General features: G+C 40.2%; 1 protein-coding gene across 6 annotated transcripts; it reads right to left on the minus strand.

Annotated features, from left to right (window-relative positions):
• Positions 1-4,568: 4,568 nt before the first annotated feature.
• Positions 4,569-39,402, minus strand: CDC42EP3 (CDC42 effector protein 3). 6 transcript variants are annotated; one of them, XM_049831439.1, is made up of 4 exons: positions 32,577-32,771; positions 30,965-31,145; positions 6,544-6,755; positions 4,569-6,460 (listed from the first exon to the last, which is right to left on the minus strand). In XM_049831439.1, exon 4 carries the CDS (start codon positions 6,444-6,446, stop codon positions 5,679-5,681), a length of 768 nt encoding a protein of 255 aa, XP_049687396.1. In that variant the 5' UTR covers positions 6,447-6,460; positions 6,544-6,755; positions 30,965-31,145; positions 32,577-32,771; the 3' UTR covers positions 4,569-5,678. The 6 variants fall into 6 exon arrangements, with proteins under 6 accessions (XP_049687396.1, XP_049687397.1, XP_049687398.1 ...); XM_049831440.1 differs by lacking the exon at positions 32,577-32,771 and adding an exon at positions 33,114-33,221 and having other exon boundaries at positions 4,569-6,755; XM_049831441.1 differs by lacking the exon at positions 32,577-32,771 and adding an exon at positions 31,343-31,403 and having other exon boundaries at positions 4,569-6,755.
• Positions 39,403-72,089: the final 32,687 nt, after the last annotated feature.

A 72,089-nucleotide genomic window follows, 5' to 3' on the forward strand; every position in this document is an offset into this window, starting at 1 on the left:
AGAACACAATTGATGGTAGAGCTAATATACTTGCACACTGAGGGCAGCTGTCATTCCCCATGACTTTCCTGAGGATGAATCTTGAGGGGCTAGCCATGATCCTTCTTGGGTCTAGATCCTCCAGATATGTGTTTGGCAAAACAAATGTCATTATTCTTCACATTCCCAGTGATGGGCCCATTCCTGGGTGTCTCCTCCCAGGACTCCCAGCTGGTCGGTATGACTTCGGTTGATATTGCAACAGATAGCTCCTGGGGACCAAATTATGGTGAGTGATTTCCACTGCAGCTAGTTCTGGCTCTGGGTTGGGCTTGATGTGCTTTCATTAGGTGCAACTGATCTGACTTTGTATATATGGAGAAGTCTGTAAAACAGCAAGGAAAGGTCCAGAACCACTAATCTTTCAAAAGTGCATGAGATGGTATCTTACAGTGTAATACGACCATCTCTGGGGAACATTTGTGACCTGAAAGCACTTACAGCTGCAAGGAGGCAAGAAGGGACTGGAAAAAAATCTACGTGGATAACTGCTGACATCTGGTATCTAATTTGGTGTGAATTTTACCAAAATACAGCTACTTCTGCAATATGTGGGAGCAACTTTCTTCTTGAGAAGTAGTTTTACTGATAAGCACTTTGCCTTGTAAAACTGCAGCATTTTTTAATAAGGCAGTTAAATGCCCTGGAATGGCATTAGCAATTTGCTAAATGAGCAAATGGTTTTGACTTTTCTTTGCTGGATGGTTCCATCCTATCCAGCAAACAGGGAACAGCCGAAGGCTCCTTCATTTGTACTGAACCAAAATCTAATAGTGTGTTAGATGGCTTCTGTGACTATGACTTACTGAAGTCACAAAAATCTGCCAGAGGTGTCAGGGTTCTCAAGTGGTTGACCCCTGTCCATGGGCTCAGAAGCCCCATTTTGGCTCAGGCAGAGCCTTCAGTTCCTGCCCTAGCGATACCATAGGAGTGCTGGTCTCCACCTCTGCCACAACTTGCATGGCACCCTGACAGGAGGTTCTAATAGAAGAGAGGTTTCTAAATACAGGAGTATCTTAAGAAGCCAAGGAAACATAGCACAGACTAAAAGTCACCCATCCACAAAGCTGAAGTCCTAGTTTCCCTGAGCACAAACTAAGAAAGAATTGTCTTAGACAATGAGGAAAAGAAATAGCTTGAAGAACGTATAGGGTCATGCAGCAATTTACCTGTGAAAAAAGAATATTCTTTCTGGTGTAAATATTCCAGGAAATTATTTCTCTCCGGGAATACTCTGGTATAAAACAGAATCTGTGATTTTACTGGAGTGATGTTAATTTATTCCAGAAGAAAATCAGTCCTTTTATAATTGTTATAGGGAGAAAATAGCTTACAATATTCAAAAGTAAACAGAAAGTATTGGGCATTTCCTTGATTTTCTAGCACTTGTAAAATTCTAACTAGAGAGAAGCAGTGAGTGATGAATCCAGCCTTGCATTTGAATAAGGAAACCTGTTTAAAAAAACCATAAAATGAAAGCATTTATAGGAAACAGATGTACTAATATACTCCATGTTACTATGAAAAGCAAATGGATGCAAGTAGAACAATTAGGTCACTGCTAATTTAATTAATTTCTTTACAACAACCATTAATTTCTTTCCTTGGAATAAAGTTCAGTGTGTTTCTTTCTTAGCTTCTTCTTGCATCATCCAAACTTTATTTGGCCTCACTATGCTGGATCCACCACCTTCCCTACTAGGCTTTCATCTGGGTTATTTATATTTGACAAATCAAACAGCTGCTTCCAATTCTGGTCATGATTGACATTCTCAAAAAGGCAGCCACCTGAAGTGTCCCTTCTCTCACTAATTCTAGCAGGAATGAAAAAAATTTTGAGCTTATATACCTCCTATGTTTTTCTGAAACTTGGCCTCAGCCTATTCTTGTTGCTTATTGAGAATTTCCTATACAAATTAGAGAACATCCTTCAGCCCTAACCCTGATAACTAGCTTCCTTGTTAACACCAGTAAATGCAAAAAGGACTGCAAAGGAAAATCATCCTTTAACAAGGTATTGCTTATGACTCTCTTCAGATTTTTTTTATTATTATTTTCTGCCCTTTTCTGTCATGTTCACATACTGTACAGTTATTTATACACATTTACCAGCAAATCCAGGTGGTTCTGCCCTGTATACACTTTGTAGTGGTATAGGTAAACAGGTGAAATGAAATGGATATCTTCAGTACATTAACATTTCAAGAGTGTGAATTCAAGCAAATGTCAAAGATGAGCAATTTTTATTAATGTAGCTTTGTCAATGTGGGGAGGAAAGTAAGGTTGCTGTGGAAGTCATTGATTATTTAATGTAATTATACAAGGGACTTTCAAAAGAAACTATATGTTTGGACAAACTGTGTTTCCATCAAACCCCTGTCTCAGGGTTCTTGCTAGCCTCTTTGTCAGGCTGTTCTCCATCCTTCAGTTGTGAACTAGCTTGGAGGGTTGTTTTGCAGTTTTTTCTAGGGCATTGGATTTGGTCCTTGTTAGAAAAAGGCAGACATCAATGTGGGATTGTGCGCTTCCCAGCATTTGACCTGCTATTTACTTCCCACTGACATCCTCAGCACAATACTGATCACTTCAGTTAGGTTGGCAGGGGAACTGGGACAGGGGTTCAAGTGTTCTTGAGCTGGATGATTATTGGACTTTTGGTATGTTTTTGTATTGTACTGTGCATAGCCCAGCTTGTAGGATTGTACAGATGAGGAATTTAGCAAATACTCATGTAGGAGCTAGGAATGTGCTTTATGGCTTCTGCTTTCTTCCTCTGGCACCTTCAGATTACATCTTTAGGTCTTCACGGTACTACTCCAGATAGAAGAGATGGGGAATTGTGTCCTGGCATACTAAAAGACTTCTGAAGCATCTGTGGAACTTTCTGGGAAGTTGTATAGTTAGCATACTTTTCCCCAGGGCCACAGAAAATTGATGCCATATCCAAGGCAACTCCTTCCAGTCCTCTGTTCCATCGAGAAGGCCAACTTGCAGCAGTACCTTGGTTTTCAAGAAATTGCGGTGTTAACTCCCCCTTAGAAAGACTATTTTCCATTAAGAATTTTATCAAGGCTTCAGGAAGGCAGAACTTCTTACAAACCAGAAATTCAAGGTTTTGATCTGACAAGCTGTATTGTAGCAGCTGAGATGCCAGATCAGATTACACAAAGCAATATTTTACAGAAGACCACAGAAGCTGAGCACATTTGAACTTTGCATCTTCTAGGTCTTTACATGTAAATGAGCAGATCTGAACAATCCACGGATCCAGCTTCTGAGGGAAGTAACAAGAAGGCTTTAAAGAAATATGAAATCTACTTTGCCAGAGTAAAATTCCTGTTCTTGACTTGAGCAAAGGTTCTCCTTCACAACACTGTAGTTCTTTTTGCCTGGAGCAATGGCTATTATTTTAGTTCAGACCCCGCACCCTCATCACAAGACCTAAGGATTTACAAATTCAGAAGAGCAATCACATAGGAAAGATAATACAGACCAAATCCTCCTGCAACAGTGAGACATTTTTTGGCAAACTAAACCAGGAAATCAAGTAGACAACATGACAAAGCAAAAATAACACAACTGCAATAGCTCTGTAAGAATCTGTTTCTGCTTTCTAGAGAATACTTACCTGAAAAGTCCTGCAAGATAATGACTTTTCATTCAGCAAATAGTTTTAATGTTCTAATCATGGTATTTGAAGCTGGTCTACAAAGAAAATGTCTAATTCACCATTTCACCCAAACTTTCCCTATGCTAATGACTGACAGATTTTTCCAGTGAAAGTTTTGGCCTAAATTCTCATTAGGTTCTAAATCTCCAGGTCTCACAAGAAACATGTGGCCAAGCAGAGCCTTGAACCTGCTTTCTAAAATACAAAAAGCACTGTAGTCACAGGCCACCATTCTTCTTTGGTCATGAATGCACTGGAAATTTGATCCAGGCTTATACACAGAGAATATGAAGTAGAAGGCAATTAAACATTTTCTTAAAAATAAACACACTTCTTGACCATTCTACATCTCAGTTCCTCATTTACAGGACGTCTCATTAATGCACATTAATATAAGTGCTTAACCAGAAACAGGGGTAATGACTGTGTTCCCAAAACACACTGAAAGAATGGAATTAGTTGGCATTGACTCCCCAGAAATTTTAAGGATAAATATAATATACATTAAATCATCCATGACCTACATGTTCTGACAGGAAGATACAGATAAATGTGGTTATCTAATGAAGAACAGTCTACAAACTGTGTCAGGATTTTACCTAAAGACTCCAGTGAAAGCTGCTGGAGCTTCGCCATTAACTTCACTAGGTCCAAAGTATTAGTCTCTTGTCTCCAGTTACTTAAAATCAGTGTATATCCTAGAGGGTCCTACCTGCTTGGAGTTTGCCCTTAAAAACTTCGGAAGTAAAATGAATCGGAAAAGTCAACTGAATTAAGATAGTAGAACTGATCTGCCCCTTGGTCCCATATTTCTGCAACTCTACTGCAGTCTGTTTCATTACAGCAGAAAACAAAACTTTGTGTTTTGGTGAGGCTATGTACTGAATGACAAAGACATAGCAATTTAAAGGTTCTTTTTATTGTATTGCACAAGATATCTATGCAATCCATGTAGGTACTGTATTAAAGGATCCACATTTCCCAAAACATTGGCTGTTGCAGCACATATCACAAGCGTTGTGAATAACCAGTGCCTTCTTCAAAAATTAAAATAATTGGTTGCAAGTTTAAGCATGTGTGGCAATAAATGAAATAAAAAAGCAAGGAGTATCAATACATACTTCTTTTCAAACACACAAATATACAATTTTTAGAAGAGCACCAATAATGCCAAGCAACTATTTTGATGAGATACTGTATGTATAGGCTCTGCAGTAAAAAGCCAATATGCACACAAAAAATATATTTCAACTTTTAAAATAATTTAACGATATCATCTTGCTTGTGTCACCTGTTTACAACATATCATTTCATATACAATGTCAGGCCCAAGCCTCAACTTGTGTAAATTTGTGCATATTCATTTAAAGCAGCTGAGACTCTGGACCAGGTGTTCAAGCTGAAAAAGCCTTCAAACTGTTCACATCTGAATACAGAGTGGTAGTATAAGACCAAGAAAGTAGTTACGGTGAAGTTATAACAGAAATGGTACTATAGAAAATGAAGAAAAACACTATCAAACCCCCAAACACAAGGTTCTAGAAAGAGGCCTACATGTAAAGTGATGTCATAATAATTTATAAAAGTGAATAATTAATATCAGTCTCCTTTCTGACACTTAAGAGATTCTCATATATTCAGAAGCCCATAGAAGTGAACTAACCAAATGTCACAATCGGTATCATCCTCAAACTGTTTCTTAAGTTTCTGATCATTATACTGGTACTTAAAAACTTTCTATATTTGCTGAAAACTTATTAAAATTTAGCTTCCTGCTATGAGAATTTAGTGTAATAAAAATCATGAAAAACAATAGGTAAAAAAATAGCATTTTAAGAATATTTTTAGAAAACCCGTCAAACAACTGCAAATACAGCTGATTTTTAAGTGTCTCTACTTTTGGATTAAGTTTTTTTTGTTTGTTTTTGTTTAAGTGAATCACTTGTAAAGAAACAAGGGAGTGCCAGTTCTAAGATTTATTCTTGTCCATTACATTGAGGACCTCATCCAAAAGTGAAGGTCCCAAGTCAAGTTGTAATGAGAGAAGAGAGCCTGCAAGATCTGAAAGGGATTCTTCTGACTTAGTCTTTGTCTTGGTTAGTTCACGTGAAAGTCGACTGTCATCAAATAAATCAACTGTTTGCCAATCAGTGCATCGTTCAGAAAAGCTGGATGAGTGACTGTCTCTACCATTAGTAAAAAGTGAAGAAGAACCATTTTGCTCCCATATGTCATCTTTGTATGTTTCTCCATCCTCCATCTGCTTACTTTTCTCCTGCAATTTTTCTTCTATTACTGGCTCACAGCTAAGCCTAGCATTTCTCGATGACCTGATGGATTCTTGCTTTGAATTAAATGTCACTGGTGACAGTAAGGGCAGTGTAAGGGCTTGAGAACCCCCAATGGCAGGAAGGGAAATAGCATTTTTGAGCACTGGCGATGGAGTTTCTGTAAACATGGATTCAGAAGTGCTGTTTGCCCTTAAGAATTCATTGTGGCCACCAGATTGGCTAATTCTGGTTTCTCCTTCATTTCCAGGCAATAGCTCATAGTTGCCCTGCAAAAAGGAGATGTCTCCAAAAACGTCATGTTGTCCCTCTTTTCCAATGTGTATGGTGTGACGAAAATCTCCAAGTGGTGGACTGATCATATCAGGAGATAAGATATCCCTTAGTTTGAATTTCTTCCCTTTCTTATTGTTAGCAGCTTTCAAGTAGATGGGTGTCTTGGCTGGCATCTTGCTTGTAGTTTCTGAGAGAGGAAGTTATTATATAAAAAAAAGAAAGAAAAAGAAGAAAAAAAAGGAAGGGGGAGGGGAGGGAGAAGCCTCTTACAAAATCAGTTATTCTTGGGAGACCTTCAGTGTTACCAACATTACATCATCATCTTGAACCACTCTTGCACATGAAGTTCTTTTCTTCTGATGCAGAGAACTGTGGGGTATGTGAAGGTCAATGTCTCCCACTGCAGATCTTTCCAAGGTAGAGCACAACTTTCAGGTCAGTTAGCAACCAAATGCCCTGCTACTTCCAGAAGTTGAGAAAACCTGCATGGGATACAAAATCAGGTTATCATTAATTTATTTTTCATGGTTCATTCAGTCTTTTTTTAAATAAAAAATTAGTAATAGTACTGACAGTTCCAGCCTGCAGATTAGCTTTATGATGTTGCTTCCCTTCATTAGGCAAGATAAAAGAGTTTAGATTAACAAGGGCTAGCTAACCTTTCTCTGACTTCATAGCTTTTTTGAAGTCAGAGTTCCTTAGACACGGTTACTGAGCACAATTCATTTGATAAATATCACTATCTCAACCTTTCTTCTCAAAATGCTGGCCTTTGAGAGCACATGCAGAAACACATTTATAACATTCAACAACATTAAACTTTTGGTAGACCTGGGAAGATTGACAGTCATTCAGGAAACCTTTTTGGAAATGGAGTAGACCACGTCAGATTAGAGAACTTGAGATACCACCATTTAGTGCTGGAACTCTCACAAACTGTCACTAATAACATTTCTGATAATTGTGCCCATTTAAAAGGATAGTTTTATGTACTTGAAAAAAGTGCTAGTCATTAGTTAGAAACATCCAAATGCAGGTGTCTTAGAAGAGACTGATTCTTGTGACTACAATCTTTAGACTACAGGAATTCTTCATAGAAATTAGTTATAGACTAACTCACAAATTATGTAGGCCGTGAGGCCAAAGTGACTCAGAGTTGTTCTGTGCAGCCAAATGAAACAGTGTTTGCAAACCAAGTTGTCCTATTAGAATGTGGTCTCTGAAAAGCCTGATGAAGCAGTCCACAAGGGCTAACAGGCTATTGGGTCAACAAGTTAAGGAAAAACACTCTTCATTAATGCTTTAATGGTGTATTTCTTCCTTAGAGTACCAGTTCCTGACTCTTGAGCAATCTCAGAATAAATGTATTTTTCTCCTGGACATTTTTGTACTTTTCCCTATTAAGTCCATGGACCACCAGAGCATCACAGGTCACTCCTCCGCAAAAGAAGATTCAGCCACAAACCCCTCACACTCTGTCCATCACCATCATCACTCTATAAAGCAGCTTGCAGTTTTTGCACAGAAAGACTTTTCTAGCAGTAAGCAAAGGGAAGCTGTCTGTAACAAGGCTACTTTTGCTGCCTTTTTTCCATGCCCCAGCAGACATTTTTGTTCATCAAATTAAGCCCAGTAAGAATCACCAGTTTTAAAACTTTGTACTGTATGGTTATACAGCCAGATTGTCAAGAAGCATTTAAGCATTTTCACAAATCCTTTAACCTGAGTAATTAGTTCCTAAATGGGGTACTTAACTGTGCATCACAAGAGGAGCTGGGAATCTAGCCAGGTTAGTATTCTGGTTTTTTGATTCCCACCCAATACCTACTGCACTTCAGATAACGTTGAAAAGCCCTCCCCCCAAAAGTACAACATAAAGATGAAAGCTGTCATACAAAATAAACCTAATGTTCAATAAGTTATGAGGACATTTTATACTTTTAAGCTCAATTTTGAAATACAACTGACTGCATCAACCAGTTAAAAGCACATCAAAGCTTCCTTCTACACAACAAAATGGTAATTCATTAGGCTCTACAGAATACTAGGAGATTCACATTACATACCAAAACTCCACCAACTTAACTCCATGTCAGTACTGTAAGATAGAAAAGTAAGTCCTAAATAAGATCTCTGCTAGTGCTACATGCCATGGGAACAGAACTGATTAGTCAACTCAGCTACCTTTCAGTTTAAAGCTGAAAAAATCATAGCCTTGTTTCTCCCGATTAACATTCTACCCAAGTAACCCATTTAGCTAAACAAAATGCCCTCAGTTCTACAGAGAAGAATATTCTTAGCAAACAAAGCCAAATGGTGAGATTGTTTTAAGTTTGTCTAGTGAACTCAGGTCTATCTCACTTCCCAGGAATAACAGGCTGAATTCCCTCTTGATTCTAATTCCTCATTCTTTCAGATCTTTTAATCTGTCATGAATGGCAATGTAGTGTCAATGTGGCCCAAAGTCATGCCTGTTGGTCACTAGTTTAAAATGAAAGACAAATCCGAGTTCATTCAAAGCTTTCATGGCTTCCACCAGTTTGGATGTGTATCAAACACCATGATCACCAAACTCCATAAGAAGATTTCAAAGAAACCTGAAGGACACAATGAAACATCTGAACATCAAGAAATACTAAAATCAAGTGTAAAATAACTTTTAATATAAATAATCCATTTTGACACACTAGAAGAGCACCGTATTTTATTTAGCTCATAGCTTGGGGAGAAAAAAAAAATGCAAAAACCCCAAATAGAGCAAACTTGTGGGCATCCAGATCTCCTTTAGTTCTTGCACCATGAGAGAGCCCCAGTAAGGGGCAGTGTAAAACCATACTACCTCTGAGGGTGCTGCAAGAGGCTCTGGTGTTAAGAATTATAATCCCTCTCTATACAGCAGTCCCTGCAACTGTGAAGGCCTTGCCTTCTATTTGGCCAGTGCAAGAGGCTTTACATTTAAAGAGAAGAACTTTTACATGCTTACTGCAAGCATCGTTTTCTCTGCTGAAAACAAAGGCTCCCCTTGCTGCAGATTTTACTAGCTACTCTACTGAAAATCTGCAAATTACACTTTGTAAATAAAAGATGAGGGTTCCCTACTCAATGGACAGGCTTTCCACATACAGCATAACATAGGCTTCAGAGCAACTGTACTGTTTCTGCATACCTATCCTCTTAAAGGAGTACAGATTTTAATCTACTTTGAACAGCTGAAATATATCATAAATCGGGAATATTCACTTAGCCTAAAATACTGTTGTTACTCATATTTCATTTGCAATTAAAGAAGAACCTATATCAATATATAATGTGGTTTTAAAAAAAAAAGGAAGGAAAAAATATAAAACCAACTTTGGCAAATGAAGAAAGGCTTAATGAGACTAAGCCTCCAGCTCAGCTGCTGCAAAACTAAAAAATTAGTCCACAAAATTCTCACACGAACCTTACACACTCCCTGCATTCAGCAAGATTTAATGAAATCACCAGTACACAGTCTAAGAGAAGGGACACAACACACTCCAATCTCGATACCAGGCCACACAGTAAAGTTCACCTTGTCTTAAAATGAGACCTTTTTCTGATCTTGCTGCTAAGAGTCTCTGTTTTGACTAATTTCAACTCAGTAACAACGTGAATGTATAGTCAAACTGGACAGTTGAATGAGAAATTATAAGAAAACCAAATGCATAACCAAAAGCCCACAGTCCCAGGCTGCCAGCCTACAGTGGAAGATCCTAATTTAAGAGAAAAACAACATGAAAGGATTTTTCTTCCAGTTGAAGAGATATCCCTCTCCCAACAAGATCCAAGCATGGGCGAAACCACAGAAATTTCAGCCCAGTGAAAATTAAAGTTTTAGTTTGGCTGTAACACTTGCTTATTCTCATTCCTATCACTTCACACTCTCATTTAAGGATTTTGCTTGGTAACAATGACTAATGTTTTCAGAGGCACTCCTAATGCACTTTGTGAACCTTCTGTCCACTCAGTAATCATCACCTTCCACACAGTTCAAAGTTTTCCATGGATGACTTAGTTTATTCCACAGTCTGTTTTAAAAGGACAGACTATCAGCAAATATCTCAACAGCTAAGCTTACGAAGCTAGACACGAATAAGGGTCGAGGTGCAAAATTTTATTTGTGCACAAATCCCCAAAGACCTAGATCCTTAAGCAGAGTCCTAGGCGAATAAATGATAGAAAGAAAATCCTATTTCCACAGGGCAGGACCCGAAGAAGATGTGCACTCTAAGAAGCCTATGAGCTTTCTACAGGACAATCCCTTGCAAGGGCTCTGCCTTACACATCATTGGCTAGAAGCATGTGAACTTTAGAGAAACCCATTTCCAAAACATCGTTTAAAATAACACTGAATTATCTTGTGGATCAAGTCACCAGGAAAAACCAGAGTCTGTACATTATTTAAATATCCAAATGAGGTTATAGTAACACAGCAAAAGACAGACACAAACTACGCAATAAGCTGCTGTAACTTTTCTACACAATGAAATATCTGCAAGCATAGAAGAATTAGGCTTTAGGGGTTCATTTTAGGTTTTAACTACCAGTAGCTTCCAGCAGCACAAACAAACTTGAGAATGTCCTTGTCAATGCTGTTACTTCCACTATGCCTGAAACAACATCAGTGCAAACCACATTTTTATTGTTTTTGTAACAGGGACTTGAACTCATGCAGTCACAATTCCTGAATGCTAGTAAAACAAACTTCCAGTATAACCAAGTCTTCAGGTACAAGAAAAGCAGCAGATGATGCACCATAGAGCTTACCTCTCATGTTCCCGTGAACTTAGGTATCCGTATCAGCTGGCAGCCTCTGAAGATAAGGGGCCACAAAACTGTCCACTTCTAGACCAGGCCACCAGTGAGCCTCTGCTTATAGAGCCACCACCTTCCGAGTAGCTTTCACCAAATCAGGTGGTAACACTTCTCCCTCCAGATTGTTCATCTAAGTTTACCTTGTTTATAAGAGGCCCAGCCTTTCAATTCATCTGTATTAAAGTCAACTTCCCTGATCAGATTAGAAGTCCTCACCCCTTTGTTTCTCCTTCCATCAAAGAATTTGCATCTTTCTGATTAAAGCTACAGATTTAATTACTTTATAAAAACAATCAGGCTAATCACACTTAACTTCAACTAATTTTCTCAAACTGCACTCAGCCTACCTTCCTAGATCAAATCTAACCTATTTTATTCCATTGTCACATACACTTTTTTAGAAAATGAAGGAAAAAATCCCCAATCCTTCCCACTGCTACAGAAACACAGGTCAAGAGGGGACCCTAAGATGCAGTTAATTAATTTCTCCATCATCCTTCAAAGACCCAGATGCCTTCTGCTAGTCCAGGAAGACGTCTGTCTCCCCTACTCTTAAAATTCCCTGCAGGTGCAGACTGCACACATTAATTTATTTCACAGAGGCTAGTCATCAGAGAAGATGCACCTAAAGTCTCCCCTGCTCTAATCTGGACCCTGATGCATACAGTTCATTACTTTATGCATTCTACATCTCCTTTCAGCCTTTTCTTCTTCAGATTAAAGAACACAAATATTTCAATCTTGCAACACAGGTCATGTTTTCTGGAGCTTGGATAGCTTACTCCCAACCTCCTTTTCTGGACTTCCTCCCCTCAGCTCAAATCTTTCTTTAAATATGCCCAAAAGCAAATACAATATTCAAGCTGAGATCTCAATTTCTCTCTTAATAGAGTATCTGCATTTTTCTTTCAGCATCACAACATTGTTGGCTTATGATTAGTTTGTGGTCCACTAAAAACCTAGCTCCTTTAGTGAAGAACTGTTGTCTAGCCAGTTATTCTACATCTTGTTCTTGACTATACCTCTGTAGCAAAGCCTCCATACCCACTGCATTGCATTCTATTCATTTCAAACACTTCAAATGGCCAGGATCACTTGGAATTTTAATCTTGGCCTCTACAGCATACAGGTTTAGCATCATCTGTGAATTTAATAAGCATACATTCAAATAATTCATGAAAATATTGTGTAATAACAGAGATGCAAGATAGCCCTGCAGAGTTCCACCTGATACATCTTTCCAGATTAACAGTGGCTCGATACTCCAAGGTACTGCTACTTGAAGCAGCTTGAATTCTTGAAACAGTTGTCTGCTCAGGGGTAAGTAAGGAAATGTAAATATGTTCTGTAATACAGATATATTAATGAATGACAAGGAAGTCTTGGAAAACTTCAGTTATATGCTAGCTGGAGAGAAAAAAATATGTTTTTTTTTAAAAAGCAAATGAATTAATTCATTATCAGTCATCTTTGGAAGGGAAAGTGAAAGGGAAATGTAGGAAAAATCATATAAGGATACATTTTCATGTTTCTTGTTAGAAACACTTTTCCCCACATAAATCAAAGATAAATAGTACACTAACTGTGAGCGGTCCACCTGAATAAGTGTTAATGGTCATTAAGTGTAAGGACAGGGACTGCATACAGTGTCTTTCCAGGTATCTTCCATTTCTCCAGCACCCGCCTCTTTTTCCCCCCTAAAACCTAGGTTCATGAAGGAAAAAAAAGCCAAGTTCCTGAAATTATTTTAAATTGTTGACTCCTTTAAATCTTGCCACTTTTCTCTGCATAGTACCCTTGCAAATGGATCAAGCTAGAGTAAATCATACTAACCAGGGAACACCTTCAACTTTAAACCATTAAAGTACTTGTGGATTATATTGAAATGAATGAGGTATTTCACCTATTTAAGAGTTTCCATTTTAGCTTGTAAGAAAACAAAATAAAGGAAAGCCAACCTGGTTTAGAACTGCCCCCCCCAAAAAAAAAAAAAACAAAAAACAAAAAACCACCAAAAAATCATTTTCACAGTTCAATTTATCCTTCAAAAAGCTGTACCAGCACAGCAGGAAGGAGCTGCTGAAGTTATCTAATTTGGGGCTGCTGTCTACTTTAAGCAACTGGCCCCAGTCTCCAGTTATTATTTTGTTCTGTATCAGTCTGTGAGATTAGAAAGGCCCCTTATCAACCAGTAACTATCATCCCTGTTAAAGTACTTGAATACTAACCAAGTTGTTTCTCAATCATCCTTTTTGATAGAAGTGAACAGGGGGAATTCCTCATGTGGTGATGGTGGGGGAGTAATTTTAAACCTTCAAATACATCACTCTCTCTCCTTTGAACCCTCTCCAATTTTCCAGCATCTTTTTCAGAGCAGATCAGAATTAGTGACAACATTTCAATATCGTTCTCCCTAACAGCATATACAAAGATAAAAATCACTTCTTTCTTCCCATCATTGCTGCCTTGTTTATAAACAAGATCATATTTCTACTTTTATCCTCACCACCTTACAACAGGAATTTTGCAGTATTTGCAGGGTAGCATTATATTACAAACCATATAAGAGTTCTTGTGCTGGTATAACTGGTAAAAATTAATTCTCCAAGCAAAGTAAACTATATTGGCAAAAGTTGAAATTTGTTATCACTGCCATTTCTTGGTTCAGAGTAGGCACCCCCATTCTATTTTTTAGGATGAAGATACACATACATTCAGTTAATCAACAAATTTTGCCAGCACAGCCAGTGGTGGTGCTCATATTACACTAGTTTGTCCAGTAAGACTCTATTCCTTAGACAAAACCAAACAAACAAAAATAGGCTTTCCAAGCTATCATTCTCCAGCAAATAAGCTGAATTTATATTCTTTAAGATAAAAAGCAAGGCCATACTTCAGAAAGAGAAAACATTTTATTTGAATGTGCTCAGGCTGCCAATCAATAAATCAGTTGAGATTTCTCCACCTTCCTCATCAATATAATTCCTCACGAAACTCCATCACCTGCAAATTTGTACCACAACAATTTTGCACTTATTTGCAGGCTGGTCATAAAAATACTATGCAGCCCAATGCTGTATAAAAAAATCTCTGCATTTTTTATTTCAGTAGAAATATATCCCTCTGGTGCTGACTTCTTTCTAATGTTTAGTCTGAGATTCTAAATGTTTTTAATACATGCTTTGTTGACACTGCAGAGGACTGGCTGTGATGCAATATTAAGTCAAATGCCTTATAGAGTCTGTTTTTCTAGTTGTGATTTTGACCACTCATTAGAATGTCTTAAGTAATTCCCCTTCTTTTTTTTAATCAAGCAAATTTTTTTGCACCTTCCAACAGGTTTTGGTCACAGCTTTCTTTCAGCTTTGAAAAGTTAGCATCTTTTCTAGAATAATAAAAACCTTTTTTGTTTTCTTTTCTTCTCTTCTCCAGAGACAGGAATTTAATAAGCTCACTGTATTCTGTTGTTTGGCTCCATGGACTGAAACAGGTCCCTAACTATTACCTTCTCCTTAGCTTTGTTGGCTGGTACATTCATACATACGGATTTAATACCATATAGTTCAGTTTTATCATTGGCTTTCAAAAATTGGGTGAGTGCAAGACCATGAAGACTTAGGCATAGGTACATGTCAGTACAAAGTCTAGCACCTTAGCTCATGCAGCTGGTGAAGGCAAGGTTACGCTACGTCAGACAGACTGTGCACTGAAGCACAGTCACACATTTCCTCCTGCAAAGTCAAGAGACCAGATGAGCAAATAGCTGGGGACCATAAACTTGTAAACCACAAGATGGAGAGGCTTAAAAACTTGTCCATCAATTCTCTCAGGTCAAAGGAAAACCACTGTGAAATGAGACAAAAAAAACCCCTATAAGTTGATCCTATGTGCCACCTAAAAGATAGGTAACTGCTCTGGTTGAAATCTCATCTGCCGAGGGAGAAGAAAGGAACAGTTTTTAGCCAAAGCAGCTGCCTGACACAGCTCAAGGCATGTTCACGTAAATGCTGGTATTACCATATGGAAGAACTTGGGAAGATGTGGACTGAGGCAGGCAGTACTGCCCCTTTTGATGGCAGCCAGCACTCCTATCAGTTTAAGTGGATTACGAATCCACACCCTTTGTAATTCTGAGCAGGTTAGCATAGATGTCTTTCTCTTTTGACACAGAAGGTGTAGTTCCCCAACCCAGCTCTGCTCTCAAAGTTGGTTTAAGAAGTTCCCACCCTGGATTCCTCACTCCTTGCTGCTGGTTCCCAGTTCTGCACTGCAGTTCCTTGTACCCTCTGTGGGCAGGCAGACCTACAAGCCACACTGCAAACAGGTCACAGCAGTAGTTCTCCCCACTGACTCAGTTTACAGTAAGGGCTTACCAACAGCTGCAGCGTGACTGATGGCAATGCTTCAAGAGAGTTCAAGCCCAATATAACTGTTGCTGTCAGAAAGGCATTCTCCCCTTCCCCCCTACTGTGTGCACACGACCCCTCACAAGCCAGTTCAGCACACTGAACTGGGTGAAAACTAACTAGGAAAGGGGTGTAAGATCACAAGGCTAGGACTGAGACTGCTACTTTCAGCTGCAAAAAGTCATTTGAATAGCTTAGCTGTCTCATGAAACATCACTCTTAGAGAGCAAGGAGTTCTGGCAGAAGGGATGGGCAATTCTTAACCAACTCTTCTGCAAGAAAAAACATCCATGGAATTACATCCAGATTTTATTCACTTCTGATGCAAAAATGGCTTGGTAGCTCCACTAGCTTCTGCCTTAGAGTTCCCAAGGCTTCTGTCATGTTGAAATTTTTTTAAAAGGATCCCTAGCTTAACATTTCCTTAACTGGTAGGTCCTGACAGAAGGCAATCTAAAAAGCATGTTGCAAGATCCCAATTAAAAAACAAACAAACAAAAAAACACCCTACCCTGAACTCCCCACCTCCAATTCTCAAATACCCTTCATCTCTAAGTCAAATAATTCTTCATCATCTCCTTGAAACACACAAGTGACATAGGCATATTAGAATCACTAGTTCTCCTATTATTCAATTCTCAAAGCATTTCACTTGAAATAAGTATTTACCATCTTGAAGTGGCTGATAAACTAGGTTTAAAACAAACTTGAAGGCCAGAGAGCCCTCTATCTGCAAAGGCTAACAATGAGGTAGAGGTACAAAGCTACAGTAGAATATAAAGTTGCACAGGACTTTTTTTATTACATAGAAAAAGGATGAATCCTCTGCTCTGTTGCAGTTTTACCTCCTTCAGAGAGTTGAATGGTCATCAAGATGAGATCAAAGAGCATGTGGTTGGGGTAGATGGAAGAAAGGGAATTCTTCAATGGATTACAAAAATCTTCACTGAATTTCTTTTTTGGTCCAACTCATGCCCTCTTTAAGGAATGGGGATGAAATCATGGAGTAAATAGGACTTCTAAAATTTTGTTATCTATATGCAATTCAAAGTAGATTGTTAATACAACTAAAGTAACTGTTTTAACACCCTTATATGAAACAAAAGGAAAAAAATAGAAATCATTGTGAGTTTATGCTGTACTCCTAACAAAACAACTCCACAATTTGAAGGCACCATTTGAGCAGAGGTAAGAATCTGGAGCAATAAGTGACAACTGAAAGACATGTCATTCTGGCTCTGCTCTGCAGCATGTCAGCGACACTTGTGACGTGCCCCACCTGATATGGATGCATCACACTGGACAGCAGCGCAGGGGTCCCCACTTCCTCCTGAGATCTCTCTGCTACAGATGCTCTGGTCTGTGAACTTGAGTTGCTTGTACTAAATTGATCAGACTTCTTTTTTCTGGAATATATCAAGTAGCATCAGAGTGCATTCACTCTCTGTGCCAACAGTTGTATTTCACATACTGCTCTTAAAACCAGGCAGAGTTCATCAGTGTAATTTGAAAGGAATTAATATACTCAGCACTTGTACAGGGGTATACTGTCTGAATATTCAGAGTGGCACAGTGGCAATTCAGTGCTAAAGCTAGTTTACTGGTTAGCAGCTGATATTTCTTTCAAACTCTAAACCCCAGATATTTAATTAAACTATCTGAAATACTTCTGTCTCAAATCCCCCTAAAGCAACCTTCTCAACACTCAGGGTTTTACCTCAGCCAGTACTCAGCACCTATCTTTCCATTACTGCAGCCATATTTCAAAAGATAAGTACATTTCTAAGACACAGCTTCAGCCAAATGGCAAGTGAGATGACAGCATCTGTATATAGAGGAGACTGGACCTCAAGCTTGCATGTGCAGGCAACGTGACCGAATAATTAAATGGGTCAGGGAAACATGCTGTATCCAATGAACCCAAGCAGACCTAATGTACTGCAAGTTGAGTCCTGTCCTTTGCAGCTTTCTGGAAAAGCATTTTGCAGATGTTCATGTTCTCTCTGCACTCTGCAGGGGCTCCTGCTTAGAACTTTGCCTTGAGACTAAACAGAGGGATTTATGTTCTCTTGCAAAGGTCAATATTTCAAAGTGCTCCAAAATGGACATTTTGTTTTCAGAGTAGTGTCAAGGGAAAGCTTATTGGCGGCAAAAAGAAAACTTCTAGTAGGCAGTCACATTAGGGTAATGTAATCGTGACTCATGCTCCTCACCCATTTCCTGACTAGGGCTGTACATGATCAAAAGAAAACCAGCCACAGTAATGCTGCCACTCGTTAATGTTAGCTAGCCTGAAAGGATTACAGACTACCAAAAAACAAACTCATTGCAGAGTATCCTATTTAAAGCCTGGCATAAACTGACAGTGACACACACAGTGGCGTAATACCATACTCAACCAAAACAACTATTTGCTTTAGTTGCGAGAAACAAGTTACAACTTTTTATTACGAGTTCTCCTACCTGAACAAACCTTCTCACACACCTTAAAACACTGTAAATCCTTGGGGCGTGTAAGGAGAGGGAGGGGACTATCCAATTGCTAGCTAGTATCTAAAGAAATACAAGATACAGGGCCCTTTTGCAGAAGATCACAGCAAACAGACTGCTATAAAACAACTACCACCTCCCCAGAAAGGCTGTAGAAGAAGACACACACACACAAGCCAAAGCACGAGCTGGGCCTAAGTGGCTGTCACCTTATAAGAAAGGCACTGCAAGAGGCAATTTCTGTCTCAGTGTTCAATCCTGTTGGGCAGCCTGAGTGAAGCGTGCGCTTAATGATGCAAATTGGTGTTCATTTGTATAAAGAGCGATTCAGCAGAAAACAAATTTCAGATCCTTGTTGGGACCTTGGTCACATTTCATTTGTTCCAAACCCCACATTAATGAAAAGCCCCAAATTACTCAGATGTCTAACCTAGTTTCTGTTGAAATGTTAGGTAACACAGGTGACAACACCCAGCTGCACCTCTCTGCACCCTCACAGGCCAAATAGAATCATTTAGGATGGAAAAGACCTTTAAGATTATTGAGTCAACTCTTCTCCCTCCCTCCTACCTCAGAAGCAGAGCCCTGCACTCGCAGGTCCCTTTCACTTCCCTTTACAAATGCCAACTAACAGTTAAACATGCCCCTCAGCACCAGTCACTGCGTTCCTTATGCTTCTTCCAACAAGGGAGATCAAAGGGGAGAGAGATCCTGAAGCTGACCATTAAACATATAATCCATTGCCAAAACCATTGTACATAGAATCAAGACTGATCAGCAGTGGCACTCCACTCCCAGGATATTGAGGGGACATATGCCAGGTATCTGACAGCCAATTTCAACCCAAATTTAACAACCTGGCTTTTTAGTAATGCCTCAGCTTACCTCTTGGAAATCTCAGACATTTTGCTCTTCACATGATACAGAGTACTGGGGGACAGGTAGGAGAAACAATCCATTGCACAAGGCAAAAGTTCCTTTTAGGTCTGACTAAATGAACAACAGCTAAATATACTAAGCCTGTATTTTATCTAAGTTGCACTAATTACTTCAGAGTTGATAGAAGGTAGCTCTGAAAGAGAGCACACATATACCAAGGCCTTACACTGCATTGTGACACTTGCTACTAGACTGTTATAACTCTGCTTGGTCATCACATGTCTTATTTATATAACTCTAACGGTACAGAAGTGAGGTGCAGCAATCCCTTTGGGCATGGATGCACCTCTCTCTTGACCAAGAACAAGCTGTTACCACATGCTGCGAGTCATTCATGTACTAATTCATACAGCTGGTATGGAAGGCAGTGGGGTGTAGGCAGACAAATAAAAGAACATATTTTGGGAACCTACTTTCCTGTGTAAAGGACACATTTATTTACTTAATCCCTTAATAAGCAGGTAAAATGAACTTCTGCCTTTACTGAAGGCTATTTAAAGCAAATTTCTAATGGCTCTTGCAAGCTCCAGGGAGTCAGAATTCAAGTCATGGCAGGAGTGATACTTTGCTTAGTGTGGTTTACCATCCTTTGGAATTTTAAGAAAAGGTGATATGTTGTAGAGCCCAGCACACACACCTGCAGTGCTGACAAAAACCTCTGCTCAAACACTAGAAGAAAAAAAAACCACACAAAAAACCAAACCAAAACCAACCAAATAACCCCCGAAACCCACAGAACAACTATGGCAAAAAACCACCCACCAACTCAGAAAACAAAACCAATGTAAAGATGGTCAGAATCCAAGCCACAGAAGTAAATGGCCAGGTATTCCTGATGTCCTTAGTGTAGGCAAGGGGAGCAGAAACTGAGATCAATTTCTTTGTCCTGAGTGCAAACCCAAACCATATCCAGAAAAAAATCGCCCTTATAATACTGTTACAATGCATCAGGATTGCATTAAGTTAAGGCACAGTGGCACACTCTTCTCTTGTAAAAGTCCATACTGTTTCTTTTAACAGAGATAGCCTCTATAGAAACACAGGGAAGCAACACACATTAGCTCCCTGAATTACAGAAGAGCGCATGGCCAACAAAGGCAGTACACTCAAGAAATTTAAGAGGGAACTTGCATCCAAGGAGGCCATCAACATCTCAGTGTTGCTGCTTCGGTACTGGACAGGAAGAAATTAATGGATAATGTAGGCCCTGTTCCACAGACTCTCTAGATATAGCTCACATAGGAAGTAATAGAAATATCATAACCAAAATAGTTTGAAACACAGTCCCAGCAAAAGGCATGTATAGTAACTTCTAGAATGAAGATGGTATTACCAAACTGGTATTCCTTCTTCTCCTCTGTATGCGAGTGCTACCTGGATTCACGAAAGGTATGCTCCTTCTGTCTGCAGAAACAGTGGGGCAACATACTTGGGCTCCGAGGAAGAAGCCCAAGGAAATCCTTACTGGAGGAAATCAGTGAATTGTTCACCAACAGCTACAAATATCCATGTTAGACATAGTTCATCAACACCCCTATTGTTATAGTCCTATGCTTCTTAAGTTAAACCACATCCTTGGGGAAAATGGAATTCATTGTTGTTTTGTTTGTTTAAGTTCTCTCAGAACACAGAACACTAAATATGGGTTATCCTACAATAATTCAAATTAAATATATATATTTGCTTAAACAAAAATCCTGCCACAGACACTGCTGTTAAACTCTTGCCATTCCTGAAAAGACCATAATCCACTCACTTTGGAGAATAACAGTGGGAAGGCAGAGACAATTTAGCATGCGAAGAGAAGAAAGGCCAAAACAATGAAAAGAAAAAAAACCTTGCACTTAATCAGTAAACCAAAACTCTCCAAATACAACATATGAGCAGCTTGCAGTAGAACAGTTAACTTTTAATAGTCACCAAGTTCCCAGGGTGGTTAGTGGCTGCTGATTAAAAAAGTTCACACCTCCCAAAGTGAGTGTTTCAGACTGTCTGAAAAAAGGCAGGCAGTTTTACCCCAGGTGCCAAGGCAGGCTGAATGAGCATTACGTTTTAAAGTGAAATCTAATTTTAAAAACAAAAATATTGTGAATACCTGAAAAATCCAGAGACTCTTAATCTGCCTTGCATTTTGGCTGTTACGTTCCAAGTGACTTACTATCCAACAAGACAAACTGAGTGCTGCTTTAGAACTTGTTAATTCTAATAAATAATGAAACTCCCTTCATACTTCTTGCTAGTCACCTTTCTTATGTAGAAGAAAATACAGAAAATTTTCTTACGTGTTTTTTCAGCCACCAAAATATTCTTCTTGGGCTTTCCATTGAAAGGCTGTCATTTACTAGGCACCTGGAAATAGCCACTTGCTCCTTGGTCAAACTTAGCATTCATGCTCTCAGCAAGAGTGCAACAATGAGTTTACCAATATAATGAGCATCTTGGTACACATGCTGCATTTGCAAAGCAACAACCCCTTACCCCAGGAAGTACAATGAACTGTTTCTGTTCTTTCTCCTAGAATATTCCAATATTAAATGCAAGAAGCAAGAATGAAACAAAATTAACATGTTGAAACACTGTAGCAGTTGACAGCTAATGACACTTTCCTGATAGCTTAAAAAACAACAGAGATTAATTTTTTGAGTCACTTAGTCCACATCTTCTCTCTCTCTCTCTCCCTCTCTCTCAGCAGTAATTAAATCAGTGTAATTATCGGAGGCTATAACTACTGCAAATCAGATCAGAATCAGGACTCCTGCTTTACTAAATAGATGACAAGATTACAAAACCAGTACATCTGCAATGGAAGGATAGATCTGTGTAACACCAAATATACACAGCTCCTCTTCTGCCCAGTATATCCACTCAAACCCAAAAGAATATTCTTTTTTCCTGTCATGGGATCTCAGAGTAGATCAATTATGACTTCTTACACACCAGCTTAATATGCCTGATTTCATAGGAGTTTCTCCCCATTTGTATGCTATAAAAGGTAGTATCACTCCCAAATCAGACTAATGTTACAAGATGTGGCAATTTTTTCTATGGGCATTAGGACTTGCATGAGCTTTCTGCTCAGCAGAAGGACTTTCAACCAGTATTGCTAGTGGATGCTCTTAAACTCTTTGCCTTCAATTCATCCATTTCAGTTGGAGAATTACCCTAAGATGACCTGCACTGGAGTACTGGGGAGCAGAGGCGGGGGGAGAGGAAAATTAACAGGTAAATAATGGAAATGAGAGGAAGAGAGAGTGATCTTGAGTAGCTGATATCTGAACATCAGCAAGCCACTTGAGTTTTAACAGTAGCCAAAGTCATGCATTCAAGATTAAAATTTAAGACTAAATCACATAGGCCACATTTTCAGGAGGGAAGATATTGTTCAGAAACAGCAATAAGAGTTTTGCAGGTCAGAATAGATAATCAGCTGAACCTCATCCTCTTGCGCTGTAGTCACAGGGGGCTACTGCAATTCCCTACTGCATAAGAGGGCACTGACAAGGGAAAGGGAAGGCCACCACCAATTTGGCCACCACCACATCCAGTCCCAGTAGCCACAATTCTGGTAGGATGCCACTGAACAACAGAGGGTTTCAGAAGAGCCACAAGACTGATATTATCACTTATGTTTACTAGACTGAAGCTACACAAAGCAAGGTAAAAAAGAAAATGTACCTTTTTGTAATGGCAAGAACAATTTACCGAGGCTTGTTGTGGATTCTCTATTATTTGGATTTTTATTTAAAAAAAACAAACAAACACAAAAACTCCCCCCCCCTTTTCCCCCCCCCCCCTCCCAAAAACTGCCCATTGTCTAATTCAAACAATTCAGGCAGAGCCAGGGGTCATACTGACACAGAACTGGGTAACAATTCAGGAAAGGCCTACAACTTGTCAGAGACACGTTCCCAATGGTCTGTTCTGGTTTTTCTCATTCAAGATATGAACAGTATTTTTCCCTAAATATATGACATTCTTCTTCAGAATTAAATATTTTGGAAAGCATTTTTATCAAAAGAAAGCCATACTAAACTTTTGAGAAAGCCATACTAAACTTTTAGAGCCTTTTTGTCCACAAATTATGTTTTCTTGGCCATCAAGATGATTATGAAGGTTGAAAGGGCAAATCTCCTGGAAGTTATCAAAATAGAGCTCTCATCCAAACCGCTGTGTTTGGAAAGTTCTTGTCTTTCAGCACAAAATAGAAAAAAATGTAGATATCTATGTTTGACACTACTTCAAATCCTGCATGGAGAACTGAATAAATTCTTTCCTGTCCAATTGCCATGAACAGTTTGAGATCTGCAAGCTTTAAAAGCTGTTTCTCCTCTGACACTGTGCAAGTAGAAGGGCACATATTTCACAGCAAGTTAGCCTATTCAAAGTGAAGAAAGATAAATAAACTTTTTGAAGTACAACTTTCAAACAAGGGTATCTCAAATCCATGACCAAGCAGAATCCACTGTCCAACTTCAGATACTCAGTTTTGAAGAAAAGCACAATGGAAGAATGACAGGCGGTTTCATTCACTTTTACTCAAGAGAAATTGAGATAGTTCTTGAATTTGACAATACTCTATCATTTCTTTTTAAGCCACACCTCCTATATATTGTTACTACTGTAAAACTTGACTTTGGGACCACATTTGTACTTTCAGGATATTAACCCAAGAACTACAAACATTGAAATTCAGAAAGCCCAGTAACTACTGACAGCTGCCTCACCAGATGAACTGGAAGAACAGACTGAAAACAGAACACCTGAAAAATTATCTGGTACCATTTCAGACAAGGATCTTCAGTGTACATACACAGACAGCTGCTTCTACTTCTGCAGATACCACACTTTTATTGGAGAGAATACACACAATTTCTTAGATTATACCTTTTTAACATGTCCACCTGCTCTTCAGATGTCCTGGAATCTTCCATTTTAAAGCTCATTTTCAGAGTTGTTTATAAATATCAGACTTTCCATTCAAGCCAATATTTTCTGTCCTTCATCTGCAGCAATCTGTATATGTTTGTTTACTGGGAAGATTAGAAAGAGGTGGGAGAATTTTAACCAAAGTTGTTGAACTGTTTCTCCAATGAGATAAAACAAAAGTATGTATTTATACTCCCCTGCTCTACTGTAATGCCCTTTACTTCTAGGCATACACCACCCATCAAAATCCACAGCCTTGCTAAAAAGTTCTGGCACTTCTGTACTTTTAAAGCTAGACCTGACATTCAAATTTGTATCTGGGAATGTGTCTTTTCCTGTCACTGTGAATTACCAGGACAGTCGATTTTAAGGTGTTTTAATTGTACACTTTTTGCAAGATTCGGTAGTTTAGTAGTGCTCTATCCCCACAAACGACTCAGCAGGAAGGAATAACCACCAACCCATATTCAGATGAAGGACAGAACCTCTGCATAAGAACTACGGATGTGGAAGCGGGAGATGGCAGACAGTGGAAGTGGGGAAAGGATTGACCCTTATGCATAGATGCAAGGGAGAAAGACATGTAAGCAGGCTTGATGCAGGAAAACTAGCTGGAATTTAGCAACAGGAGTTAATTTCATGTTTAGATTGCTCACTTGGGCATTGAAGCCTGCTTCTTCCCTTACAGATTCTTCAGTTTTATGCAGATTATCTCTTTGTATTTTCAGAGATTACTTGAACACACAGATTTACATTTCAATAGATGTACTGTTCTCACCACAGTGTCACAAAGCTTCCAAATTCTCTGTTGTTGCTTCATTAGATGCTACTCCTGTCTCTTCCTCCTATAGGGTTGTCAAAGCATATCCCAGCAATCTGACTGTTACACCATGCCACAAAATACCTTATTTACAATGCATATTCCTTTGCCAAAATAGACACACTGTTGTAGTCTCAAGGTAAAATAACTACCACAACTAAAAGCGAAATTAATTCTCAGACAAAAATCTGAAAGCTGTCTGCAGAATAAACTACTTGATTGTTCATTGCTTTCATTTGGAGAGGTAGGTTTTATTTTTGTCCTCACAAATTTCTTTAGGAACTCCTACAGATTCCTAACCTACTTGGGCTCTTCCTATTATAACTTTTCTTCTTTGGGACTAGAAATATGTATTTTTAAGAAAGCTGTACAGCCCACCCTACCATAAAATGGATGACTTTGTTGTCTTTGCTGTTGACCTTAGTGGATCTTATCTAAAAGGCTCTGGATACTGAGATGGGTATTCATCATGCCTGAGGGTGCATATAGACAAAACCAGAAGAAATATAGCCTACCTCCCCACTAAAATCATACCGTGCAAGTGGGGAAAGGACATACAGGAACAGAGCAGCTGGCATACAAATTACTGGTCTGCTCAGTCCATTATCTTGTTTGTAACAAGAGATTCTCTATTCAGTCTGACTTCTCTGTACCACTAATTACTTTGCATATCACTAATAAGAAACAAGTTAGAGCAGATATGATAACATTAACAATCCAACCTTTTCATTTAAGATTTTCTTCAAACTGACTAGATTCTAAAATTTACTTCTAGGCAAGATGACCATACTGAGCAATGTATTACTATAAATTTGTATTATTGTAGCATCAGAAGACCTAATCACAAGCCAGGTATCTAGTGTATTAAGAATTATGCAGACATAAAATGACAACAACAGAATCTCACAAAAGACAGTTCTTCAGTTGTTGCATCTTTTGGGGCAGGGAATTCTGTTAGCTTTGCAACAGAATTTTAACTGTTGTGAGCATCCTTGCTCAGCTTTCCACTCCAAGGGTTTGGACTGAAGTAAAATACAATTCTGTATGCCATATATACAGCCTAAGCATGGACACGCTGCTCCACTCTTTAGCTCCATATTCCCATCTGGTTTTCAAACAACCAAGCAGAAAAGACCTCCAGGTACACTGCATCTTACCCTCTTATGAACTGTGGTTATTCTTCCAAGGTCATCTGCTAGACAGCCATGAGCAAGAAAAGAACCAGCTTAAACTTGATGAAGAGCGGTACTCTTTTGTATCTGGAGCAGGAACATGTGAGCTGCATCTGACATGCAGGACAATCAATGGCACAATTATTTCCTTGTCCCTCTTTCACTCACCATGTAGCTCTCCTACTGTTCAAGTCTTCCTTAAATTGGGCTAACCCCTACCATTATTTGTAGGAGCCACACATCCTTAAAAGAAGAGAAACACCAAAGACTACACAGCCACACACCGTCCTCCAAATGAATACAGACAAGTCATGCAAAAGCTAAAGAAAAGTGCCTTTGCAAGGATCACAGTGCTGGGGAGAAATGGTATGGCTGGCCTTTACATCAAACTACAAAGGCAGAACCTGCCTTTTCTTTTTCCTTCACCCTAGCTGTGGCAGGTGCAGCTTTTAGTGTCAGAGATACTTTTGGTTTTAGTCTTTGTGGTTACAGAAGCATGTACTCTCAAAGAAGCACTGAGTAACATTAATACTTCAAATGACAAGGAGCTGGTAAAATTAAAATTGATTAAGCTATCATTTGAAAACTGAATATTGAGAAGATTGGCCTAACCTTTCTCTGGAGATAAATTTTAACCGAACTGAAACTATGCTTTAGTTCCTGAAAGACAGTTTATCAAATAATCCAATAATAATGACCAAAAAGTAATATGATGACCATTCCCCAATAGAATTCATCATTAAAAGCAGTGGCAAGAGTGCCTGAACAATATGCTTTTCCTTAATGGTGGTCTGTCACATTGAAGACAGGATATATATGGTGTGCATCTCAAGCACAGAAAAAGAGGGAGAAAAAGCAAACTAAAACATTCACCTTAAGCTCCTCCACATCTTGGACTAATCTTTGCCTGAGCTTCAGATCTAATTTACCCAGTCTCAAGAATAAACAGAATTAAAGTCAAACAAAATCAAAGTATACACTGAATCATATTAATTGAGGCAAAAAGGTAAAGTTAGAGGTTTCTAGAAAATACTTAGACCTTCATGAAAAAGATATATGTAAAAACACACGATTTAGGCTTTACTTAACTAGAACTGGAGATACACATAGAAGGAAGAAAGAAAGAATGGAACTTGTTTCTGATCACAGTATCTTGATGTACAATTTAAAAGGTTAGATTTAGTAAGTATTAGAATGAAGAGGAACATTCAAAAATTGTTCTGGTATCACAAGGATTTTTTTTTAAGGTTCTAAATTACTTAAGTATTGATTTTTGTAAAATTTAAAAGGTTTCTTAATGAGAAGAATCCATTAGTGCTGTCATACATTTCTTGACGATATAAATGAAATAAGGGAAAAAATAAACAAAGAGGCAAGAATGTAAATGTGGGGAAAAAATCCCCAGCACCACTGGCATTCCATTCCTGTACATCGCGTGGTACTAGTGTACCACTCAAACACTAGAAAAAAACAACCAAACAAAAAACTGTCTACTACACATGAGCTGATCCAGTTGTATGGCTTGAGAAAACCACCTTCTTAAAAGTCAAACAGGAGCTTTACTAGAATAGGAGAAACAGAGAAAGCGTTTATCAAAGCAACAAGATCCATCAGCCTCTTCTTTGCTAAAGACTTAAGACTTGAGTCTTCTCTACCATCTTACCACCTCTTCTTTGCTTCCTGCTGAAGATTTGAAACAATATTACTCATACTCTTACAGGTATCAGAGTTTCTTCTGGTGAAGATCATGACAGAGAGCTCTGCCAGCTAGAAAGCTAGTTTCACAACCTCTTTGGGGAAATGCTTCATAGATGCTGACTGTGGTGGAAGCAAAGCACCTTTGATCTTCCTTGCGGAATATCACTAAGAATTCTGAACCCCATAATTAGGAATATCATATGTGGAACACTAAGGGTGCAAAGTCAAAGAATGCAAAGTTAGGAAATCCCAAGATTATACTGTTTGTGCAACCATTATTTGGTTCCTTCACCCTCTGCTTTACAATGTTGCCCAGCACCACCCAAAATGCCCATGACAGAGCATGACCTTCAGCTTTAGCCCAGAATTTCAATCAGATCCTCTCTTTTTGTTACTTCTCACCTCATTCATCCCACATAGTGTTTGAGGCAAGAGGGTGGTGAGAAGTAACATGACCATAATGCACTTATATATGTATCACCATTTTCTACAGGCATTTTCGAACTTATGGATACTTGTTTTTGCCAGCATAACAGGCTTTAGGTTTCTGGGTTTGCTTGACTTTACTGTTACACTGTACAGGCTTTTTAAAAAGTTAACTGAAAACAAGGATTTCGAGACTAACAGTTTGCTTTTATTTACTATTTTTATGGTAGTATCCAATATTCTAATATGAAGAAAACATTTGGAATGAAGACTCAACACCTGTTTCCTTTGTTTAAGGCACAACACAAATATGCAGGTACACATAAAATTTCTACAGCAAAACAGTGAGAACTGGACTTGAAACATCTGGTATTTCAAAGGAATGGAATAAAAAAAAATACACCAAGCCCTACATTTTAGATCTTCCCAGCAAAGACATGAAGTATTTATTTTTAGAAAGTTCTCTACAGGTGACTTAAAAAAAAAATTAATTGCATCTAAATGCATCTAAACAAGTTTGCAGACCTGACTAGGTGAGTCATACCTAGTTTCAGTGACCACAGCTCATCAGCAGCACTTGTATCTCTACAGGTCAGCTGCTGTTTACACGTAACCACAGAAAAGTTCACCTAGCTCATTCAGAATCAGCCCCAGCACAATAACTCATTATATCAGTCCATTTAATTTCTTATCTCACTTGTTCCCTGTTGACCTTAATGATAGAAATCGAAGGAGTGTATCAGACTTGGTAAGCTTTCTTCTATTATTTAGTGCAAGTAAACAACATTAATGCAACATTTACATAGTTAAGTTGTATGCTGTTGTCCCACAGGTAGTGGGGGTTGAAACCCTTAATGTGGCTCCCTGGCATTCATGAGATACTAGTCATCAAGTTTTAAGAGTATTGCACAACCTGCATAATTTAAAAAATAAGTGTAACACTATTTCAACAGTATGTTTTGCTAAACATACATTTGAGTAAAATGGTCTCACATTAAGATAGCATGGTCTTGAAGATACACTTTAAGTATTCAACCATCGCTTTCACATTTTCAGAGCTTTTGGTATGAAAATGTGCTACTGGAATGTAGGCTCAGCCTGTAAATGGCCTGCAAATGGCTTATCCTCCCTCTTAAAAAAAAACACAAAACAACGCAACACAAAAAAAGGAGTAAAACACATTCAACAGTTCACCAGCCTCTCAAAAGGAAAATCTCAGTTACTTACAAAAATTATTAACTAACTGTGCTCTTGTGGACTTAAGTGCTTTTGTGGACTTAACTAGTGGCAGAACCATAAAACAAACATTTGTTTCTACACCTGACCGTTTATTCCATACATGTCAATGAAACCCAAGTAAAGGTATAAATATACCTTGTCATCCTGGCCAACTCTATCCATTTGTAATCATCCCATTTTATCTTGGCAGTGTTTTCTGAAGCTTCACTGTGTCTTGATTTAACCCTTAAACTATGAGGAGTTGTCTTGTCAGCCAGTTCCAGCTGCTCCACTACACTTACCTCCCCAGAAGTCACCATGCTGGATCAGTGTCTTTGCTTAATAACATTATGAATGTGAATACAGAACATCGTAAAATACTGTAAGCAATGCTTATCTTCAAGAATGTAATCCAGAAATCCTTCTTATTTAACAGAGCACTAGTAATAGATCTCTTCTTCAGCGTGAACTTTACCTGAGCTTGTACTCAGTAGCTGCACCTTATTCTGCCATCCTGCTCCACACAAAACCCTCCCCTGTGTAGGTGGTGCTTCACATCCACTCTCACTGCTCTACTCAGACACATCCATCAGCACCAGCTAGCTGCTTTCACTGGCTAGTAACTGGTTTGCTTTGCTGTGAGAGGAAATCATTTAAAAACAGTCCTCCATCCAGCACCTGAATACAATTCTCCCCACATCCCCATTTAAGTTCAGACTTGAGTTTCTTTGGGAAATTCACCTTGTCACACAACAAACAAACGAACCAACCTACCACAGGAACCAACCTTCAGCCACCTGCCACCCCTGTAAGCGCTGTACCTGTGGGGATACCATGTCTCTGCAGCATGGCTGTGCCTATTAGGGACAGACCACCCAATTAGTTCAGTTTTACCACTGGAGGAGGCAGCCAGTTCTCCCCAAGATGGTTCAGATCTTGAGAAAATACATTTACTGTGCCTGATCATGAGGGGGAGGGGGGAAGTAAAGAAGTGATGCTTTTTGGTTTGTTTGGATTTTGGGGGGGTGGGGTGGTGTCTTTTATTTGTTGGGGATTTGGTTTGAGGATTGTTTGTTGGTTTGGGGGGGGGTGGGGGTGGTCCAAAAAGTAACATTTGCATGCAGGAGGGTAAAAGCCTGTAGAGTTTTACATCATTATGAAAGGCCAAAACAGGCACCGGGTGACATGATCCACAGTAACTCTGTCAACAAGGGCAAGGAATGGGAGGACAAACTAATCAGAGAGCATCACCGAGCCCCTGGGACATAGCCTTGCTGGCAAGAAGCAAAGGAGAACTTGATGGCAAATTCTGCAGGGCAGAGGGAAATTTGTTTTTAAATGCCAGTTCCCTCTCCTATCCAAAAACTATTTCTCAAGACTTGGGCAGAGGACCAGAATTTCTTCTATAAGAAGTCATCTAGCTTAGAAGACTATACACCAAAGCAGCATACCTAGTTATGAAAAGCTGAGAGCAAAACATGTTTTGCCATGAACCACGGCTTTCTTCAGTTACAGTAAAGCTGATATAAGTGGTTTGGAACAGTTTTAGACACCTCTTTGAAGTCAGCACAGCAGTCAAATAGGGATGGTGCAGAGCCGCCTCAGGGAAAGAGTGGCTCTGGGCTGCCTCTTAGGTGATACACATCTCTTTCCTTTCCAAAATTCACCCAGGCCACCTCCTGGTGATTCTGGCTGGCTTTACTGATCACAGAAGAGAGGCAGAACCACAGAGGTAGTTTCTGCAGCAGATTTTCACTTACTGTGGATGCACAAGGTGCTCCGGAGAGAACAGTAACTGTGATTATCTTTAATATAAGGAGGAGATAGGCCCCATTGTTTCCTTCCCAGATATGGTTGGCTTATGCTGAGGCCAGGAAAAATTGTTCCCTTCAGTACTATCCTACTGACCGAAGAACCTGCTCAGTTCCTTGTCTCTGCATGCTGTAATAAAAAACAAATGTTCAAAGTAAGGAGTGCCTTGAACATAGGAGTTTTCTCTTACTTTTCTGAATGCTTCTGCTGAAAGACTGTTTTTAATGTGCCAAAGAGCTAAAGTAAATCTTAACACTAATGCTAAAAAAGGCTGGACTCTTTCAGTACAAGACACTTTAAAAATAAATCCTTGTGACAGTAATCACCTGCTGATACATGCTTTTATGTTTAGCCAGCTGCTGAGATGCCACATCTGTCACTTTTTGCTTCCAGAAATGTGCTTTCCTTTTCTGTAGGGAAGGAGAAAACACTGCTCCGGGAATTGCACTGAGTATGATGATGCCTTTTTTGGTATCTCTGTCATTCCTCTAAACATCTGAACCATGGCACACGGATTATAAGATTTCTGGTACTGTGCGTCTTAAGAATTGTTCAGTTTTTGATTTTCATACCTTAAAGTGTCTGATTTTTTCCCCTATGCTTTGCTAAACAACGTTACATACTTATAGCCTATATGTAACTGAAAATAATGGTCTATGCATGAGTAATTTCACTCCTGGGAGCTCTCCTTGCCTCCCTCCCCTAAATATTTTTCAAAGGAAAGTAAGAGATCAGGATCATATTTGTTACATTAAACATTTCATAATCAGCCCTCTTCCTATTTTTACTACAAAACAACGATCTACAGTGACGCAAGTCCTAAATTAATTACTTCCTCTATTTTGGTCTCTTTTTAATTTCAACTGAAAATAAACCAAGTCCCTCTTATTAATCTACCGCCCGCATTTCTTCATCAGCAACCCAAAACAAATTCTTATTTGATTTCCCGACGTGACCTCTTTGTTCGACAACCGGCATCACACCGGGCCACTGACATCCCCCAGCCCTGCATCTGCCCTAGGTGCAGCCCCAGCCCCAGCCCCGCAGCCGGCCGCGGCGCGTTCAAGCGCACGGTTATTTTTAAACCCGCACAGAAAGGCACAGCAAAAGGGGACATCCCGCACAAAAAATGCCCGCGCTGCTTCGGGCCGATGTAGGCATGCCTGCTGTCTCCAAGACAAGGGCTTAAAATCAGGTATGTCAAAATACGCTGGGAAGAAAATTTAAACCGATTATAGGGGCGAATTTCAGCTCGGAATTTCAGCGATGTAGAAACACCCCGAGACGGTTTTAGCAATGCGATTGCTCCGGCATAAATCCCCCAAGCAGCCAAACACGAGGATTAATGGATGCTCTCCCTGGCCACCCTGAAATGCCTCTCCTCCCTCCCAGCCTCCCTCCCTGCCCCCCGAGCGGGCGCGGTGCGGCCCCGCCGCCGCTCCGCAGGGAAAGAGAAGCCGTGCCGGGCCCCTCGCCGGCCCCCGGATCCGACCGCGCAGCTCGGCGGTGGCGGCCCGCCGCGCCGCGCCGCGCACACGCTGCCCCCGCTTCCCGACTTACAGCGCTGCCGGCTGCTCCCCCGCCGCTCCTCCCTCCCTAGCTACCTCCCTCCCGCCGGTGCGGAGCCGGGAGGACAGCGGGGCCGCCCTTCCGCGGCTCGGGGCGAGCGCGGCACCTGTGAGCGCCTGTCAGTGCGCGGGCGGGCGGCGGCGGCGCCCCGTGTCCCGGGGGCGCGGCACGGGGCCGCGGGCGGCGAGCGGGAGCCGCGGAAAGGCGGCGCTGCCGGCGGGGCTGCGGGCGGGGAGGGAGGGCTGCAGGGAAATCCTGGCACCGTGGAGCGCCGCCTGGGAGGCGGGCAGGGGAGGCGAGAAACAGCCACGCTAACAATAACGGGGGATTTCCCCTCTTTTTTGGGGGGGGAGCTCATTGTGGGGTGGGGGAGTTGCGGGGAGAGCCGGGGGGCCACCCCCTACCCCGGCTGTGTCCCGCTGAAGCTCTCGGGTGGGCAGGCCCCCCCCCCCTCCCCCCTCCCGAGCACGGCCAACTGGGAGAGGTGCTTAAAAGCTGATTTTTCGCCCGAACCCTCTTCCCCCTCACCTCCTCGACGGCCCGATCCGTCAAGGGTGAGGCTCTCAGCTCGCTCTCCGTAGCAGCGCCCGCCCGACTCATTCATTCTGCCTTTCCTCCATTATTTAAGGGGTTTTAAGGAGCTCTTAGGCTTTCCTGACTCCACGGTCTGCGATTTGCAGGTAAACGGCAAATACTGCGAGAGCTGGCGAGGCGCAGGGGCGTCTCCTCCCGCCCAGCGGAGGGGCCGGAGCGAGATGCGGAGCGTGCAGCATCGCCTCCGCGGGACCCGCTGGGGCCAAGAGCCCCGTAATGGCAGATTTAAGGGCACCTGCCCGTCTGTTTTATACAAGTGAAACTGCCGTGCCCAGAACGGGAAAGGGCTCAAAATAGCTGTTGGCTTATTACTGACTAGGAAGCCCATAAACACTGACCTGATGTTAAATTTTTTACAAGTTCCTTGGTTAATCCAGGTAGAGACCCTGGTATTGTTTCACTTCTCCCAGTAACATCCTCACAGAGGTTTCTGTTGGCAGGTACCTGAACTCAACTCTCCGCTCCTGACAGTTTTACTAAAGGGACATTTTTCAAAATGTTACTTTTGGCACTGCCATACAAGCGCTGCATGTGCATTTATTGAAATATTAAGTGTGGTACATACCTTACCCAGGCTAAGATATTTTTATAAATATTTGCATAATTTTCATTATGTATGGCATTTTTAAGTAAGTGTAAACAGTGGATGCATTGCATATAAATGTATACTTGGTTTAAAATATGCTTACATACCCACATCTGGGTGAGAGAGTTTTCCCCTTTGTTCTCTTTGCATTGTTAGCATTGGAGCACTACTTTACCACAGGGCAATTGTATTTTCTTTTCTGTAAATACATGCCTAAATTCAGAGAACATTTTCATTTCAAGGTGTTGAGACTGTAGTGTTCAGCATGCCCACAGACTGCTGTGCCCTTGCACATAAAGGATGCTGTCTCTGGGCAGGAAACATCAGGTCATACACAGCAGTTTATACCCTGATATGCTATCTGAAATAAAACTTACACAGAAGATTCTGCCCTTTACATTCAATTTCTCATTGCTGAAGAATTTTCAATTCTGTGAAAATCCTTTTGGCTATTTGATTTACATAAGATGATTCAAAAAAAACCAAACAACCAAGCCCTCCACATGTCAGTTTAATAGCTGAGGGTGAAGTTGCTTGCTCCACTGAAGCAAGGGCTTCATGCAAACAGTCCCTCCCCATGCCCGGCATGCAGCCCCCCACCTGGCAGCAGGCACCAACAAAACAGGTAGTTGGAGGGAACAGCCCTGCTGCTGCTCAAGGGAGCAGGATGGCTCTGTGCCCCAACCTCTGACGGTACTGAAAGCATGGCCAGAGAATGCAGAGTTCCAGTAATTCTTAATTGCTGTTGCAGAAGCCAAAGTAAATTTGAGAGCAGCCCAGAGGCTGCTCCCAGTTTATGCAAAAGGACAGTCAGAGAAAACAGCTATTATGAAGTTTGTGTAAGCAAAAGAAAATAAGAATTCTGTAATAAATCCTGGCTTCCTTGGATACATTTCCAGCTTCGCAATTATTCAATTATTTATCCTGCGTGAATGCACTCCACGCTACCTTTAATCTACCAACTCTACTCTTGAGACTACTTTCTCATTTAGGAACCTAAATTAAGTGGTTTAAAACTTTTTAAAAGGGACACTTGAGAGATGACATTGCTCATACTTCTTTTTAGTTCAGAAAGGACATGTGTGTGGGCATGCGTGTGTGTGGCTTCATAGGCTGAAGCTGAAGAAAATCCACACGACTGTTTCTGAGGACAAAACAGACAGACACATGGATTCATTTGCTAGAATAACAGGCTGGCAACATTTTACAGTGGCACACTCAAAAGCTTGTCCCAGTCATGTCAAACATGCCTGCCTCTTCTGAATACTTTCCCTGGTTCTTTTTCAGAGCTGGGTTTCAAACCTCTGTGTGCCACTGTACTGGGCCACAGTTGGTTTAAATCAAGTTTCTCTCTTATGATCTTTCACATTATGACCTCCTGCGCCTCTGACCTGCAGCACCTGTTCCAGCTTTTCCTCTTCAGTTTTCCCTTTTCGTTATCCCTTCTGAGTTTTGTGCTTTTTTTCATGGTGGTGAGGAGATGACCTGCTTCTCTTTAGCCCTAAAAGCCTATATGGCCCAAAGCTGCAGCCATGCCATTTCTGCTGTTCTTGTATCATTGCTGTTACCTTTCCCAATCCCATGTTAGTCATCCCAAGGTTATCAAAGGCAGGCTGCATTCCCCGGTACAAGGAGCACGTTCTTTACACTGCACTGCACCCAAGTGTACTGTCATAGGCCATTATGATACTGGTTTGTTCTCTTATGAAGAAGCAAAGGACATATTAATAGGAAAGTGTTCTGTGTACACATAAATACAGTTAGTGTTTTGAGGCAGTAACGGTTTAAAGAAAAGTTTTAGTTTCTCTGCACAAAAAATGCCAATCCCTTCCCCAGCTTAACGTGTTATGGGAAACCCTGGAAGACAGAAGTGTAGCAGCCAGAGACAGAACCAAAGTTCTTAGGAGAACCTCAATTCTGAATTTCTTCAACTTCTTAGCAGTTAAAGTGTCAGCATTATTAACAACATGCAGATTTTGAATTGATCAACAGGAAGGAATGATGGGATCCTCTGCTGTTTTGGTGTCTTTCCACCACATATTTATGCTGTCTCCTGTCATTTCTAACCTCTCTCGTTAGGAACTAAACCTGGAGTTTAAAGCATGGTCTTAAGATTCCTAAATGACAGGCATGCTTGAATACTTAAATACTTGAATACTTACGTGATAGCTAGAGAATGTAAGTATCCGTTTAAGTGCTTTGCTGAATCAGGACAACTTCTATTCGTCATAATATTGGTTTTATTTATATATGCCCAACTCAAGTCCGTGGTGCTTTTGTATTTCTTTCAGCTGGAGCTAGATCATGAGTTTAGTGAGGACTGTTAAGCAGTCTGTTATGCTTTGAAATTGTTTAAAAGCTGTGCTTTGACAAAGGTTTTCTGATCCTTAAAGTACACATGATTAACATAAGCTCTGGAAACTAAGAAGTTAAAGTATTTAATGTAAACACTCTTTATACTACCACCATAAACAAGAAAATTTTACCAAAACCTTTTTCAAAAACTGTCTAATACTGTTTTCCAGTGCTCCTGAAGATTGCATTCTGAAATACTATTGCTAAACAGTGTTTAGCAATACTATATAGGAATAGTCTAAATATTTGTCTCTTTTTTAATAATTCCCATAGATTACCAATGCATACATATCCAAACACACAACATTTCTGATAAGTTACTTTATAGAGCAACAGAACTGTAGGGTCAGAAGGAACTTTGGGGTCATCTTCTCCGCGTTGTACCCTGATGCAGGATCAAGCACTTAACTTCTAAAATCTTCCAAAAACTCTAGCCTCTCCATGCTCTTTTCCAGGGAAGATGCAGCCCATTTAAGGTTCCCTGAAATGGGCTGCTACATAGTGCATACAAAACTCGTCTCCTCAGCCACCTTTCACAGTCCCTCCCAGATCCCTGTGGCACTGTGGGCAAGTTGGGCAACCACACACCTAGGCTATTCCTACACATGTTCATTGATCCTCTGTTCCTAAAATCATCCACTGATGGAAATTCTACAACCTCCTGAGGCAGCTCCATAGTCTCATTTTTTTCACTATTTGGTTTTTTTTTTTCTATTTTCCCAACAGATATACAACTTATATCTCTTTTTTGCTGCAAATTAGTCTGCTTGCTTCTCTCACTGAGCCCAGAGACCTGTGAGACCATCTTCTTTATACCAATCCTATTTGGAGGCTGTTATTTTCCCCAAACTTACAGTTTTTTTCTCACTGTTTGCTCTCACCAAGTTGAAACAATGATCAGGGCTACATAATACAGCTTCTTTTCATGGAAATTATTATGCAGCATTGGAAAGCAAGAACATGATCTGACTGAGGGGAAAATCTCCTGCAACTTGTTTGCCACAGAGTATTTCTGTAACTGTCACTTTGGGAATTTCTATAAATAAAATAACTATCACTCTTCTGAGAAGTGAGCATGTACTACCATTTTTTAAACAATGAAAAAAATACAGATCTGTTTTTCATCTAAATTCTTTATATATTTGAATTCACTCAGAGAAGAAAGTCCAAAGAAATGTGGTTAGGTTTGATGAAAAGAAGACTCCCAGTGGGATATTTAACAGAATACCTAGAAAACAGTGTTGAAAGACTTACAATATTTGGAACCCATTTTTTTTGACTCTTGTTCCGTGACCTCTGAGCTCCAGAGGACCATACTTACCATTATCCTCTGTGGTGATAACACTTTGGATCCAGGGGAAAAAAGAAGGACTAATTGACCTGCAGTTTGAGCAAGGCTTTTGCCTGACCTTGTACATATTAATGATGGATGTTTGACTTTCAGATGTTTTTGGTACTCAAACACTGCACAAGATTTGGCTTTCCTAGTCTGCCTTTTCTTACTGCATTATGAAATGCCAAGTGGAAGCACATGTGTGTGCGGGCACCAACCTTCTACCCCCTGCCCCAGCCTCAGTCTTCCCAGGCTGCCCAGTACTGGCTGGGGGAGCACATGGGGTGAAGTGGTGATCCAGCTAGTGAAAGGAGGTGGTAGTTCACATATCGGCCCAAAGGGCTTTTCCCTTCTTTTGTCATCTGCTCTCTCTGGGTCCCCTAAGCTCAGAGCACTTTTCTCTGCAGGATTCCCCAGGGAGAAGAGGACAAAAATCCCACAGCGTTTGGCAGGAGGGGATGCAAACAAGTGTCTAGTGCCAGATGAATGCCACTGTCTATGATCACCAGGAGCTTCAAATATGTCACTAATTACTTCTTAATCAAAGGACGTTAATGACTGTTTTAAGCTTAGATGGGGAAAAGTAAACCAAAAGTCACTTGAAAGGGTATTGCAGTAACTCATACAAATGTAATAAATGGATATGGCATAGAATAAATATTACTTTTAGCAATAATTGCTCACTTTACAAAGAAAAAGAAGAGTGAAAGAACAATGAGAGCTCTGCAAAATATTGTCTTGCTTAATATGAGAATTTGTGCATCACTATCAGGATTTAGGGACTCCTGAAACTGCGGAGTACTCTTCCCTTCCATTAACTACTGTGGGAGTTGAGAGCACCTGGCACCTTGAGGAATCGGGCTCTTTGGCATTTTTAATTTAGTCTGACAGTAACGCTGAATAAAAATATTCTTGGGGATAGCCCACAATTATATAGCATGAGCTCATTTCTTCATTATAAAATGTGAGCTGAAACCATTCATAACTGCCAGCCAATATTACAACAGGCAATTCCAGTTTTTCATTGCATGGGAAAAGCACTAGCAAGCTTTAATGAGTTTCAAAAATAGCTGCCACATCAGAAAATTGTAATATGCTTGTTTTTCTAATGTGAATACCTGTTCAGCAGACATCACTTAAACAATGGCATCCAAATAGACCAGGGCATGTAAAATATCTACGTTTATTTGTCAGCTGCACACCCATTGTTTTCAGTCAGAGCCTGCAGAGCAGCTTCAGCTGTACATTCCTGGGAAGTGAATAATATCAGTTGAGATTATGCTACAGTACCACATCTATTACAAGCACATTATAAAGATTGAATATAACCTAATTAGGAAATGCTGAAGTTGGCTGGGTGTGGATGTGGGCTGGTAAAGAGTCATTTTACATGACCTTCACTTACTGAAAATGAGAGTTCACAGAGGATAAAGCAAAGGTAACTGTGAATTTCAGTCACGAATCCAGATATCACATACGCATCTCACATTCCTCATACCCTTGCTGCTAAGCTAAGCAATTTCTCCTCAAGTTTCATCTCCATTAAACTCTTTTGTAAACACTTTGCAAATCTAGCAGGACAAACCAAATTTGGTCACATTCTTATTTTTGATGCAGATGAGAATTAGAGCTCTATTCTAGCTTTCAGTGCTGGAAGGGGGAGGTTGCAGAGGGAGGCAGACAGAGTTTCTCCCAGGAAGCAGTTCTTCTGCATGCCTCCGGAGAAGGTTGTGTTCCCCCAACATCACCTACTACAGAACCCCTTCCACCCACCACTTGAGAAAAGAGAGCTTAGCAAGCCAGCTGTGTCCTTTGGGTCCTTGCACACTCCTTGGGCTAGGTATTAATAAAGCAGGAAAAGACAGCAAATACCTGTAGACCACAGTGTCCTACCTGGATGATGAGACAATTCCAGCTGTAATGTAGCTCCAGTTTTTCTTCATTTTTTGATTTGGATGGGATGTATTTAAAGGATTAGAAGATCTTCTGGGTTTTGGGATATTTTTACAGATTCCTTAAGGGCTCATCTTCACTGGACAAGTGAGGGGGCAAGCGCTTCCAAGAGCTTCATGGGACCTTCCTCTTCTTGTAGATTTGTCTCTTCTGATATCCCTTATGGTCTGCAAGACAGGGTTGTTTCGTTGCTCTCTGTTTGCAGCCTTACCACAGCATCACTGATCAGCATTATAGGATTTCACAGCTATAAAAACCTGTATCAGCTGCCCCTGTGTCTGCACATTGCTGTTAGCCAGGCATGCTGCTGGCTAACAAGAAGTCACTGACAAAATGCCTTCAAACATTTCTCATGTCTTGCATTTACCTCCTGGTTCCAAAATGAAAGTTGCATTAATGCCAACAGCTGGAACAGATCAGTGCTCCAAGTTGGATTCATGCCTTACCACTGATTGGAATAGAGGTTGCAGAGAGAAAACTTCAGCATGCCAAGCTGAAAGTAGTTTACTATGTTTATGGGACAAAGTCTCATCTGTACAGGTACTCACAGGACAGACCAGTTTTCCCACAGCACACCATAGAATGGTGCAATTGAGCATGCAGTTAAAACCAGTAAATACAACCTCAGACATCACGGTATGTCCCATAACTGAATACAGTACCAGAATAGATACACTTGAACGTAGCTCTGCTGAGCTAAAAATCAACAATTCTAGTTTTCTTTGCCATGAATATATTTTTGAGACCCTATTCCCACCAGAAACAAAGGAATTATTCATATTTTCTTGTGTTGGCCTTCACACATTGTTTAAGTACTATGAAACTGATTCTCAGCTGATTTTACTGTAAGTCAGGAATAACTATTAAGATCAATGGCATGATGCTGGTGGGAAATTACACACAGGCATTACTTAAAGAAATGCACTTCATAGAGACCTGTCTTTACTATGTATTTACTAAGGTGTGCACTTTTGCATCTCTTCGTGTTACCATAGGTGTGCAGCTCCTGTCCTATGCCCTGTAGATTGAACCATGTCTGCCTCTGCCATAGACTCCATAAACACTGGAGATTTATTCCTTCTCACAAATGTGATTAGCTATGTCTAATCCTCTGCACCAATATCAACAAAATCTGCATTCAAAATGCAAAATAAAATTCTCTATTCCACAGTCCCACAAATATTCTCTAATTCACCACTTACACAAGTCACAAACCAAACTTGAAACCACCAAAATCCCCAAGACTGTAAAGGTCTGACTTTTCTTCTGTTGCCTGGTATCCCCATAGCAGTTAAGAGAAGTGAGTTGCTACCTTACTTTTGAAACACTAGTTTTGAACCTGTTCTCTGTGGGCGCCTGGTGCCCACTTCTGAAGGTCTTATGAAAGGTAAATGAGAAAAGAATGCTTATTATCAGTAGGTTTGTATCTGCATAGAAAAATGTTAAGGAGTCCGCAGTTTGAGAAAGATGGAAGTAGCTAATCGTGGACATGCAGGTTCACACCTTTTTCTTACACATGGTAAGGATGTAGCGATTTAATATAGACCGGAAAGTGTTGGTGGGAACAAAATATAGAGAAAGCTTAAAAATGGTAAGCATGATAAAACCTGAAATAAATTTTTTATAGATACCTCCATTTTGTAAGACACCTAGTGCATTTGCAGAAAAATGTCTGGAAACCTAATAATAAATATAACTGTTATGTATGTTTTACTTTTCATAATATTCACATCAATTATGGTAATGTTTTTACCAATGCTGTTATATAATTAGATGACCTGACATCTGGCTAAACAAAGAACACAGTGTATGTGATTAAAACACTGATCAAATTGCATAGGATAATAATATGACGGTGCTGGAAAAATACATTTACTTGTGATAAATAGTGGTGGGTTTTGACCCAGACAAAAATACTTTTATCTGAAGAATATAACTGTCATTAACTCCTTCTCTCCCTTCCTCACCATCCCACACATATATAAATATGGCATCCTAAGAGGTCATTTGGGAAGCAAGTGGACTAATGTTTTTAAATGTGGGAACAGCCTACAAACTGGCCATTAACTACAGGCAAAAAGTACTCTGCTAGTGTAATTAAAGCCTAGAATAAGAAAACTCCCATTTAATTCAGTAGGAATCTTGCCAGCAGTAGCTTAGTCTGGAATCAGGTGCTTATGTTTTAGGGGAATTTTGACACTCAGTGAATATTTTAAATCCCATTCTGTTTTAGCCAAATTATCCTTTTTGAGTAACCTCTTAAGCAAACTGGTATGATTGGAATATGTATTTTAAAGAAGAAAGATGTGTACCAGACATTAATCAACAGTCACTCTGCTGAATGACATAATTGGTTGTTCTTAAGTAACCACAATAATTATAGGTTTTTATTTGGGTTCAGGTATGTTTAATGTTGGCTTTTTAAAATGCTGTTTACTATAGGTCTGTTACACTTATGTCTGTAGAAACTACTGGAATGGAACAAACAGAGTCAGTTAGAAACATCTGCCAGTTTACTAGAAATACAGGAAGTGTTTTTATTACAAGATTTCCATTACTTGCAGCAGCCAGTGCCCTGAAACCTCTAAGAACAGCTCCTTCTATTTGGTCTAAATTTTCAGATTGCTACACAGAGGTATGTGTTAACCCAAACCACATTATGCATTTGAGTTTATATCTGCTGATGGAATTAAAAAAAAAAAACAAACCCCAAAGTTTGTCACAAGCCCTCCTGTAAGTGCAGACAATATGGAATCTAACAAACCTTGCTGGATCTGAGCTAGCACTGCGTAGAGAGCAGAAAACCACACTGCTTTCCAACCATTTGTTTATTCAGCCTGTTTGAATACTTAGAAATTCTATTGCATGCATCTTTATATTTGACTTCTGTTTGTCTGTCCAAGGCTGTAAGAAGTAAAACTGAAAGAAATAGAAAAATGTGAAGTTGCTTTTACATATCTATTTTTCCTCCATTTTGATCTGATTTGTAAGAAGTGGGAGTGTCTTTTTTTCCCCATAAACTTTGAGTTCCTTACAAATATTTCAGGTAGATTTATCAATCTTCAGTTTAATACTGGAGTCACATCAGCTTAAAGCTAGGATTGGATTTCCAGCCATGTGTGGCTATCTTGCATTTCTATCCTTGAAGAGATGATTTTTATACTCAGTCTATTCCATTTTTAACTGGACTCCTAACTGACATGTAAATCTCAGTTGTATATTTTATGCAGTACAGGCACATCTTTTGGAAAAAAGACCTTGGCACCATGGAAAAATATCATGTGATCACTCTCTCATGACATGTCCAACTATGAAAAAAACTACATTAAAAGTGCATAATTGAAAAAAAAAAAAAAGCCAGAACAGATTACAATAAATTCCCTAGTGGATTCCATCAAGAAAGGAAGGAGTCTTACTCAGTGTTTACTCATAGTCAACCAGTTCCTGAAGTCCTGAACAAAGAATTACTCAGGCTCTGATTTGGTAGGATGTGCACGTGGAGATGCAGAGGCGGTCCTTCCTGAAGGGAAGGACCTTTCCATTGGAGAAGGGAGGAAGGTATCAGCTGGGAGGAGACAGAGGAAGGTATCCTATTTCTGCATCTCAGTGTTTTCATATTTACCTTAGTTTGGCCTTGCTTGCCATTGTGTAGTGTTTGTTTTAAAAGTGACTCAGAATTTATGGAGCCTTTCAGGAGGATGTCCCACAACCTGTGATTCATGACATCCTGCAGAAATTGGATGCTGGTTAATAATACACTCTCTGTATGGAACTGCATTTCTGAGCTGTGAAACATAACAAGTGCTGACAAATCCTTCTAACTTAACTCTGTCGAAAACCTATTTTGTGATGTGCAGCCTTTCAGAGTATAGGTCTACCCCCCTAAAAGGCTTCCAGAGTGTTTTGTGGCAGCTCACGGGTCCCGCAGAGCCCATCCCTCCACACACGCTGACTTGCAAGAAATAAGGGGGTCATATTTAAGGACCTTACACACATTGATGCTACATTATCTGAAAAACTGTTGGATTTTAAAAATATAAACCTCAAGTTAAATCTTTAGTCTGTAAGGCCAATCAATCACAATGCCCAGCACTCCCTACCGTGGAGCAATCCCAGGGATTTCTTCTGGGAGAGGTTATCTTACGGCCCACTTGAGTTCAAAGGAAAGTTTGTTGACTTCAGGTAGCTCTCTGCCTGGCATTATGCCTAATAAGATTTACAAGTTTGGAGCATGTTGACTAGCAAGTTATTTATATCTGATTTTAAATTACACTGTTATTTAGAATAAATAAAATCCCACATTATTAACAAATTAACATTATTAACACCTAGGGAAATTAATTTTGAAATATGCAGTCTCTTAAAAGTGAAATGGAAATAAAAATGTAGGAAGGAAAGTGCCATTAAAAGCAAGCTACCATAATGATGCCGCACACAAACAGGTGGGCTTTATAGTTCATTATTAGTTCCCATGGAACTTGCTGGTATTTACTGCTGTGATTTGGCAAAACGTGCCCTTACCAGAAAGTCCTGCCTGGACATCAAACTGACTTATAAGGACATAGCGCCAATGAAGTTGTTATGCATGCCTTATAGTTTGGGGGATTCCTTTTCTGCAAGGTAAGAAAGTTTTATTCTCCTCAAAAGGAATTACCTGAAAGGAAAATATTGACTGTAGAGAAAAATACTGTTCTGAATTGAATTACCTTACTGCTAAATAGTCTTTTCTGTGGGTGGGGACATGACAGTCAGCACTAGAGAAGGATCAAGAAACACTGAACTTCTACATTCCAGCACATCTCATTTTGGAGTAGTATTGCTATTTTCTGTAAATAGCTGTGGCTTCAGCTGAGCAGTACCGGATATTACAAAGTGAAACACTTCCTAAAAAACACAATGCCTGCACAGGTGCAGTGAGCCAGCAGGATGATATAAAGAGTTATTCTGTGACGCTCATCCTCACAAATATATGTGTCTCTTGATCCCTGAGGTCATAAGAAACCTTTTAGCCATCTTTTCTCTTAGCATTGAATACTCCTACATGTGAAGAATGTTTTCAAACAGGATGACAAGGCTACATCCTGTATGGATTTGAAAGGAATTGGCTGCAAAGAGCAGGCAATAGCCCATAATATCCTTCCTGCTCAATTAGCCCTCCTATCACTGCTAATCTCAATATGGGGAAGTCCCAAATAAATAGGAGCTTTAAACTTCCCCTGTTGTGCCGCACTCCTATTTGGCATCTAAACCCCTATTATTTGCTATCCAATGGGGAGACAAATGGATCATCTATTAGCTCGTGGTAGGTTTGAATCAAGGAATGTGAGTATGTGCAATTGCAGCACCATTAGATCACCCTGGGCTGAGAGCTGCTACAAACGAACCTTGCCCGTTGTTTTTCAAGGATCTTTCCCATTCCCTGTGGAATACAGGTGTCCCTGGTCCCTGGTAGATGCAGTTGGCACATCCAACCTGTGCCTAGGCTGAGGGCAGATGCCTGCTCTGGTATGCAGTCAGGATCCAGGCCTCTTCATGGCTCCGTCAAGGTCTTGCCCTGAGCACACGGCAGCTCTCTGCTCAATTTCGATGTTGCTTCCTGCAGAAACTTGGGCAGGGAAGAGACAGCACCTGTCTGATTTTCCCTCTATTACGCAGTTGCAAAGTAGCCAGGCTTCCCTCACCCAGGGGATCAGAAGTGCCTCTGGATTCACCAGTTTAGACAGGCCTCAGGATTGTTCTACAGCAATAGTTTGGTTTGACCATGAGAGTCACCCCTCTCTAGGTTCAAAACACACAAGCCACGCCTTACCCTTGTTTGCATCTCACATCAAAGTTCTTTCCACAGCATCCTTATGGTGCTTCTTGACCTTCCAGAAGCAATGACCTTCTAGTAATCAGCCTTTCTCTCCCTCCAGAGTTGTTACCTGTAATTTGAGGCAGATTGGCAAGTGGGGGACAGTGGGAAGGCAGGAACTGGGCATTGCCTGCTTGCTGCTTGAGAACTCCTTGCACTGATGGTGTGCAGCCCTCGGGTGTTTCTAGCAGGACAGGACTCCCCCTTGGGAGCTGGCATCCTTCTAGCCACGGGGTAAGCACCTGCCAAGAGCGAAGTGAGGGATTTGCTGCAAAGACTGGGGGTGGGTTTGGCAGAAACTCACAGTCCCATCGGTAGCCGCAAGGCTCTGCAGTGGGCACCCCAAAGGGAAAGCGGGGGCCGGATTAAATCTGTGGCTGACTGCACAGAATTATGTATTTTCTCTTAACTGTCTCTCCAGTTACCGAATAATTGCGTAACTTTTATCAGGGCTGCTTGTTCTTCCTCACAGTTCATCCATGTCCTATGCTTTCACTGTGTTTGTTTTTCTAAGTTTCAAAGGGTGAAAAGAGAATTTCACAGGATTTGGTGGGACAACAGCCTCCAATAGTAACTGTGTCTTTCACCAACATCCTTTTTGCCAGCAACCAAATGGTGACTATTAGTATTCATTTCCATAACACAGGTGTCATAAAGAAAATGGCATAATCAAATAATGCAGCATTTTGTGTTGCTTTATTAATGGAAGGGAAAGGCTGAGATAATTTACCACTTCATCATCCTTCAAATTAAGTCTGGTGCTTGAGGCCTCTACCCAGAGTTCCTATTTGTTCCTATTAGGTTAAGGAAAAAAAGGGTATGCTGACAGGCCAAATTCTGATAAAATTATGATCTTTTAAGGGGCTGATTCTGCTTTCATTAAGTGTAGTGCAAAACAGAAGGAAACGCCACAGGTATCAGGAGAGTTGTAATGCAAAAGCGTTAGTGATAATATCTGGATCTTAGATATTTATAAGAAAAGATGGAGTGTTCATGTCTGTCCTATATTTGTTGATAGTTTAGTTTGAAGAAGAAGGTGCAAAGCAAAAGGTTAGCCTGACAGTGATTACTTAATTCCTATTTTCTTTTCTAAAACATATATGTCTAGATTTTCTTCTACCTTATATTTGGATAATTTCATAAATTCATTAATAGAAGAGGAAACAAAAGTGTCTGCTGTAAGTAGATAACATTGTACTTTTTGTTTAAAAGCAGGTCCTTAATATAACAGGCTAAGTTAAGGCACTGACATGAAAATCAGCTTTTAAGTGGAGATGAAAATACTTTTATAGCATTCTCTGTAAAACGTCCTGAACCTCCATGTGTATCAGAGGAAGTAATTAATTATTTTTTAGCAATGGACAAGGGGTTCCAGATAAAAGGCTTAAAACTGGACTTTGAAGGTATTATCATTTTCATTAATTGGAGGGAGAACTGGATCAGAGCTGATGAGTCATTGCAGGAGCCTGCTGGAATGTTGCTCCAGCTGCGTATCAGGATCCGCAGGTGCACATTTCTTGGCCCCAGTATTCAAAATTAATAGGGAAGCATTCAACATTCAGCAAATTCTTACTAGATGGAGAATGTTTTCTCCAAAGGAGACGGGCATGGTAACAAAACTCCTCATGGCAGCATATAGTACATATTGCAGTATGGAAATACAGTGATTTCTGATCTGCTTTGACTTTCTGCCTTGGTTCCTTTTTTTGGCAGTCCAAACAGGAATGCACTAACCCAGTACTAAGAGCTGTCTTGAATGTTTTCCTACATTTTTTTGCCATTTTTGCCTCTAGCCTACACTGAAAGAGAAAGTGAACATCCTGAGACTGGCAGCCAGCCAAAAGTTTAGGGACTTCTCACCTACAAGAGTTTCTTGGGGAGCACAGGGGAGAACATGTGCAAAAGATGTGAGCTATTGTTACTCAGTTTGTAATCTGGAAAAGTTTAGTGTCAGATCCACTGTGCTCTGCAAAGGACTCTGCCTACAAAATCCAGCTTACTCTACTGGCAACACATTACATTTCTAGTCAAAGTATTGAAAAATATGTTTCATTTTAAACACTGCATTTTTTAAATGTTTTGTATTTTTTTATCACATATCTCGTAAGGTGTTTGGTTTCCATCATGAACAACTACTGAAAGAATTTCTCAGCATGTATTATCCCATTCCTCCTAAGGTTTCCTTTAATCCTAAACAAGAGAAATTACAGTTGTGTATCTTTAATAAGACTTTTCTGTCCTGAGCAACAGAAAAAGGTGAACTGTAATCATGCAAAATTATGCATTGAATCTGAATTGAGTTTGATCCAGCTCTAGTCATTAATATATAATATAATACAGACTTTTGATTTCATTATTTGAATAATCAGTAGGAAGACATGCTTCTGCAGAAGGACTTTTCAAATTTATATTTACACACTTTCCAACAGCAATAGCATGCATTAACAGCTGTGAATGATACAGCAAAACTGCCATTCCTTGCATGTCTCCTGGTTTGTTGTTTGCTTTTTGTTTCCCAGCATGTGCCCTGTTCGTGCCTGGAAATCTTGCCTGGGCAAATTTTGATCACTTTCTATATTTGTCTGGGATTTTCAGCCTTCCTAGAGACTAGTTCTTGGTGAAAGGTCAGACACTGTTTTGCATATGCCCTGTACTGACATATGAGCTGACAGTTTTGGACCTGGCTTGTGTACAGAAGTTGAAGACAACCACAGAGTGTGGACACACAGTATGGGTATATACCTCAGTTGCACAAAGCCTGGTGGTTTCACAAGCATAGGATACACTCCACATGCATTATACAGCCACCCTGGACCTGTGTTATCAGTTTGACACTTAGAGGAAGAAGCAGCTTTAATTACTGGGCTAATGTTGCAGAATTACTCTGTGGAGGGGCAGTAGATCTAGGAAATTCCAGAGGTATATATGGTGGTGCCACACAGACATAAAGCATTTGCGGCAGAGTTCAGCTGGTCCTATCCTCAATTGCATGAGAATAGCTATTTAATCAACTTTAATTCCATACTTTCAGTTAATTAGCCTTGGCTTTCTTGAGTTCTTTCTCAAAGACAAGCTCTCAGTGGAGATAGTCTCATTTCTCACTTGGCCCAGCCCTAGTGTTTTTTCAGGACTACCAGAGATTTTGGATGCTGCTGCCTTTTGTGGCTTAATATATTTGTGAACACATATTAGAGATTTAATTATATTTGGGATTTCAAAGAACTCCTGATGATCACCTGTGACAAGATCACTCATTCTGTGGCCTGCTGAGTACATTAATATATGACCCTCTGAAGTGTAGCTGAAACACTGAAGTATAGTTCCTTTTTCAATTGACTCATTTTAACTGGAATTTAGAATAATCAGACATTCTATTTTTTTTAGATTTTTGTAATTATATAAGCACCACTAAGACTACAAATAAACCCTTAGATCATTGTGAAACAGCAATAAGAGTCCAAGAAAAACTCCAAGTTACCAGAAGAATGTTCACTTATGGAAGGAAAGATAAATATTTCTAAGACTCACATCATAATTCTAGCTGTATCTGAAAGAATATACTTTTTTTCCAGTTTATCTTTTACCTTTGGTAATTAGAAGTTATGGTTCTTGCCCTGAGGAACTTCAGTTTCCATTTAGCTTTAATTTCAGTGCATGAATGGAATGCAGCCCTCTATGCAAAATGCACATGCCGCCCTGTGGCTTTCTCATTGCTGAAGATGTGCTTGTCTGGTTCTTGGAGAGCTAGAGTTAAAAGAAAAAAAGCCCTGCATTTTGCATTGTGCAATGTCCTTTGCTTATGGATTTATGGGATAGATTTGTACATAGGTAGGGCTGCTGGTATCATTTCCATGTATGTGAGCTTGTCAAATACTTGTTTACCTTTTAATCGTAATTGTGTTTATGCTCATTACATGGTTTTGCTTCATTAACTTTTTCATTCTGAATTTTCAGTCAAGAAGGAGGTCCCTATCCATTATTTCCCAGAAATAATATAATATAGGAACAAAGATAAACATTAAAAAAGGAGAATCATCTTTTGCCAAGATTATAAGTCCTAAGGAATTTAGTCAATTTGTCTGACTGAAGTGTTTTATTTAAAATAGTAACTACATTTTTACAAACCAGCGCCCTTCCCAACTAAGCTACTTTGGGATCTGTAAAAGCAGTCAGAATAACAGACAGATCATACCAATTAAAATTTTATCAGGAGCTGTTTTACCATGCAGTTTATTTCATGCAATTGCAGAACTCAGGCATCCAAAAATAATGATAGTTTCCCACAAATCATAAGATTTTAAGTAATAAAAATGTTGATGCTGTTTTTATTCCTTCATGTTAGATACACTTTGTCTGACCTCCTACCTAGTCTGCCTCATACCTTGCTCTAAAACCAGAACATGATATTATATTTCACTCTCCTTAAAAGCCCACTATGTCCGTGGACATTCAGCAGATCTCTCTGGCATATCATCAGTTTCTGTGCAGTTTTATTCAAATCAAAAGTATTTCTAAGTAAGAATCATTCCATATGTACATTAAATAATCAGTGAAAGTTTCCTCATGAATATGGTGTCTGTTTACACATACACATATTAACAGTAGCTACTATGAAGATTTAATGTTGTTTAAACATAAGCTAGGTACTGTATTTCTTCATTTAGCCTTGCCAGTTCCAACATTTTGCAAAATGGGAGTCAAGCCTTGAGGTCAACCTACAAATCACAGTATTAAATAAATGTTGTACTCTTTTTTTTTTTTTCCTTGTATTTTCTTGTGCCTTTAGAACGTATTTAATAGTACCATGTGTTCATTCTTTTTGCAGCACAGAATTACAGGAATGAGGTTTTTTTATGAAACATAGTAAATATCATAGGACTTAGAGTGAGAGGCTTTGTTGACAGCTGTACTGCCATTGTAACATCATTTAAAATTTTCCTGCTTTCCTCCCCTGCCAGCTATATATAAGGACATTTAAAGTAACTTAGGGGGAAAGACATAGCAGTCTGGCTGCAAAGAGCTTGAGAAGCTGTCACAAAATCAGTGTCTAGTTTGCAAAAAGAAGTTTCTCATATTAAGTATAGATCCCACATTTTGGCATGTACTTAAAAACATAGTGAGGAAGTCAAAATGAAGCATGAATAGTGGGTTCAAAAAAGGATTAAAAAGCAAAACAACATATCTTAAATTTCCAGCTCATTGTGTCTAGAATGACATATACACTGTGCTTAGCATGGAAATAGGTGGAGAAGTAAGCTAGGATTTCTAACACTGTGTATAGTCCAGAAACACAAGTGTTTGTAGCACCTTTATGTTATATGCAAACATTGGTAAACCACTCAATTGTGAAAAATACTGTAACTCAAGAGTAGATGCGAAAACTACCACATGGTCTGCTACTTTCCAATACACTCTATACTCAAAACCAATGCAATATGGAATATGAGTGTTACATTACTACAGTCTCCCCATTTCAGGCATATTTAGTGTGAATTATGAACAAAATACATAGGGAAACATCTGGCTACGTAATTCTTCTGATAGATCAAAATGAGTGCAAGTTTCAGAATTAGCAGCAATTCCAGTGAGTTGTGTCCCTGGTCCCCTATTCGACCCACGAAAATTCAGGACCCAATGCAAGGCTGACTGGAGCCAGTACAAGGATTTCTGTACTTCAGCAAGACTTGCATTAAGTTGGCAGTACCTAAACAAATAATTCAAATCTGCCTTAGACATGGCTCTTTCCCTTGTGGGGATACAGATTTATGGGATTAGCATGAATGAGTTTTATGATCATATTGAGAAACTCCTTCTCCTTGCAATAGATTTCTTCTTTCCTTAATCTTGACCCTGTATATATATTATTAAAACCCTTTAACCATATAACTTGTTTTTATACTCACACACATATATGTGCACACGTGTACATACATATACATATATATATTTCAAGGGTCTTTAAACAGCAGTAACACACAATTTGTTTAGTCCTTTGTTGTTAGCCCCCTGCATGTACTGAAATCAGTATTCATGATTCAGGAGCACCTGATATTTGCAAAACTCCCAAACCAAACTTTGCACCGCTGGCACAAGGTATGTTTATTCTGTACTTCCTAATTCAGTGAATGGGTTCTGATAATAAGCAAAACATGTCTTCTACCTGAAGCTAATAATGTCTCTCAGCAGGATAAATGGGCTTTCAAAGAGCTCTGTGATGATTGCAGCTGAGCTACTTCTCATATTTGAACCAGATCTTTTCAGCTCTAGTTGGACAAATATTTTAAGTTGCCACTGCTGTCTTTCCCTCTCTGCCCACCCCAGATTCATGTCCCAACCTCGGGGGGGGGGGGGGGGGGGAGGCTTCTCTTATGCCAGTATCATTCTTTTTCAGCCCAATCAGTTCTCTAGATCACCCTGTGGCTGCCCAGGTACTTGCATGGGCACCAAGCAGGAGATAATCTGGGCAAGGGCATGAACAGCTTAGGCCAGGGCAAGATTGCTTCCTCCAGCAACAGCTGATACCAATTTCTGCTGCCTGAAGTTTGTCAAACTACTGCCTTGGACATCAATATGTTGCACAAGACATACTCAATAAAATATAAAAGTATAAAACAGTCTGTCCATCAGAGCTACTGTTCATTGAGAAGTCCTACAAGGAGCCATGGAGGTTGACTGCTATTGATTTGGAGAGGACTCTGTGCTGGTGCTGGTATGCACACATCACCCACCATGTCACAACCGTTCATACAGATCTAAAATTGCAGGCCTACAAATAGCTGAAGTACCCCTAAACCCCCATTCCTCAGCTGAACCCCACTGAATGCCACTGAATCCACCCAGAAAAAGAGGCATTGCCCCACATGTGCGCCTGACCTCAGCCTCAGCGTTTTAGCTTAACTTGCACACAGTGTGGGGAGAATCAGATTTTAAAATTGTAATGGGAATGGGGTTTTTAATTTCTGAATATTGGTGCCAGAGTTGGTCACAATCTTGTTATTATACAAAACTATGTCTACTAGAGGGTTCTTCTAATTTTGTCTAATAAAATCAGAATGAAAATTTTATTAAAATAATAAATTCCAATTATATAGTTATGTGAACTGTTAGAAACTGAAGGCTGAGTCATATCCTACTGCAGAGGTAAATACTGATAATAATACTTAGCATTTTTTGATTCAAAGCACACTTGATTATTAACTAATTGACTGATCATTAATTATCCACTAATTTATCCTTTCTGACATAGCAGTGGCTTCCATTTTATGCATGGAGTAATTTTGGTGGATCACATTTACCTGACACCAGATTCTGATTCAATGATGTGGTGAAGATCAGACTTCAAATTTCTGACCACATTGTCTTCTCACTGGAAATTAATAATTTGATAAATTTATATAACTGAGTAAATGTGAACAAAACTTTTCCATAGCCAACCTGCATTATAAAGGATAATTTTTAATTAATCAACTACTAATTGAATTTGATCTTTCTGACACTGAAGTCTGAAGCCTGGACTTTCTCAGAGTTTACATGGTTGCTTACACCAAAAGAAGGTGAAGGTAAATTGCTTTCAAGTCAGAAGTGCAGAATTTTAAATTCATTGTGCACTTCCAGACAAGTGGAAGTGATTGCACAAGTGATGTGGGTCTCTAGACAAGTATCCTCATATTCTAATCTCAGGCTGTAGTGTCATCATGCGCCTCATACAGTAAGGCAGGTGGAGTACATTGCATTGCTCCAAATGTAAACTCTGGAAAACAAAGAATATGAAAGCAAGACACACATAATCCGTACAGCACAATCTTACCTCTGCCTTTCTGAAATGATGACACTGCACACCAGAAATACAATAGCTTTACAGATGATGAGGGGACACTTTGGGAACCAATGCCAAGGCAGAGCCCTGAAAGCCAAACCTTTACCTCTTCTCTTCATTCAGACAAATCTCCAGCTCAGGTCAAATACATTGAGTAGGAGACACTTACTTCACACAACCCATCTCAAGGTCTGTAAATGTTATTTTTCTCCTTTCTTCTGCTCTCAATATTACTTCTGGGCTACTGCATCCTTTTGACCCTCACTAAACCTTGGAGTCCTTTCTGCAGGATACATCCAACCTGCTGATAATTTCTGTAGTGATAGGAAAGCTTGTATACCTCTGCAGGTACAATCCACAGAACTAAGTGTTGACAAAAGCCTTGTTTCATGTACATGTATACTTCCCCTCTTGCTGCAGTCACAGCTCTGGGAAACTGCCACTCAGTTTGTTCACCATTCCATACAGCTACATACAGCCCAGTGGCTGCAGCTGGACTGAGTATAGAGAAATAGTGCAGTTTAAACCATTAGAACACAACCCCGGTAAGACAATTATTTCACTATTTCTACTGTTTACTTTCCAGGTTTTGGACACCTCAGAGATTAAGTGTGACCAAAGCATTTCTCTGAGGAACACCAGGCTGGGCCAGAGAAGTTGCCTGATTCACAGCCCATGGCTGTGGCTATAGTAAGGACAGGCAGGGGAGGAAAAGGAAATAGCAAGTGTGGAGCTGCCCTCCACTCTCAGCTCTGACTGCTCGGCATTTTTCACTGCATTTGGCCCTTGTAAAGCAGGAACCTCTGACCTAATCACTCAGCAGCTTTATTTGACCACACTCAGTCTCTCTCTTTAGGAAACATGATTACTGGGTCCTAAATGCTTCCTAGAGTCTTTCATCTTTCCTCTATCTAATTAATGCTAATTTCCTTGATGGTACTCCTAAAGTACAGTTGGAGCCTGGATGTAGATTAGAGACCACTTTACAATATCAGCAGTAAATCAGACAGAGATTGTGAAGCACATATGATATGCATTTCCTTGGAGTTGTGAAGGGTGGGACTTTATCTTGCAGTGCATTAGTGCCCCTAAGATTGTGTACCACTATAAGTCACTCAGTTATCATGACATTTGGTTGCCTGGAAATCCTCTTCCTTTACTCCATATGTTTATTTCATTTTTGTAGACAAATCAGTTTGACACGTTAACCTGGAACTATATCTTTTGCCTTTCAGACAGTTTTCGAGAGTGATCTTTCCCAAAGAGCAGAATGTATAATAAATGTGCTGAGAGAAATTAAGAGGGACTAAAATGATATTCAGGAGGTTCACACTCATATTTTGAACCCAGAAGTGTACCTGAGACATAAGAGAAGAAGGCACATTAAAACCAAAAGGTACACTCAGCTTGTACTGTGACAGGTATGATAGCATTGAATACATGAAAAGAAAATTATCCTCCATTTTAGAGATTCTTGCCTACAGTAAGAAAGGCATATGGGTTATTTTTCGATGTAATATTAAACCCCTTGGCTATACGACTTAAGCCAAATCATGCAGCCAGCATCATTCCACGTTACTGAGAAGTTGTTCATATAGGGATATATGACTGCTTGCACAAGCACGTTGCAAGGTAAATTTGTAGATGCCATGCAGAAGTCGAGGTGGAATTTGGAGATCAAGTTGTAAAGACGTGTCCTAAATGCTCTAAAAGCCAAACCTATCTGGCTCTGTAACTCCAAGCAACTGCACTCCATTGTCTGGTCACTTCCAATGGTGGAAAGCAGATATGAAATATGGCTCTTTTGGCTTGGTAGTATTTTGTCATCACTTCCTACTGATTACCCAGGGATGTGATCAACCCAGGGAATTCCCACAGATTTTGTCTCTGTTATTCTGAACAGTATCTCTTTGATGGCAATACATGCAACCCAGTACAGTTTATAACTTGACTCAGATTACTGTTGTAACTCTCAGTTACAGTATCAGCTCAGTTTCTCTGTATCTCTTGTTACTGCCAAAGATCGGAAAAGCTCTCAGTAGATCTTCCTAGCTAAAGTACAGTGTCTTCTAAAATCCATTCAAGGAATGAAAACTCAAACAAATATACCCTTTCTTCCTTAATAATACAAAACTTCCCCATGTTTTTACCTGAGTGTGTATATCAAATATAAAATGAGAACATGATCAGAGCACATGTATATAAATTTAAGAAAAATGATATATGGAGCTTTCTCCAGAGATGATTTTCTGAGACACCATATATGAAAATAAATTCATTTTTTCAATAACAGCTTAACTTCAGTGACTACAGTGACCCAAAACCAAATTATTTTCATTGTAAATTATGATACCCACGTTTTGCAAAACCTATGTGTTATTTAGTTTAAAATCCTCCTCCCTTTCAATGAAATACAGTAGCTGGCACTTCTACTGAAAAATTCATTAAATATTTCCATATTGGTTTCCAGCTTGTCTGGTGTTTTTGCCTGGCAGAATACAGTGCATCTTTGTGTGTTATTAATAGGCTGAGCTTCTGGACAAGACCATGCTTTTTGCCACTGCAGAATTTTCTTACAAACTGTGCACTATAAAATGGACAGAAACAGAAACTTTTATACATCCAGTGGACTATTTTTGACAGAATAAGTTAAGTCACTTTTATTAGACAAAAGCTGAAATAGAGATTTCTTCCCTTCAAAGCATAAATTAAATATTTTCAAAAAATCCTAGGCATTTTAGCAGTTGCCAAACTGGAAGGAATGTGGGAGGCTGTTAGGCTGCAGGTCTGGTCTTTGGACTGTATGAGTCCTCCCCTCCTTTTGACTCTAAGATGAAGGATAATGGTATGAACACTGCAGGTGCAGAACTACATAGAAGGGTTGCCAGATGTGGGTGGTGCAGACAAATTACTGTCAAGCATTAAAGGAGCATTTCCAGGAGGGCTGCAGGCTCTGGGCTGGGAAATGTGCCATTCCCAACAGCACTAGGAGCCACATGCAATGCTGCTATGTCCCCCACGCACTCCAGAGATATCCCAAGACCTTAAGGTTGAGTGCTGAAATAATACAGCATTTCAATATTAGGTACCCTCACTGCCCTGTCACCCAGGAATCCTCTAGCCGAGCAGTGCAGATACGTCTCTGAGGCTCAACTAAGACATGTCTGTACTTCCTGGCATGCTCAGCATGGGTGGTGGAGCAGGAGAGCAGCTGTGTGTGGCCTTGTGCCCAGTGGGCAGGAGCTGGTGGAGCTGATTCTTCTCATATGGAGGAGTTAAAACAAGAGGTTTCCTTAATCCTCACTCCTACAGATGAACATGTCTTCTAAATGAAGGCAGTACAGAAAACAGTCTAAGAACCGTCAACCCTTTGAGATCTTTATACTACAAAGATGGTTTTGGTGGAATCTGCCAGATATTGTCACCCCTGGAGCAGAAATAAACACGTGTCTTAGTCTCAGCTGCAATATGTCATAAAGCTGGGTAATGTGCTAAACCACTGGTGAAGAGGGAGTTGTGCTATTGAGCCAGTATGTGAGTTGTTAGGGAGGTAACAACATGCTTTTCCTTGTGCTGTCTCCCTGGTGTGTGGGGGGGGGAGGGGGGGCAGCTCTAGCAGACAAGCATAGAGGAATTTTCTGAAATTAAGTGATCTAAATTTGCCAAATGAGACCATGCCCTAAATGACAACAAGAAGGTCTCATAGAGCTGAATATTTTATTGGCAGCATTTCTGGTTTCCTTCATTTCAGAATGAGTGGGATGAGGATGAAAACAGACACAGGCAGACAAGCTGGTCCCCTGAATCTCTTTATTTATGAAGTTCAATACAGTAAAAGACAAGGCAAGAGTCACTCATTTAAATCGTGTCAATCACATTCACCAAATTTATGTATTTAACTACCACCAATCTAAATTATTTCGAGTGTGCTCCTTCCCCATCTTTCCATTCACCTCCATCCAAAACCTACCCTCCTACCTCAAGGCTTCTAGGTTTTGAATGAAGAAAAGTGGTGTTATCTGTCATTTGGCAAAGTGAAGGTCTCCTCCAACTCAGTACAGGATGAAAACTTACTGAGTGTCCCTAGCCTTGACCAGGTCACAAAGTGGAAGTCATACAAAGATGGGAGACTATGTCCTAGGAGTTTCAGCGTTAATTTAGTGGGAAGGGATGGGGTTGGCAGAAGAGAATCTCTCAAAATGATTTTGTGCACAGTGGCTGCCCCATGCGTAGAAGTTGCATATCCTGGAATGAAACACAAAGAAATGAAAAAGGAAGCAGCAGTGGTTGAGTAAAGAACATGACATGATATGAAAAGATGGATTTTTTTTTAAAGCAAGAAGAGTTTGGAAAAGGTTCTAACATAAGGTCTGCAATGGACAGAGTAGCATGTCTTTGATGACAAAGTTGTTCTCCCCTTTTGCTGAAAGTTCTTTGTTCAATATTTCAAGAAAACAGCATGATTTTTAATCTACTCTAACAAGTTGAAAATCCAGAGTGCTTTCTTCTTTAGCTGTGTGTGCTTTAACACCAGCAGCCGCATGCTGGGAGCAACAATCAAAACCCGGGAACGTGCTGCGTGTTCTTCAGCACCATCTACTGGCACTTTCCTTATCCACCACTTGGGCATTGCATCACCTACAGCCCTTGAGTCACTGTCAGGAAAAAGAAAACAAATAAAATCCTCCAAGATACTGTCCATACATACTAAACCTAAGGACTAGCCTGGCTGAATTGGTGCTTAAATAGATTTTGATTCTCATAAGAAATATAGTACAAATCAGTCAACTTAGAAGCTGTGCAACTGAGCTAATAGTCGTACATGTCCCCTAACAAAAGAATAATGGAGGCCAGGGACAAAAAGACAACTCAGAGCAAAACAAAACTCATGAGGTGGTGAAAACACAAGACAAGGTTATCTGGACAGGGAAAAAATCTACAGGAAATGTAAGAAGATGTTAACCTGGCAAAGAGCTTTTGGAAGCAGAGACTGGGGCCAGTATGTATTTCCTGAGATCTGTGCCTTAAGAATGGCATTCCTGAACAGGCTTGAACTGTTATTCTCAAATTTTGCAATACTCCTTTTTAAATATAAAACTGATTAATAGGGAGGGATGACTGTGTTTGTTAAAAATTTAGATAAACAAGCTCTGACACCTCTGACTAGAGCAGTTCTGCATACTGCTTCAGTGGGACAGATCTGGTGCTGGGTTTATTGACAGCCTCTACTGTCTTCAGAAGCAGTGACATGAAAACAAAAAGGAAAACAAAATTTGGAGCACATATTGTAGACACTGTAAATCGATGCATCTCATTGACATCAAAAGCACTTACTGATCTGCTGCAGTGGAGGGACCTTTTCCTGTATGATGCCTTTTCTGCCAGTGGAACAAACCCAAATTGAAGCACAGCCACTGAGTGAGACTGAAAATATATTCAATAAGTTGAATAGTGTTCAGCGCCAATTTTCAGTATTAATTTCATTGACAAAAGTTGGTGTGCCAAAGGCATTCCAGATAACCATGAATGAGCTGTTCCTGCTGTTTCTGAACATGAAATAAGAACAGAGAAAAATGGCATAACAGAATGTGCTACTGACACATTGGGATAAATAACCATTAAGCCTGTCTAAGGTTTTTGTTTGTTTGTTTACCTACAGCTCTATCTTCACAGATTTATGTTCAGTGAAGCAGTACAGAGAGAAAAGCATATTCTCCTCAGCATGGAAGTTGACCTCAAAGTCATCTAGTCCAATAAAAATCTATTGATAAAAGGCTTCTAATCAAAACCTTCTATTCACAACCTTTTCTTAAAAACTTTCTAATTAACATTATACTTAATTGCAACATCAGCAAAATGTTCACAAAATTAACGTTTTGCAGTATCTATTTTGACAGCAACACCTCCTGAAAGATGTTTCAAAGTTGTCAGCTTGGCCTCATGAGAACAAAATTTAGGCAAAATCCATTTAGCATCAGTGCTTGCTTATGCTATTGTTGCAAACACAAAGGCCTCCAGTTGCTAAAGACAAGGCAACTAACTCAGTTATGAGCTGTAGCTAGGGATTCCAGCAAGCTGTAGTTCCCCATGACATTTACAGGCTTGTGAGTTTTGTAAATCTTTTTGGAGGATGTTATTTCCAAAGCAAATACAAGGACCTGAGACATCTTCCAGAGTTAATGATTCCAGCTCTGATAGAAAGGCCACATGTGTGGGAAAGAGTTTAATATAGAAGAAGTCAGTGGATGAACAAACCACAGGTAAAGCAAGACCAGATGACAAGTGAGGTTAAGAAGACAAAGGCTTGAAATGACAAATGCTGGAAACGTTCTTTGAAAAGGCAACTGATAAAGAACAGGCAAAGGCAGATTCAGAAAAATTAAAAATGATAGAAAAATTGCCCCTAGAAGTTATTCTGGAATTGATGCATATCAAGCAGTTTACTATTTATATACTTCTTTAAAAAGACTAAAAGAAAACACTGGAGTATGTTTTGGGGGATATAAAACATCCAACAGGCTCCTCTGTGCAATTTTATGATGTTTCCAAATTTAGTCATTTTAGCAACTATGAGATCAGAAAGTTGCTACTGTACTTCACTGAAGATCAGAAGTTGGCAACGTATTATTCCAGATGGCTTTTGGACAGATCCAGGATGCCCAGATAGAGCTGAAGAGCATTTGGTGAACATATGGGCAAGTGAGTTGCTTGTAGATTTTGCAAGACATTGATAGCATCACACTTCTGGCAAAACACAAACTACTTATTTCCATTTATAAGAAAGGAAAGCCTTGACAAGTGTTTGTCTTGGATGACAGAAAGTAGAATGTGGACCAAAGAATTTCCTAGTAGCATCTATAGCTGAGGTAGAACAAATCCTACAACTTAGGGAGAGAAAGACAAAACAATGAAACTCCACAGCTGGAGTGCTGGAGCCGGAATTTGGCTGGGACTTGCAGATGTAAAGATAATCGTATCTCCTTCTAAGGGCTGCAACTCAGTGTGTCAGTAAGTGCTACAATTTGGTCTTCAAGTGCAATTCAAAGTGCTGTTTCAAAACTACCACGTCTTCTTCAATCCTCCAGAGACAAGTCAAAACTTGACATTAAAGGAAGGTGTTATTCCTTGTTCTGAGGGTAATCAAAGATAGATTTGGAGGACTCTGAGAGTTAATACCTGAGCAGATGGTCTGTGGTAGTAACAGATTTTAGCTCCTATTCCCTTCCCATTCAGTGCTTTACACATGGCACACGTATCTTTTGCTAGTCCTAGCATAATATGTTCTGTATGCAAGTGCAGAGTAGAAAAGCACAGAATAAAATTAAGAGTAAAATGTGCCTCCCACATGCACACATGAGGGACAGGATTTTTCCATACATATCAACAAACTTGTCCAAGAACTACAATGAAAGGAATGTAACTTCCTGTTAATAAGGCCAAAAACTCATGGCAAGGAGTTTTTATAAATAATCCAGTGCCGAGACTCCTACCTTCAGTTTGTGTGGGGACATCTGTGCAATTGGAGGATGCATATGCAGAGAAGGAGTCCTAGCCAGTCCTCACCTCATAGTAGGGGCCCGGCCAGCCCAGGGTCTCCCCACCTCCTCAGCTGCCCTGCAGTAAGGCCTGCATGGAGGTGTTTGCCCTCCTGCCCCAGCCTGTGACCACAAACAGTTAGCTGCGGTCCACAAGCACCGGTCCAGAGCCTGCTTCATGCATCCCTTCAGAGGAACTCACGTACTGTCAGCAGTGAACATACCCCAGCTCTAGTGAAAGCTACTTCCACTCTGCTGATGGGTAGGGTCCTACAGCTCAGTAAGCAAATTGCATTATTATAGCAGTGAGGTAACCGCGTGTCATGGTTTAAGCCCAGCAGGCAACAAAACACCAAGAAGCTGCTTGCTCACTCCTCCCCCCCAGCCCTGGTGGGATGAAGAGGATAAAATATAAAGAAACGCTCGTGGATCTAGACAAGGACAGGGAGGGATCACTCACCACTTATGGTCAAGGGCAAAAGACAGGCTCAACTTGGGAAAAAACAAAATCAATTTACTTTACTACCAATCAAAACAGGATAATGAGAAGTAAAATCAAGTCTTAAAATACCTTCTGTCCATCCCACCCTTCTTCCTAGGCACCATTCCACTCCCAATTTTCTCTACCTCCTCCCCCCTGGCGACGCAGGGGGACGGGGAATGGGGGTTGTGGTCAGTTCATCACATGTTGTCTCTGCTGCTCCTTCTTCCTCAGGGGCAGGACTCCTCACTCTTCTCCTGCTCCAGCGTGGGGTCCCTCCCATGGGAGACGGTCCTCCATGAACTTCTCCCACATGAGTCCTTCCTACAGGCTGCAGTCCTTCATGAACTGCTCCAGCGTGGGTCCCTTCCATGCAGTCCTTCAGGCACAGGCTGCCCCAGCGTGGGCTTCCCCAGGGAGCGGCGGCCATCTTGGGGGGCATCCATCCCCCTGCTCCGGCGTGGGCTCCTCCACGGGCTGCAGGTGGACATCTTGTCCCCCACTTACCTCCATGTCCTGGGGGGCACAGCCTGCTGTCTCACCACAGGCTGCAGGGGCATCAAAACCTGCTCCGGCGCCCCTCCTCCCCCTCCTTCCTCACCGACCTTGCTGTCTGCAGAGGGGTTTCTCTCACATCCCACTCCCCTCCCCTCTACAGGTTTTCCCTTCTTAAATATGTTATCCCAGAGGTACTACCACTGTCACTGATTGGATTGGCCTTGCAACCAGGGAAGCTTCTAGCAGCTTCTCACAGGAGCCACTCCTGCAGCCCCTCCCCCTCCAACAACTCCCTGGCACACGAACCCAAAACACTGTGCTAGTAGCTGTATCCTGTATCACTTCAGCTCTGTTTTAAACACAAAATAGTGGATGACTTCCCAGAGGAAAGAAGAACCAAGCATCCAGTCATGTGTTTGCAGAAGCCCAGCAAAGTCCAAATTTCTGGGTAATTCAACTACACTGTCTTGTTGCCAGGTACCTAAATACTGCTTAGTGATGCAGCATAATTACAGCTGGGTCCTAGTGACAGATGCATTTTGTTGTAATAGACAGGATATAGGAGCAACTGGAGCAGTTTTCTAGTAAACAGGATTAATAAGAGAGTGGTTGAGGAGATTCTATTGGGAGAGCATGAAAAACATTGCCTTTGGGAAGAAACTGAAGTTGGAAATTTGTATTTTGAGTGATGGGTAAAGGGCTAAGCCTGGACGACTCATAGAGTATTCTATAATCTTTACTAACTTTACTTGAGTTTTAACTAGCAATTTTGTTGTTCAACACAGCAATATATCCTTCTGTTACTCTACAGATCTGCCTCTTAGTTTTCAACAGGCCCACATGCCCTCCCACTCCAAGATGAAGGAGCCCACAGGATTGCCATCTAGGACTTTGCAGGGAGAGAGGAGTCAATAAAAAGTGTACCTAATGCCCACTTCAATCAACAGTGCTATCAAGTGTGATTTTATGAAGCTGAAGAATATTCAATAGCATTGCCTATTTAGGTTTTAATGAACAGATCATTTTACCCCAGAGGACTGTTCACAGTCACAAAGAAAACTGGATTTCTTACAGTGATTGCAACTGTGCTGGAATAGATAATTTAGTCACAGCATACAATGATGGCAAATAGCTCTCCTGCATATGGCATATACAATAGAACTATAAAATAAGTTATCTAATACAAGTTTTGTGTCACCTGCAATTGTTTCATCTGTTTAGGATATTTGGGGGAATAAAGGAGACGTCATTGAAAGGAATAATCCATTTGTGGAAATGAAGAGTACAGATTATTATACTTGCATAAAAATTACCTGCAGTAATAGCAATAGGTTACAGGACACCAGTGCTCACTACAATACTGCTTGTAACTCCTAGAACAGGTATTTGAGCCTGCTTCAGGTGGATGATGCCTAAGACTAATAGGAGACCTATATAAAATGTGCTTGTAGGCTTAGCTGAACCATTTAAACCTATGCTTAAAACCCACCAACTCAGCTGAAACTTTTGCTTAAGCATTCAAGCACGCCATACAGCTAAGGCACACCAACACTAGTGTATCATAGCAACTGGTCAGGGTAATTTCAAGGAATTCTGAATTTAGAGAATGTTTTATTTTGCTTTTATTTCCTAGCTACCTATAAAGATTGGCTTTTTGCCTTGCTTTTGACTATGCTTCATTAGCTATGAATAGGAGTTTTATTGCCTATGCTTCATTAACTATGAATCGGAGCTTTAAGTCTCAAAGGGATGACAATCCAGCATTTACTAAGCACTAAAATCAAATTAAAATATTATCACAGAAAAAAAACATTCAAACTAGTATTGCATTGTCTGACAACATTACTGCAAAGTCCAAAAGCACTTATTCAAAAAAAGTACTATCTAAATTGTCAGAAGCAAAAAAATTTCTTGCTAATTACATGGTTGTACTGAGCATTTTCAAGAATACAATTTTTCATTTTGTTACATTTCTAGAGAACTGGAAAAATGTGTGTAATAGTGGGAGCTACCCTGCTGGGATGGGTAAATAACCAAATTTTGGCAGACTAGGTTGTTTATTCTTTTTATTATTATAGTAAGGTGTCCTGGTTTCAGCTGGGATAGAGTTAACTGTATTCCTAGTAGCTGGTACAGTGCTATGTTTTGAGTTCAGTATGAGAAGAATGTTGATAACACTGATGTTTTCAGTTGTTGCTAAGTAGTGTTTAGTCTAAAGTCAAGGATTTTTAAGCTTCTCGTGCCCAGCCAGCGAGAAAGCTGGAGGGGCACAAGAAGTTGGCACAGGACACAGCCAGGGCAGCTGACGCAAATTGGCCAACGGTGTATTCCATAGCATGGGACGTCACATCTAGTATATAAACTGGGGAGCGTGGGGGGCGGGGGGGATCACCGCTCGGGGACTAACTGGGCGTTGATCGGCAGGTGGTGAGCAATTGCACTGTGCATCATTTGTACATTCCTATCCTTTTATTATTACTGTTGTTATTTTATTAGTGTTAGCATTATCATTATTAGTTTCTTCTTTTCTGTTCTATTAAACCGTTCTTATCTCAACCCATGAGTTTTACTTCTTTCACCTATTTTCTCCCCCATCCCACTGGATGGGGGGGAATGAGCCGCTGTGTGGTGCTTAGTTGCTGGCTGGGGTTAAACCATGACATAAGGTAATTACAATTCTTGCTAAGGGTGAAGAATGAAAGACTTTCAGAGTTATTCAGTAGATTTTCATACCAAAGTAAGAGCATGTGGGTAAGTTTTAATGATGTTGGATAGATTCAATTTCAAAGAGGGGGCATACTGAGGTAATTTAATTAAAATCTTACAGAATACATGGCTAGAATAAGTTCTTGACTGGTTATTAGCCAAGAATATGCTCTTGACTGGTTTTTAGCCAAGGTAACATGTAGGTGGCCAGTCTGCAAACCAATGACAAGAGTCTTGAAACAAACAAGTAACAAAAAAGCTAATGGTTGAAAAATTCACTCAGAAGGAAGCTATTTTTCACAGGAAAGAGGAAAGGATTATCAGTCAACCCTTGGCTCCTTCTGTGTGTATCATAGTTTTATCTGAGAAAACCTGATATGGTCAATGTATCTCAAAAGCAAACTGGAGACCTAAAAGCCAGTTAAAAGGCTGCCTTCCCTGAGACAGGAAAAAAAGAAACCTAAGCAGTTGCCATTTGGCTAGGAATATAACTGGAGAGGTACTCTGATGGAGACTGGGAGGGTTGGACATATACTGCAAACCAGAAGGGTACAGCCAAGTTTTCCAGCTGTAACAGATGTATCTCTCATCCTACTAACTGGGGGAAGGAGAGAGACTAATGTGTTTTTTAAATGGGCGTGTCCTTTCTCTATTTTACCTAAAGGCACTCTCCTAGCTACAGCAGCCATCCACTGCATCCTAAGCAGATGCTCTGACTTTCTCCATTTTCTTCTAAAAGTTTTGCTTTTAAAAGGTGCTTTTGGATGGAGGCTTTTACAGGCAAAATCACAACAGTGTCTCTAAAGGGCTGTTTTCTGTTGCTTCCTGAGCAGTACAGTGGAGTCAGCATCCTGTGGAGCACCTGGTGAAAGGCGGGACAGGCCGAAGGCAATTGGAAAGAAGACCATGGCACAACTCTGTAAAGACAGGGATTATGTAGTGCTGCATGGAGCAGTACCTAGAGAAAATGGATTTCTACTAAAAAAAAGAAGGCTGGGAGAATGAGATGTTATGGGAGATTAGTGCTTATGCCAAGATGTCTCCCCTATTCAAAAGCTGGGAGTGGTTAGACTCATTGAAGGAGCAGTAGAGAAGTAGTGCAAGAAGAAATGTAGGGGTAGCCTAGAAGGTTGTCCTGTGCAATGTAGCAACTGATGGTTTCAGTATGCATGTAAGATAGAAGATTGGAGTGTAATACCATCTGCCTAAAAATGAATGCAGCTCCTCCTGCTGAGCAGGTCTGTAGCTGGATCAACAAATTTTGTGTGCCCCCACCCCCCACTTGCATGGCAGTCAGACAAAAACCACGGTGCTTGGCTGACCCTGGGCCAATGCACAAGCGTCTGGAAGAGTTAAAAGTTGAGTTCCAGCAGATGGCGGCTTAGTGTCACACAAGGTCTTGGAAGAGGTATAAACCAGGGAACAATAAAACCAAAATATATCTGTGAAATGTTCATCAACAAACACATCAAACCAGATTATGATTATCCAGAGAAGGGCTGGTACATCAAACAGCAGCTCAGCTTTCTGAGGAGGACTGCTTGTTGAGTGTGGGGTCTTTGGTGGCCTTCTTTTTGGGAGAAAACAAAAATTGCCCAGAAGAAAATATGATGAAGTGCTATTTTCAAACAGCTCAGTGACTCCACAGAAACCATTTGTGGCTACAATTTCTCTCATATTATTTTACTGCATTTTTCTGTTTCAACAAAAACGTATGTTGTGTGTCTACATGTGGTGAACTACAGATGTGCTGGAGAGGAGGAAAAGTTCATTTCAAAATTGCATGCTGAAAAACTTCATGCAGTGTGAACTTATTTTCTTTTTAAACTAAACATATATTTGTGTACATTTAAAAAGTGCTGATTTTAACTGTTTTTGTTTCTGATCTGAGAACTCAAAGGGCAGTCATCTGAACAAATTTTTGCTCTTACTGAGCTATTATTACACCTTAGAGACCTGAATGGTTCCAGTGTGTGAATTTGAAGGTAATTTGACAAGACATGTGGAACCTAAGGTAGCAGAAGTGTAGATAGAGGCTCATTTTCTTGCAGAAAAGAAGGTTCAGAGTATAACCTGACCCGAAATGCCAACTCAGCAACAAGGTGCCACAAAAATTTCTTTCCAAACATTGTGGCATCTGCTAATGCCAGGAAACCTCACAGAAGTTAAAGAATGTGATTGAGATGTTCAAAGCAAAATCCTGAATTCTACTTCAAGCTCTGGTGATGACAGTTTCTGTTATGTCTATGCAGGGAAAAAAAAGTATCGTTGTTAAATCTTGCCAGCAAAATCCAGTAGCATGGGTGACAATAATAATGGAGACTCTAAAGTCCAGCATATCAGCACATGCCAGAGACTACACTAAAAACTCTCCAAGAATCCTGGCCATGTATTTTGCTTTCTAGCATGTTCCAAAGGACAAACCACTGATTCTTCTTGGCTGTGTTCTGTCCTAGCCTGCTGATGCTAGCCCCTAGACTGCAATTGCACTGCCTCATTTTGCTGTGCTGCTAGTATCACAGTGAGAATATTTAGATACATACATTTAGATATCTAAAAGAAGGAAGTGGATTTGCATTTCATTCTGATGGTTATCTGTACTGACTGCCATACTCTGGAAAATGAATCATGGGTGCTTCTTTTGGCAGTGGGCAGCTGCACACTCCCACACACTTTCCCGTACCTCTCTCTGTCTCAGAACACACTCTCTGTAATCACTGAGTGGCCAGTGACATTGGTAAATGAAAGGAGTATTTCAGACTCAGTACACAGAGATGAGGAGGTGTAATGCAAATGGGTAATTTAGAAATAAAAACTAGGTAGTTGTTCTAAAGTAATAGTTATGATTTATCATCTGTAAAATTCTCTAACCACATCTAAACCAAGGATTGTTTTGGAACACCTGTGCTTTGCTGTTGGAAGCTCATTTGAGCTGGAAAATTCTTCCTCTGGAAGCAATTTATTACCCATATAACGGATGCTACTCTGTTGAATGTGTAGCATACTGAGGTTTGGCTACCAGTTTCACTCTTTCAACACAAAGTGAAAATATGGAGCTTGTGGGTTTGGAAGAACTTCTCTTATTGATATGGAAAACTGAGAATTTAACTTGGAAATTCTTTGATTAACTCCTGATTCTTTTTATGCAGGGAAAAGATTGTTGATGTTGGAAATTAAGTTCAAATACATTCAATAACAAACTCCTTTCTTTAGAGGCAGCTCTTGTTTCACCTTTTGATGGGACACTGTTCCCTCAGCAAAAAGTCTATCTTTCAATAGGCTGCTATCATGATTTTACACATTTAAAAATTTTACAAAGTTATATATTTTACAAGTGGGAAAAGTGAAGGTCCAAAAGGCAAAAAGGGAACATTTTCTCTTACTGATGTGGTTTAAAATTGTTGAGAACAATTAAGAATCTAGCAACTCTGAAAAAGGCTCATTGAACTGTGTACCCTGAATCAGATTAAATCACTTGATTTTTTAACAAATTACTTGCAGTATATTTCCACACTTTTAGAACATACTTCTCTGGATTGTGTGCCTACTAATCTGACTGATGTATAAGATCAGAGAAACTCTAAAACTAGAAATCTAATTACTTCATCTTTCCTTTCTAAATCTTCTTTATCTGAAAAGGTGGGTTTGTTTCAGTTTGTATTTTAATTTCAATAAGCATGGGAAGACAGGTATGACTTTGTTCATTCTGTGTATAGGATTGCTAAGGAAGGAATTACCATACTAGGCTGCTCACATCCATCTGGTATCTGATGATTCAAAAATATATAGAAGAAATTGTGAAATGGCTAATCACAAAGTGAAATACACTCCTATGAAACAGTTGTGGAGCTGTAACTAGTCTTTGAATTTCAAATGTTTCAAAGTGATCAGAATTTTATATTCCTTGTTCTAGTTCACCTCAAAATGATAATGACAAGGATGCTTCTATTAAACACTCCATGGTGGTTTGACCATTTAATTATAGCAGTTTTGATATTGTTCTCTAGTTTTGAAGAGGACTAGGGTATGCTTGTGAAACTTTTTTCTTTTTTTAGCATGATGTAAGGTTTGCTTTGTTTTAACTGCAAATTAATAGGAGCTAGTAAACAAAACCATGGCTAAAAGTAAATCAGTTTGATACTTTCCTGGTGTGGATATCTGTAGCTCAGATGATAATTTCTTTTCTTGAGGCCAATCCCCTATCAGTCCTAAAGGAAAGACTAGATTTGTGTGTTCTTCTCTCCTTAACTCCTCCTTTGTTCTTTCGTATTTGGATTAATGTTTTTGCAAGTATTCTAGGGAAACATCAGATCTGCAAAGACAAAGAACAGGTATTGTTATTTTTGCTGTGAAGCTTAAGCTTATATAATGGAGAATGACAGGCTGCTTGTGCAAGTTCAATGGTACAAGTAAGCAAAGTGGAAGGAAATCTCTCAGAAGCCTACACTGGCCTTGCAGCAGATAAACTTAGACACCAAAGGTCTGGAGAACAATTTATGAGCTCTTGGGGCTAAGTGTTGAACTGGGCATTGGTGTATTCATACAGTTTGTTGCTATCAGGAGAAAAAGAATAATAATAGTACACAGTACTGATCAAATCCATTCCTTGAAGGTGGTTATTAAGGCCAATACTGAAAATCTATTAACCCAAAGGGCAGGCATGTGATGACATAGAAGTGGTTTATCAGCATTATATCATTCTGTAAACAAAGTTGTGTATCTCAGATTTCACAATGACTGCTTTGGATGTGGCCTTTCAACTAAAGTACAAACCCTGTTAGTACAGACAAGACAAGTTGTGCTTCAAGAGCTGTTTATCAAACAAATGCAAAATGCCAAAGCTATAGGTTTGTTTTGCTTGCTTTTTTGTTTGTTTTTTTTGTTTAATGCTGTATTTACAATGTGAATTTCATGTTGACTGTATGGATACTTCATCATTCATATTTGGATTATTCAGGGTCCTTTTCCAAGGCTTATTATCAAAGCAACTGCAAAAGTTACATTTGCTCCCAGCTAAGGTGACTGCCCCATTCCTGTCACCAAGGCTCTCTAATCACTGGCTTCCAAAAACTTCAGTCTGCAGATAACAAAAGAGAGACCATGATATAAACAGCATGGTTTCCCCTTCCATACAAGCCTCCATCTGTTTCCTGATTTAGACAGGAGTGGGGAGAACTGGGTCTGTCTGGATCTTTCTCCTCCATCCTCCAGTTCTTATTTTAGTTTCTTTCATCAGCTGTGCAATTAAAAACACTCTTCTCCCAGGCTCTCAGCATGGACAACAGGAGGTATGAGAATCCTAACATATGATAATGCAGATTAAATCTCTATCCTGTATCGTTAACTCATCCATCTTTAAGTTGCTCTTTCCCTCCTGGCTGTGGATTCAAAAGGCATTGTCTTGCTGCACGGAGCTGTTGGCGCGAAGTAGCTCCAAGGCCATTTCAGGGCTGGGAGCAAAGCCCTGCTCTGGGGACAACGACTGGAGCCACCCTGTGACCATCTGACAAATTATAGTCAATGTCTCAAACATTTGTTAAATAACTTTTGTGGAGAAAACGGCCTCTGTAAAAACGCTGGAGTTTTGTGAATAGGACAATGTGGCTGGAGGAGAGGGCCCCACGGAGGGTGGGACCACGCTTCTCCAAAGCCACAATTCCTTATCTTAAGTGACCAGGAGAAGGAGCACAGCATATGTGCCTGGAGGAGGGGTCTCCATGGAGGATGGGACTGTGCTTCTATCTTAAGCGGTCATGACAGCAGGGAAAGAGAGGCAACTCCCCAATGAACCCCTCCAAAGCTCGCCAACTGATTCTGGAGAACCCTGGGAATGGGAACTGCACATGTTGAGACCACCAACTAACACACTATAAAAGAAAGAAGAAGAAGTTCTCAGTGAGCGCCCTCCAGAACTGGATCTCTACACTGGCTGGACCAATGCTGAATCCAGGACTGGTGAAACCCTTTTCTTCTCTCTCTCTCTTTCTCTCTCTTTCCCTCCCCCCCCCCCTTCCTTCTCTCTTTTCCACAGTGCCTACACCTCATCCTTTTAAACATAAACCATTGACCAAGTCTGAGACTAGGAGTGGATCCAGCTGCCCCTGGGCTTCTCTTTGAGGAGTCCAGAAAGCAAGGGCGTCTGCTCTGAACCTCATGACTCAATGGGAGGGCTCTCCTTCTGACACAGTTTCACGTTCCTTTTTCCACTTATTTTTCTACACCTTCCTTCTCTTTTCAAAGGTCAGTTTAATGACATGTTGCAAGGTTCATATTGATAAGTTCACTTGTACTTGGGCAAGGTTAGCTAGGTTGAATAAATGTTGACTGTTGTTTGAACTCCCCTGGTGTAGTTTCACCTTAATTCTGACAAAGGAAATCCACGAACCTGAGTAACTCCAATTTTGGAATGCAACACACACCACTGGGGGGGATGCCTCCTCATGCTGCGGGGACGCCTCCTTAGGCCAGTGCAGCGAATGACTTCTTAGTTTTTCTCCACTCAGCATTGATTTCTGTGTTGCCATTCATCTCTGCTTCTCCTGCTCCCCTGACTAGGGCTGCCTTTGCATTCCTAATCCATTTGCACACTCTTTTGCGTGTGGCGGTGGCATTACTGTGACTTCCGTCACTAGCCTTGATGGATGCAGAGCACTAATCCAGGCACCAGCAATTCCCCCAAGGTTTGGACACACAGTAAATACTGTACATTTGGAATCAGTCTGGGTTCAATATACGAAATGGCTAAATGGTTTGTCCCAGGTCGCCAAAGAAGCTGATGGCACGCTGGGGTCTTAAACCCCCAATTCCCACATCCTAGGTTGCTTCTGTAACCTACTTGGTAATTTCCCCCTCTTCTGTGTTCACATTACTGCTGGGAAGGAAGTGGTGCTGGCGCTGCTCTTCTGCCTTCCTCATGTGATGGGTACTCGTTCCCTACAACCCCACCATTGCCTCATGTACCTCCACACAGGGCAGAGCGTTACCTTAAATAAATTCTTGGCATTTAGTGAGTAAATCTCTCTGATCATCTTACAGTACTCTTGTGCAATGACATAACAGCTGGTACACATTTTTTCTCTTATGAGCTTACCTCCACGAAGATGAGAAACCACAAGGAATATGAGCACTTTGAACATAGGCTTTGCATGGAATTCCTACCCTCGCCCCCGATAAATCCTTGGAAACAAAGTTATTTTCAGATGTCCGCAAAGAATCTTTTCATCAGATTGCTGAGATCATAAATAATAGATTTATTGATGAGAAATGTTGTTGATTGCCTGTTCAGCAGCAAGGAAAAATATGATGGCACTATTTTTTGGCCAGATCTTTCAGACATTTTTTTCCTCACCATGAAACCTTCAGGCTTCCTTCTGGCACACATGAATGAATTAACTGTGCAGCCCTTTGCCACTGCCAAGATCCTTCTTATCCTGCTCTGTAGATGAAAGGACAAGGAATCTATGGAACTCCTTTGCATCTTTCACTGCAGACAAATGTCCCCTTTATCACCAAGAAACACACCAAGGCTCAGTTAAGATTTAAGGCACAGACTTGCTGTGCTCAAGCTCAGGTCAGACCTCATCAGGCAGCTGGATCTAAACCTTATGACCACTTGAGGCAGACAGGTGGTATTTTAGCCCTGAACATACCAAGCTACTGTGATACTGGCATGTGTGCCTCTTTTTGGTGTCACTGTTACCAAGCTAGTAAATACATTTGCGAGTCTTAGGTCTTGAGCTGGATTTTAAATTCCACAACTAAATACCATACTTGCAAAAGCTGCATCTTTGGGT

The sequence above is a fragment of the Accipiter gentilis genome, chromosome 28 (assembly GCF_929443795.1).
Source record: "Accipiter gentilis chromosome 28, bAccGen1.1, whole genome shotgun sequence".
Taxonomy (NCBI): domain Eukaryota; kingdom Metazoa; phylum Chordata; class Aves; order Accipitriformes; family Accipitridae; genus Astur; species Astur gentilis.

Excerpts from the sequence above, each read along its gene's own strand:
- CDC42EP3 (XM_049831443.1), bottom strand. The coding sequence starts at position 6,446 with ATGCCAGCCAAGACACCCATCTACTTGAAAGCTGCTAACAATAAGAAA.